The sequence below is a fragment of the Heteronotia binoei genome, chromosome 15, assembly GCF_032191835.1.
Source record: "Heteronotia binoei isolate CCM8104 ecotype False Entrance Well chromosome 15, APGP_CSIRO_Hbin_v1, whole genome shotgun sequence".
Classification (NCBI taxonomy): domain Eukaryota; kingdom Metazoa; phylum Chordata; class Lepidosauria; order Squamata; family Gekkonidae; genus Heteronotia; species Heteronotia binoei.
In genome coordinates, this window is record NC_083237.1 from 22,652,149 (window position 1) to 22,721,340 (window position 69,192).

The following is a 69,192-nucleotide window of genomic DNA, read 5'->3' on the forward strand; positions in this document are numbered from 1 at the left end:
GAGAACCCTTTTCCTATTGGACGCCCACCCTTCACTTTCCATACGTCCAACCAGCTGCCAAACACTATCCTCACGAGGATTTTCCTCCCTCCCCCCTTTACCCGCTTCCTAAGTCTTTCCTTATTGGTCCCAGATTTCGGCACTCAAGAGGCCTGACTGAAAATATCTGAATTTGATTGGTAAAGGATGATGTCAACTACGTACTCAGGCCCATCGCTATTGGCCCATCAGGTTCTGAACGCGCCCACAACAAACGTCTCCAGTCTTTCGTTGGAGCCATTCCATGCGTCGCATTGGTTCAAGAGCACGCCGCTCAGAGACGCTCATAACGTTTTAACAACTGCTTCATCTAGGTTGACGTTTACTCCCTGTTGTCCCGCCTGCATGCATCACGTGTGTTCGCGACACGGAAGGGTTAAAATTTTGACCCTCCCTAGTGATTGGAGAATTCTTGCAGGTTCTTCCTTCTATAGGCTAAGCGGCTCTGTAATCCCACCCTCTCACCCCTTCCCTCCCTCCCTCCCTCCCTCCCTTCAGTCGTGGTAGACCAGTCCATTCCGAGTGGTAAAACCATCCTTCAATTACGAAAATGGATTTCTGTGTTTGACACGCTATTTGCGATTGGCAGCCGCCCCCCGTTAGTCCCTCCTCTTTGCCGAGCACCCGCTCACCGCCCTTCCTCTTTTTCGTCGCCGTCTGTTATGCCGCGTTACCGATTGGCTGTGCCTGTGCCCTACTCTCTTCCCATTGGAGCCCTGTCGATGAGTCCCCTGCCTCATCCCCGCGGCTCTTGGCCCTCTTTCCCATTTCTCTTTGATCATTGGCCGAGCTGACTTTCTTCCTGGGTGCTCATTGGCTGAATTTGGGGCCGCAGAGCCCGGAGATGCGCGCGCAGGCTGGGGTGGTTGCCTCTCTCACGGCTGGCACTTCTATCCAGGCAAGGGGGGGAGCGCGGGGCAGCTGGCTCCCTCCCTCCCCCCCACCCCCGCTGAGGCCTTGGCTGGGCAGCTAGGCTACATTCCCCCCTCCGGGGGGGAAGGACCCCCAGGAGTCATGGAGACCGGCTCTGGGGACCCTCCAACACCCCCTCCTCGGTACAATTCTCCCCGCTCCATGCTCCATGCGCTGAAGGGGCTGGGTTCAGATCCTGCGGTATCAGTACAGCCTGTGGGCTGTCTGTCGGCTTCCTCCGGGGCAGCAGCCAACTTGGTAACAATGGAACCTGCGGAAGGAACTGTTCCGACTGTCGAAGGGATGGAAGCATCGTGCGTTGCTACAGAAACGACCACAACCGTGATGACCATAAAGATGTCGCTTGTGGCCAGGGATAATGGAGATGTGGCATCTCTTGCACAAGTGGCATCTGATGCTGGAGAGGTGGTGGTGGATGGGATTCCAGTGGGGGATGCGTCTTCTACAGCAACTGGACCTGTGGTTAACTCAGTGGCTGCTGTGTCCACTGTGGCAACAGTCAATGGAACATCGGTGACATCATCACCTCAGGACAGAATGATGTCATCACCTGTGACTGTGCCTGCAGAGACCACCATGAAGCCCCTCCCGGTTCCACCGATGTCACCAACGGTGGTCGTGGTAGCGCCTAGCCCTGGCTCGCCGCCGGAAAAGACTTCACCCACTGGCCCAGGAGGCATGGAACCTCAAGATCTACCCTCTTCGCAGCCACCCCAAGACCTGGATTCCCAGCCCAGCCTGGGCACTCCAGCACCCAAGGCTCCTCCACCTTCTGACACCATGAGCTACTTGGAGTCTGTCAGTCTTATGTCAGGCACCATGGAATCCTTGACCGGCCCTGGATTTCCTGATGATGCTAGCTCTCTGGGTTCCGATTCTGAAATCAATGGAATGGCGTACCGTAAGACAGACAAATATGGCTTCATTGGGGGCAGCCAGTACTCTGATGGGATGTAAGTATTGGCACCAAAGTGATAGCACTCTTCTTCAGGGGATGAGTGAGTCCTTTATCTGGGGGCAGATGAGCTTGGCAAGATGTTTGCTTCAGTCAAGGCCAGGGAACTGGGAATGGAATACATGACCTTTCTGCCTGGTGGGGTATTAGTTATTCTGTAGGGATGACTTGGGGGATCCATTTATCAGAGGACCAGAATGTTGGGAAATACCCTTGGTCAAACTGTTACCCTGACAAGAAAGCCATTGCCTAAGGCATCATCCACTGGTGCTTTGTACTTTCATTTTCTGAAAGGTGTCACTCAAGGTTGGGGAGTGGCATCTCTGTGATTGTTTTTTAATTGGCATTGAGGGACAGGTTATGAGATCATCCCATAGTAGGCAAAATGACTCCCCGCCCCCTTTGGAACTTATTTAAGCATTCCATACTCAGCATACAAGAAGCTTAGCAAATTATACTCAGCTTCCTTAAAGTTTCTAAGGATGGAAACTTCTTTATGGGAAGTTGTGAACCTTCCTGTGTTCTGGAAAGGATTGTACAAATTAGGCAGGAACTGACCTCCTCTCAGTTTGGGGCATCATCCCCAAATGTGTTTTCCAAACTTCAATTGTAACATTTTGGTGATTCTGCTTTGCTGTCTGACCCGTTTCTCCATCCATTCTGTTGCTGTCTGTGGTTTTTTTCTTTTTTCCATAACTCTTTTTTTCCTCTTCTGCTGGGATGCTGCCCTCATTGGCCTGAAATCAAAATCATAACTTTGGACGTATGACTTCATTGGAAGGGTGCTGGCTGTTCTTTTGTATTACTCATTGTGGCAGGGAGCTCTTGTTTTTCTCGCAAACTAATCCTTGTTCCAGACTTCTCTGAAGTTCGGGAAATAGGTGAGAGAATGGGCATTCCCTAACAGCTTTGAAGATCCAGACTATCATTTGGGTGGCTCACAGAGTAGGATGCCTCTGTGTCCGCTGGTTTACCTCCCATATAGCCCCAATGAAAGTCATGTTTGGTGGAGTGGAGAAAAGCACAATCAGGGAATTTCCTCTCTCTCAATATGGAGCCAGCCGAGGATTAAGCACACCCACACTGACTCGGTGCATCTCCAACTGTTAACATGTAATGCTCAAGTCTCGCAGTTGCTACAAGGGTCAGAGAGAATGAGTGACTGGATTACTTCCTGGTCTCCCTTGCAGATGCTCTGGCTCGGCACAAGTAGCAGCTGAGCAGAGGGAGGCCACAGTGCCCAGGCGAGTCATGTGATGGCAGGCACTGGGTTCAGCCTGGGTGGGTGCGCCCATCCCAGGCAAATTTTGGGTAAGTTGTAGTAGCTGGCAGGCAGGTTGTATGATAGGAGCCACCAGCCCATCCCAGGCAATTTGTGTGGTGGCTGCTGGCGGGCAAGCTGTGTGGTGGCAACCGCCAGGCTCAGGAGTCCTCCCTGCCTCAGGGGCCTGTCCTCTCCATCTGCCCTGCTATGGCAGAAGCATTACAGAAGGAGTTTCCCAGGGAGTAGACTCTTGACCTCAAGCAGGCATTTGGACATGGAACTCGACTTCTGTTAACTTCTAAGCAGAACCTCTCCTCTCCTTGTCCCCCAGCCCCACCACAGTCCTCAGTTGCCACCAACATGTAAAGCCCCTAGTAGCTTTAAAAGCATTGTACAACCAGCTGGGAGTGGATCGCGAGATCACATGCACCAAGATGGATATGTTCTTTGCATTGACGGTTGCGCAGTCGGGGAGGAGAGCATGTTTTTGCTAGCAAGGGTTTTTTGATCTCTGGCCTTCCCTGCCATTCTGCCAGGCTAGCCTGGTTTTCTAGGACATGGTAAGTAGATTCAGAAGCTTCCCTGCTTGCAAGTGCCTGCAGCCTTCAAGCCTGGCCTTCTGTTTTGTCCTGCTTCCCTGAATTCCTGAGTGGAACAGCTGGGCCTCACTGGCCAGTGGAAGGCTTAGCTCAGGGATGCCTTTTTAACTTGCCTGTTTACTTAAGAGTCTCGGCGTTAACGGACTGAGGGGGGACCTCTGCCTTGACCCCCTGCATTGTCAGGGCTGAGCATGCCATTGCAGCCAGCGTGGGTGTCCAGAAAGCAATGTTGCTGCACTTGTGATGTGTGGTATGGCTGCTTGTGCAGAATTTGGCAACTGTCTTTTGATTCCAAAGGCTCTTCTAGTCTCCCCCCCCCCCCAAAAAAAAAAAATTACCCACATGCTCGAGTAAATCTCCTGACTTCTGGGAATTTCTTAACCTTGTTTGATCCTGACTCTTCCTCCCCCCCCCCCCCAAAGTAAGTGATGTAATAACTGAGATTGTAAGAGCGGCTTTGCTGGCTCAGATCTGAAATCTGCGTAGGCCAGCACTCTCTCTCCCACAGCAGCCAATTGGATGCCTCAGGGAGGGCTCAGAGCCAGGCAGAGGCACAATAGCCAGCCCCTCTCATTTGTCCCTGAAGGCCGGTAATTAGAGTTATCCCTGTTCTGCAAACGGACAGGTTTTTCAGCTTTGGCTGTAGGTAGGCCTGTCCTCCCTGAATGCGTGCAACCCATTCTTCAAATCACTATCAATGTACGAAGCTCTTCTTCACACAGCTCGTAACTAATGGCTGGAGCCTGCCACCACAGGATAGACTACAGGCCATTTGTATAACAGTTTTAGAAGAAGGGCAGATACGTTCAGACTGGAAAGGTCCTTAGTAACGACGGCTCTTCTTCTGCTTGGAATAAATCATTCCCAGTTCTGCCAACACACGGCCCTTTCAAATACCACCGCATTCGTGCAGACAGCCCTAATCTGTGTCGTTTATTTCCAGAATGGAATTTGCTTTCGGTCGGCTAATCTGACAAGAACAAATTCTTGGTTTTGCACAGTCTGCTGTGTCTGTTCAGCCACAGAGTAGGGGAGGGTAATAAAGTGTGTTTGTGTTGGGGATTAGGCATTTTTCTTTCCAGCTGACAGGGCAGTGGGGCGTGGTTTTCTTTGCGGGTGGGGATGGTGGAACCAATTGTTTGAATCCCCCCCCCCCCCTGCAAGAGGATTTGCTGCCATTCTGTCTGGCCTACCTTCTGTCACCTTTTGACTGCTTATGGAGCGGGAGCCCATGAGGAAAACCAGCAACTGGGAACAGACAATGGCTAAAGAAGACCGAGAGATGGAGCTGGGTGTGCTAGGAGCCAGCAGGATTAGAACTGTAGAAAGAGAAAACCACCCAGGGAAGGTTTTAACCATACTCCAGCACTTGTTTGCTGAAGTTTGCTTGTTACATTTGTGTTGCACCTTTTGTCATTCGCAGAATCCAAAGAGAGTATACCTAGGCCTCCCATTTAGAGGCTGGGTTGAATCCTGCCTGCTTTTCTTCTCCGCCTCACCTGATTCCCCCCGCCACACACGCACACTGCCGGTCTGTTGTCATCTGTGTGGAATCTGCAGCCTGTGGTTTCACTTTCTAATGGTCAAAACTGGCCCCTCTTCATCTTTTTGCTATCAGGAAAGCTGGCAGAGCCAACAAGCTGCTAGCAGATCAGATCCCAGTCAGTTTAGCTTCAGCAAGGTTCTGCATTAGGGTCCCCTAACTTTGGAATTCTGATGCTAGGGTTCGAGGAGAGAGAAAGTAAAACTGGGAAAGAGCAGAGAGAAAGTAAAACGAACACCGTGGTGGCAGCTGCTACTTGAACAATGGCATTTTGATCTCTATACAGCCAATCAGAAGTCCTGCTGGCCCCCCATCCAGGAAAGGGGCCAGCAGGCTCTGCGGTGCCCACGGGCACCACCTTGGTCGTGCCTTCCAGCCATAGGAAGCTTCAGCAGGGACTCTCAGATAGGGATTTAGAGAAAGGATTCCTTCATTGTTTGGGGAGTGAAGTAAAGCCGGGTTTGAAGTGGTGATGGCGTTATGAGTCTTCTGCATTCCCAAATGTCGAGAAGTTCCAGGGGTCATGTGTTACCTGTGCTGGTTCCCTTTGGAGGGTAATTTTTCTAGTTATTTGTTGGAGTAGACAGGGAGGGTACAGATGGGGGCACACCTACAGGGCAGCACTTCCCCACATCAGGTCCAAAGAGAGAGAGAACCTGCACCCCAGGGTGCATCAGTGAACTCCCATGGTGCCTCTCCAGCACTCTGCTCTTTTCTTTTCTCTCAGGCACACATCTCTCTCAGCCCTGTGCACTTGACCAAACTAATGTCTTGACAAGAAAATGCCTACAGCTATTAAGAAACATTCCTGTTCTGTTTGTCACAGAAGATAGACTGATCCGCTGATCAGAGGTCAAGCCCACAACATCTTTCTCTCCCACATTACCCCAGTGCATCAGCACTGGTTAAAATGTGCCTTACCTAGTTTATCTTAGACTGGGGAGTGGCCAAACTGTGATTCGGGAGCTACATGTGGCTCTTCCACACATATTGTGTGGCTCTTAAAGTCCCCACTGCCCCACCGGCTAGCATTTATCTCTTTGAATCACTTCTCCAGGCCAGCTGGCAGCTTGGAGAATGCATTTAAAGTTGCTTCCCTGCCTCCCTTCCTTCCTTCCTTCCTTCCTTCCTTCCTTCCTTCCTTCCTTCCTTCCTTCCTTCCTTCCTTCCTTCCTTCCTTCCTTCCTTCCTTCCTTCCTTCCTTCCTTCCTTCCTTCCTTCCTTCCTTCCTCTGATGTTCGTGTCTTGTGGCTCTCAAACATCTGACATTTATTCTATGTAGCTCTTATGTTAAGCACGTTTGGCCACCCTATCTTAGATGATGAAATACCTTCCCTGTCCTAAATAGCCCAGGCTAGCCCAATCTCAACTGAACGCAGAAGTTAAGCAGGGTCAGCCTTGGTCAGTATTTGGATGGGAGATCAAAGAATACAAGGGTTGGTACGCATAGGCAGGCAATGGCAAGCCACCTCTGAACGTCTCTTTCCTTGAAAACGAGGTATTGCCATAAGCTGGCTGCCACTAGAAGGCAAAAAAAGAAAAGAAATAGTTGCTGGGGTGGGGGCAGGCGGTGTCTCTCTAGGATTGGATTTTGATATGTGGCTGGACTGATGGGTTTTGGAGAGGGAAGCTGGAGGCTTGGCTCAGGTGTTGATCACCTGCTTGATGGGGAAGTGGCTGAAGAGCCAGAAAGTTGGACTAGGATCTGGGAGACCCAGGTTTGAGTCCCTGTGGAAGCTTGTGAGGTGCCTTTGGGCCTCTCTCTCTCTCACACACACACACACACACTGTCTGCCTAACCTTCTTCATGAGAGAAGGAGGAGGAATGATGTTGTACACCTCTTTGAGTCCCCAGTGGGGAGGAAAGTGGAGAATAAAAAAATAAGTATTCTAATTCAGTTGTGTCACTGGACATGGTGGTAAAATGACCCCAATGATGCTGCTCTGAGTTTCTTAGAGGAAGAGCAGGACAGCTCAAAGTACTGGTTCTTAGTATTAAGGCCCTGAATATCTCTGGGCCAGGCCAGCTGAGGTCCTGTTCGCAAGACGTTCTCTCTCTGTCTCCCTTCCTGCATGAGTGAAGTCAGTAGCAACCAGAGACGGGGCTTTTTCATTGGTGCCATCCAATACTCCCTCCAAGCTGTGGAGTCCTGTGAGCAAAAATTCTACTTTGTGAAATACTGGCATTAAAGCTGTGAGCTGCTGCATAAATCAGTTTTCTCTGGGGCCATTTCTCTTGACCCAAGACAAAAATGTGTGGGCCAGAGGCTGAAGCACAGTGAGCCAGCTCACACCAACTCAGCTTAGAGGAACACTGGCACTTCACCTGTGGAATGACCTTCCTCTTGAGGCCTTCCTAGGGCCTGCCTTGCTGTCTTTTAGGCATGAGGTAAAACTTCTTCACCCATGCTTATAACCAGGACTTTTTTTGTAACAGGAACTCCTTTGCATATTAGGTCACACACCCCTGATACAGCAATCCTGGAGCTTACAGCAAGCCCCGTACTGAGCCCTGTAAGCTCTTGGAGGATTGGCTACATCAGGGGTGGCCGACAGTAGCTTTTAGAAATGCTTTGGGTTGAAATAGAGGGTCCAAAAGGAAATTTAACTATGGGAGTTTGTTATCGCCCACCAAATCAAAAGAGAGAGGATGATTATAATATGATGGAAGGCTTAAAGATAGCGGCTAAACGTTAAAAACTGTGTTGTAATAGGTGATTTTAACTACCCGCGGATTGATTGGGTCAATATGTGTTCTGGTAGAGAGAAAGAGATTGAGTTTCTAGATGCTCTCAATGACTGTGCTATGGAGCAGATGGTCTCAGAACCTACCAGGGGTGGGGCGATCCTGGATTTGGTCCTAAGTAATGCCCAAGACTTGGTGAGAGATGTAAAAGTGATTGCGCCTCTTGGGAGCAGTGACCATAATGTTATTGATTTCACCGTTTGTATAAATAGGGAGTTGCCCAAAAAGACCGCCACAACCACGTTTACTTTAAAAAGGGTAGATACACTGAGATGAGGAGGCATGTGAGGAGGAAACTGAAAGGAAAGGTAAATACGGTCAAAACCCTTGGGGAAGCTTGGACACTATTTAAAACTATAATCCTAGAAGCTCAGATAAAATACATACCACAAGTTAGGAAAGGCACAAACAGGCATAAGAAAAGGCCTGCGTGGTTAACAAACAAAGTAATGGAAGGTGTAAAAGGTAAAAAGGACTCCTTTAAGCGGTGGAAAACCAGTCCAAGTGAGATTAGTAAAAGGGAACACAGGCTGTGGCAAATCAAATGCAAGACTGTGATCAGGCAGGCAAAAAGGGATTATGAGGAGCATATTGCAAAAAACATAAAGACCAACAATAAAAATTTCTTCAAATATATTAGAAGTAGGAAACCAGCCAGGGAGGAAGTGGGGCCCTTGGATGACCATGGGGTTAAAGGATTACTGAAGGAGGATAGGGAAATGGCTGAGAAGCTGAATGAATTTTTTGCCTCCGTCTTCACTGTGGAAGACGAGAACTTTTTGCCCGCCCCTGAACCACTAATTTTGGAAGGGGTGTTGAAAGACCTGAGTCAGATTGAGGTGACAAAAGAGGAGGTCCTACAACTGATAGACAAATTAAAAACTAATAAGTCACCGGGTCCGGATGGCATACATCCGAGAGTTCTGAAAGAACTCAAAGATGAACTTGTGGATCTTTTGACAAAAATCTGTAATCTTTCATTGAAATCTGTCTCCGTTCCTGAGGACTGGAAGGTAGCAAATGTCACCCCCATCTTTAAAAAGGGTTCCAGAGGAGATCCGGGAAATTACAGGCCAGTCAGTCTGACTTCAATACCGGGAAAGTTGGTAGAAACCATTATCAAAGACAGAATGAGTAGGCACATTGATGAACACGGGTTATTGAGGAAGACTCAGCATGGGAAGATCTTGCCTCACTAACCTGTTATATTTCTTTGAGGGGGTGAACAAACATGTGGACAAAGGAGACCCGATAGATGTTGTATACCTTGACTTCCAAAAAGCTTTTGATAAAGTTCTTCATCAAAGGCTCCTTAGAAAGCTTGAGAGTCATGGAGTAAAAGGACAGGTCCTCTTGTGGATCAAAAACTGGCTGAGTAATAGGAAGCAGAGAGTGAGTATAAATGGGCAGTCTTCACAGTGGAGGACAGTAAGCAGTGGGGTGCCGCAGGGCTCGGTACTGGGTCCCTTGCTCTTTAACTTATTCATAAATGATTTAGAGTTGGGAGTGAGCAGTGAAGTGGCCAAGTTTGCGGATGACACTAAATTGTTCAGGGTGGTGAGAACCAGAGAGGATTGTGAGGAACTCCAAAGGGGTCTGTTGAGGCTGGGTGAATGGGCGTCAACGTGGCAGATGCGGTTCAATGTGGCCAAGTGCAAAGTAATGCACATTGGGGCCAAGAATCCCAGCTACAAATACAAGTTGATGGGGTGTGAACTGGCAGAGACTGACCAAGAGAGAGATCTTGGGGTCGTGGTAGATAACTCACTGAAAATGTCAAGACAGTGTGCGTTTGCAATAAAAAAGGCCAACGCCATGCTGGGAATTATTAGGAAGGGAATTGAAAACAAATCAGCCAGTATCATAATGCCCCTGTATAAATCGATGGTGCGGTCTCATTTGGAGTACTGTGTGCAGTTCTGGTCGCCGCACCTCAAAAAGGATATTATAGCATTGGAGAAAGTCCAGAAAAGGGCAACTAGAATGATTAAAGGGCTGGAGCACTTTCCCTATGAAGAAAGGTTGAAACGCTTGGGGCTCTTTAGCTTGGAGAAACGTCGACTGCGGGGTGACAAGATAGATGTTTACAAGATAATGCATGGGATGGAGAAAGTAGAGAAAGAAGTACTTTTCTCCCTTTCTCACAATACAAGAACTCGTGGGCAGTCGATGAAATTGCTGAGCAGAAAGGTTAAAACGGATAAAAGGAAGTACTTCTTCACCCAAAGAGTGATTAACATGTGGAATTCACTGCCACAGGAGGTGGTGGCGGCCACAAGTATAGCCACCTTCAAGAGGGGTTTAGATAAAACTATGGAGCACAGGTCCATCAGTGGCTATTAGCCACAGTGTGTGTGTATATATAATTTTTTTTTGCCACTGTGTGACACAGAGTGTTGGACTGGATGGGCCGTTGGCCTGATCCAACATGGCTTCTCTTATGTTCTTATGTAGCTCTCCAGATGTTTTTTTGCCTACAACTCCAATCAGCCCCAGCCATTGGCCATGCTGGCTGGGGCTGATGGGAGTTGTAGGCAGAAAACATCTGGAGATCTACCATTGGCCACCCCTGGACTACATCATGGCAGTGTGGCCTAATTTGCGAAGAAGTTCCTACTACAAAAAAAGCCCTGCTTTTAACTTACTAGTTGGATCTTTTTCAATTGTTTTTGCAGTCCACTGCTTTATGAGGATAATTTTAGGTTGCTAGATATGTAGTGTGCTTACCCTGGATGGCTTGGGCTAGGCCGCTCTTGTCAGATACCAGAAGCTGAGCAGGGTCAGGCCTAGTTTGTATTGGGATGGGAGACCACCAAGGAAGTCCAGGGCTGCTATGCAGGGACAGGCAATGGAAATCACCTCTTAATGCCTTGAAAACCGTGGGTCACCGTAAATCAGGTGCGACTTGAGGGCATTTCCCCCCACCCAATGTGCAGTGCTGTTTCTTGTGCTTGCTCTGGTTTTTTTAATGGCTGGGTTGTTAATAGTTCCCTAATTTTAATAACTTTTATGCTGCGTTACGGCTTTGTCATGTTTTCAGCCACCTCATCATATAACATTTTTAAAGTAAACAAATTTGGCACAGAATTTGGCACAGATGAAGGGCTCTAATTGCCTTTGCCAGGAGGCAGGGTAGAATTTTCTTGGCCAAGCTCTCTTCTTTTTGAGCAAGATGAGGCCTAGAAGGGTTGGAAGAAGAGCATAAAGCGTTCTTGGGAGTGTCAACCGCAAACTTCCTTCCTTAGGCCTAGCTGTGGGAAAGTAATACTCCCCCAGCCCACACAAGGCGGCCGCCTTCTTCCCTGACTTTTGCTTCCTTCCCTGGCTCTTCTTTTTATTTTTTTCAGTAACGCTGTCCCACAACTTCCTGTTTGGCAAGCCACACTTCCTATTTCTTGCCATGTTTCTGTTAAAAGCCCTGCCCAGCACCTTCTGTGCAATCATGTTCCTCAAAGCTTTTCGACTGAAGCTGACGTGGGGCGTGTGATGCTGTACGCCTCTCACATTTTCCCCCCTACAAGAAGGACTGGTTTGATTTCCTTCACTTTGCCTCAGACACTACGCATGACCCAGCAAATCCTGAGTCATAGGTAGCTGAGCAGCGCCACAGTTAAATTCACCTTCGTTCACTTTAGCTTGGGGTCACCTTGTTGGCACACTATGGTGTGTTTTGGAAGCTGGGTGCTTTAACGTTGTGTGTGTGTATGTACACACAGTCACAGAAGCCGGCAAGCGTCGTGGTCAGAATGAGCCATGAGAAGCCGCAAATCTTGTAACGTAAGGCCCTTGCAGGAACACTGTCTCAAGCAGACCACAGGAGACCAATGTGATATTCATTCCCCCTTGTGATGAATATTCATTCCCCGAGTCTTATCTTGGAGGGGCAGCAGTTGAATGTGTGCTGGTTCAGGGGGTGTCCTAGTTTAAAGTTCTCTTGTGGCTTTGACTGACGGGGGCAGTGGAGGTGAGGATCATGAAGACTGTGAACCTGCAAGAAAGGTAGTTTCAGAGGATACCTGTGTAGTGAGTGAGAAGAAGAGTCATGTAAGAAGCCTGCCCTATATCCCATAGCTTCTTTGCTTTGCAAGCTCACTCCACAAAGCACTGTCTGTGATGGGCTTGTATAGCCAAGTCCCCAGTGAAATCTCAGGAGTCAGAGGAAAGGCTGAGAAGGTCTTCAGGGAGGGTGCAGTTTGGTGCACTTACATGTCCTTTGCCAAATAAGCACATGCCTTCACCTGGATATGGAAGTTTACAGTATTATGTATGGGATAGAGAAGGCAGAGAAAGAAGTATTGTTCTACCTTTCTCACAAACAAGAATGAAATTGCTGAGCAATCAGGTTAGAATGGATAAAAGGAAGTACTTCACCCAAAGGGTGATTAACACACGGAATTCACTGCCACGGGAGGTAGTGGCAGCTACAAGCATAGGCAGCTTCAAGTGGGGATTGGATAAGCATATGGAGCAGAGGTCCATCAGTGGCTATTAGCCACAGCGTACTGATTAAACCCTCTGTCTGGGGCAGTGATGCTCTGTATTCTTGGTGCTTGGGGGGAAAAGAGTGGGAGGGCTTCTAGTGTCCTGGCCCCACTGGTGGACCTCCTGATGGCACCTGGGGTTTTTGGCCACTGTGTGACAGAGTGTTGGACTGGATGGGCCATTGGCCTGATCCAACACGGCTTCTCTTATATTTATTTATTTATTTATTTATTTAATTGATTGATTGATTGATTTGATTTTTAGCTCGCCTTTCCTGTAGAACAGGCTTGGGGCAGGTTATATCAGAAAAACAATCAACAGTAAAAAACCAATTTAAAATACATGTAATCTAAAATTACAGAGTAACAATAGGTACTAAGATGGCAAATTCTGCCGTATGTTCTTATGGATGTTCCACTCAGGCTAGAGCTCACGTCCTCTTTCTAGCTCAGTATGGCCTTTTTTTTTGCTCCCTTTCCTTTTGCAGTGAGAGCAACATCTCTGTGGATGTGGGCAGACAACGGGAACTGAAGTGGCTGGATATGTTTTCCCACTGGGACAAATGGCTGTCGCGCAGATTCCAGAAGGTGAGCAGAGATCTACACTGCATTCTTGAATGTTATGAGGGAAAGGTCACAAGTGGTCTTTGGGTTACTTTGCTTGCTGTATCTATTTAATCACTTCTCCACCTCTTTATAGGTGAAATTGCGTTGCCGGAAGGGGATTCCTTCTTCCCTCCGTGGCAAGGCATGGCAGCTTCTCTCAAACAGCAAGGAACTCCTGGATCAAAATCAGGGGAAATTTGAGGTATTTTGCAGTGTCTTTAAAAAACAAAACAAAAACTCATACTAGAGATGTTAAATTTCTGGAAGTTTTAAAGCCATGGAACTTTGTTGAAAGACATTTTGGGAAAGACTGACATAGATGCACTATTTAGTTACTTGTCAAGCCTAAACATACTTTACTGTTTTAAAATGCATCCATTATAATTTAACTGTCAAAGAAAATTGCATTGTTTGGCACATTTGTGAAAATTCGAAGTATGAGTGTCATAGTTTTCTGTGAACAAAATTGTGAGTGTACCCAACACTGTAGAGAGAGACCTGCAAATGGCTGCACCATTCGCTGCTTTAGCACATAAACCTCAGTTTTTGTCATCTGAGAGGCTGGGGAAATATAGGTTGAAAATGGAAACCCCAATTTTTGTAATAAGCAAAAACAAAGGTGCTCATTGGGCTGGAGTCTCCTGCAGTTTTAACAGGGCAATCAACACACTTGGATGTTGAGTTAAACCCATCCCATTATAAATGTAGAGCGCTAAACAACACCTAGCATCATTATTACATGTAGTGCTCAATAAGAACTAACCACGCCATCTTGGACTTTAGGGAAGGAAACTGAAGGATTGTTTTAAACAGTACAAAATTGTATGAAATGTTTTTAATTATCTTATTGTAATTTTATTCTAGCACTGTTGTTTTAACTGTTAGCTGCCCTGAGCCCGTCAGGGGAGGGCAGGATATAAATGTAATAAAATTAACTAATTAATTGATTAATACAGTGTTAAATAGTTCCGTGTTATATTCATCTTGCTCATCGTAGCTTACTAATTGTAGGCAAAATTGTGTGGTGGAAGTGCAGCTAAGTCACAGCTGACTTTGCTTTCAAGGCAAGAGCCTTTCAGTGGTGGGTTTGCCACTGCCTGCCTCTGCGTAACAGCCCTGGACTTCCTTGGTGACCTCCCATCCAAGTACTAATCAAGGCTTAACTCTGCTTAGCTACTGAGTTCTGAAAAGGTTTGACTGGCCTGGGCTAAGCAAGCCAGGACATGGACAAAACAACTCACATTTAAACAATATGTGCTTGGAAATATACAGTATCTGTCTGCATTCTACACAGGAGTTCTCATTATCCTATGCTGTAGGCGCAGGGTTTTTCTGTTTGTTTAAGGCTTGCTACATATTCTGAGTTAAAACTGTTTTGCTCATTCAAAAAAAAGGGGGGCAGTTATCTCAAAATAATGGGGGGGCGGAATCCTCAGAGGGGGAGAAATGTGGTTTTCTACAAAATCTTCTGAGTCTTCACATCTCCCTGTTGCACTAAGGAGATGATACTCACAGTGCTATCCTAAGCACAGTTACACCTTTCTAAGTCAGCTAAGATCAGTGGTCCTGGAAGGGTATAACTCTGCTTAGGACAGCACTGTAAAAATCTGGGCTCAGAAACGCTCTCAGCCTCACATTATCTGCCTTATTTTTATTAGGAACTGGAGCGCCAAGCTGGAGATCCCAAGTGGCTTGATGTGATTGAGAAAGACCTGCACAGGCAGTTCCCCCTGCATGAGTTGTTTGTTGACCGGGGAGGCCATGGGTGAGTGAATGGAAGAGGGGGAGAGGACTGCTACCCTAGGTCAGGGAGGCATCATCCAGAGTTGGGAGGTCCCTGTGCTTTTCTCAAAACCTTCTGAAATTCTGCACCTCCCGCATCCTAGATTACTCCCACCTGGTGAGCTAGAAGGGACACTGGGTTTGCCTGCTTGGCTCTTTGAAGTGTTGCTTCATGCCGAGCAGCCTAACTCCTACACGCACATGGACACTCTTTGGCTGTTCCAGCTTCCCACCCTGCCTCTTGCACCTCTTGTTTTCCCCCGTACCTGAGGAAACTGGACTGCTGACAGCCCCCCACCTCAATCTCTCTTTCAGCAATCCCAGTGATGTTGTGGCTCATGATCTGGGAAATGCATTGGCTTAATTGTATCATAGGCCTGGGGCTTTTTTGTAGAAAATGCCCACCAGGAACTCATTTTCATATTAGGCCACACCCCCTGGCATCACCATTGTTTCACACAGGGCTTTTTTTGTAGGAAAAGCCCAGCAGGAACTCATTTGCATATTAGGCCACACCTCATGATGCCGAGCCAGTGGGAACTGTATTCCCATGCATTCCTGCTCAAAAAAAACCCTGATAGGCCCAGTTACTAAGAACAACAACAACACATTGAATCAAAACCAACTCATGGCATCCCCATCCATGCAGTTTCCCCATCCAGAAACAAGCAGAGGTCCTTTGCCTTCCTTTGGGAAGTAACCCTGGATTTTTTTGGAAGTCTCCCATCTGAAGTACTGTCCGTGACCAATCCTACTTAGCTTCCAGGTTCTGTTAAGCTTGTGCTAAGCTTGGCTATTTGGGCTGCTCAGAAGAAATGCCAGGGATCAAAGCTGGGACCTTGAGTGCTCCATCACTGAGCCACAGCTCCTCCCCTAAAGAAGCAGAGGCCAGGCTCAGATTTACAGCCCCGTGCCCAAGACTGTCATGCAGCTCTGTCACTGGGTGGATCCTGGGCTGGGAATGGTGCCTCCAAGAGACCAGAGCACTACGTAACATCTTCAAATGCTTCTCTGAGCCTCTTGGTTTACACCTGGATTAGACACCATCTCGAGCCTGGAGACAGGCTCTAGGTTCCTGGCTCTCATCCTCCGTTCTGTCTCTCGCACGCAGGCAGCAGGACCTCTACCGCATCCTGAAAGCCTACACTATCTACCGGCCAGAGGAAGGGTATTGCCAAGCCCAGGCCCCCGTTGCTGCAGTTTTGCTGATGAATATGCCCGCAGAGGTAAGGAACTGTTCCACTGCATTGTCTTGTTTAGGTGTTCTCCAAAAGGCACAGAGCATAATGGAGCATAAAGGCATGGAGAATTCTCGGCCGGCCAGTGTAGCTATTGCATGGCATCAGTCTGAATATTAACAATCCAGCGTCAGATCCAGAGATTTTGGGCTCCTCAGGCCATGGTACGAGGCCTCCCCAGTGGCAGCTCCTCTTCAGGACCATTGCCTCTTGAAGCTCACCCACGTGTGGTTGGGATCTCGTTCCCTCCTAGCTGAATCAGAACATTTGCAGCTGGCAGTTGAATGGCAAAACATGGCCATTCTAGTTAAACGAGGCTCACATCTTGTTTTTATTTCCTTGGGGGGGTGATTCAGCACACATCTGCCCACAGCTGAGGAAGAAACATTAATTTGTACAAAACAACAACAGTATAGTTCATGGTATTCAAGGTCAAAAGTTCATTGGAAACAGAACCAACATTGAAGACTTTGAACAGTGGTTCCACTTGCTTCACAGGAACTTTCTGAGAAATGGTTTATAAATATCAAAGTCAAGCGATTCCCCAACAAATTGATTCTAAACAATATTGCATCTCCTGCATTAAGTTCTCTGTGGAGTTTGATATTATGTAATGATGGAGCCCAAAAGCCTCTAAAGTATTTCATAGCATGATGGTAAATAGTACAGCAGAGCCTCAGCCTGCTGTACTATTTACCATTCTGTTATGAAATATTTTAGAAGGAGAAGATATTAGATTTATATCCCACCCTCCACTCCGAATGTCAGAGTCTCAGAGCGGCTCACAATCTCCTCTATCTTCCTCCCCCACAACAGACACCCTGTGAGGTGGATGGGACTGAGATAGCTCTTACAGTCCTTTCAAGGATAACTCCTGCAAGAACTGTGGCTGACCTAGGGCCATTCCAGCAGGTGCAAGTGGAGGAATGGGGAATCAAACCTGATTCTCCCAGATAAGAGTCCACACACTTAACCACTACACCGAACTGGCTCTCAAGAGGCATTTGCGCTCCATCATTACATAATTTGTACCTTGTGGTCATTGCCCCACATCTGTGATTCCTCTCTTGGACGTAGCTATAATCTTGACAAAGGAAGGATCCGAAACGGTGCATATCAAATTCCATATTTATAGACAATTTCTTGAAAGGTTCCTGTGAAGCAAGTAGAATCCCTTGTTCACTGTTTGAAGTCTTCAATGTTGGTTCTGTTTCCAGTGGACTTCTGACTTTGAATGCCATGGATGACATTGAGAGAGAAATGTTGCAGTCAAGACAGGAGGAAGGATGGCCCCAGGCTAGAAGGCTCACCGGCTGAACTTCATAGCACTTGGTTGCCTTCAGTGGGAGAGCAAGCTAGGATTCTTGGATGGAGACTATAGGTTGTGAGGATGTGGCTGCCCAGGGGGCTCCTGCTAAGGAACTGTCTGTCTTGCTCTCTCTGCAGCATGCTTTCTGGTGCCTGGTGCAAATCTGCGACAAATATCTCCCTGGGTACTACAGTGCAGGACTGGTGAGTGTGACCGCATTCTTGGAAGGAAAAGGAATGAGTGACTTTTAGTACTTCATAAGGGAAATGCCCTCTGTGCTGTTCTGAAATCCTTCTTGGACAGGAGTTTCCAGGGCTTTTTTTTCCAGCAAGAATGTACAGGAACACAGTTCCGGCTGGCTTGTCATCAGGAGGTGTGGCCTAATATGCAAATCAGTTCCTGCTGGGCTTTTTCTCCCCAAAAAGCCCCGGGAGTTTCCCTTCTTCCTCCTGATGACTGTGCCTAGAGATCGGTATCCTAGGATTCTCTTGCTCTCTGCTTTCCAGAGAAAGGAGAGCCTTTCCAGAGACCCCTGGAGAAGGGCTCTGGAAGCGTCTAGATTAGAAATATTCACAGTGCAAATGTGTTTTTAAAAAGAACACACATGCCTGTGTTTTTACATTTGTTTCTCTGTCAAGACCAATTCCCATGGCTGAGTTAAAAAAAAATATTAGTCTGTTTGCAGCCAAATTTTCTTTCTCTCACACACACATATATACACCCACCGGTCAACTTGAAATCTCTTGGTAGAGAGCAGGCTCACTGTGCGCTCAGATGCCTGGTGCTGGTTTTGTAACACCTTGCATGCAGCAGCTGGCAGGCAAAGCTGACTTCCATCTCCAAAAGATTAACCTAGTTTGAAAAAAGGAGCTGCAACATTTACTGAGCAGTCAGGTTGCTTAATTGACTAAAAAGGTAACCTGGTTTAGGTTCCGCCCCCCCCCCAGACCTTGTTTGACATACAACTCCCTAGGGAAAACGGGAGCAGCAGCAGATGCTGTCTCCCTCTCTTCCATTTTCTCCACACGGCCTCTGTGCCTAAGCATCCTCTAAAAACAAAGGATGCTTTCATCAGTAGAACACTTCCTGCGCAAACACATGCATAGATTTCATTGGTTTCTTGAATGGTGACAGCTCTGTTTGAGAACTGGGAAGTGGAACCGCTGGTCAGGAATGAAGGTATATTGTTAATTAAACGAAAAACTTTTTCATATAAGCTGGGGGGGGGAGGGGAAGGTTGGTTGGCTGGCTGTTTGATTCTAGCCCTCTAGGGCTCTATAACAGAAGACTCTGTGCCTCTAACAGCTTGCAGAGCAGGTAGGGATCAGGTGACACTTTCCCTCAGCATCAATGTATGTCCACTCTAGGAAAAGGTTCATCTCTGTGTTCCCCTTGCCTTTTTACAGGCTCCCTTGAACAGCTGCATAGAAGACACTGCCCTCCTGCCTCTCTGGGGCTCCTGCAGGGCTGTAGAGTTTTTGCCTCCTTCCCCATCTCATAACAGTTAGATCACCCTGCCTCCTGCAGAAGCTGTAGATGCTTACTGTGTGCGTGGATGTGTACAGCGCATGCATGTTCTTTTGAACCTCTGGCTCCTCTTTTTCTCAGTCAAGGGCAGTGATAAGATAGAAAATGGAAGCAGGCGGGGGAACAGAAAGAGGGTGCCGTTTTCAGGGTCTCCAACTACTTCTTCACCCTAAAACATATCTTGTGCAGGAGGCAATCCAGCTGGACGGGGAGATCTTCTTTGCTCTTTTACGGCGAGTGTCCCCCATTGCCTACCGCCACCTGAAGAGGTACAAGATCGACCCCATCTTGTATATGACCGAGTGGTTTATGTGCGTCTTCTCCCGGACCTTGCCCTGGTGCTCCGTATTGCGCGTTTGGGACATGTTCTTCTGCGAAGGTGAGACTCGGCCTTCTGGCCCCATAAAGCCTTGCACGTTTGGTCACTTGGGGTCCTTTCTTTCCCAGTTGACAGGGAAAGCGACCTCCCCAGAGACAAAACTATTCTCTTTTCTAGAAACGCACTTTGTCTTTTTCCCTACCTGGACTTCCGTTATTAAACAGCAGGAAGCAGGGACTTTTTTGTAGCAGGAACTCCTTTGCATATTACGCCACAATCCCTGATGTTGCCAATCCTTCAAGAGCTTACAGGGCTCTTAGTACAGGGCTTACTGTAAGCTCCAGGAGGACTGGCTACATCAGGGGTGTGTGGCCTAATATGCAAAGGAGTTCCTGCTACAGAAGAAGCCCTGGAAGGAAGATTCCCAAGCCACTGCTGACCTGGTTATAGCCTGAGGCTTAGGAATTTGTTTAACAAGAAAGATAAGAGCTCCTAAATTTCTAGGCTACCCTCCACCCAGTCCCATACTTAACATGCTTATCCCCAGATCTGCTTTGTCCATTCATCGAATGAAGTCCCCAGGTCCCTCCTGCACTTTCCCCGCATCTCACATAGAGGAAGGCTCCTCCACCCCCCACCCGTATATACAGCCTGTGCCACTCTTCCCTCTCTCGACTTGTGATTCACACAGGGGTGAAGATAATTTTCCGAGTGGGCCTGGTGCTGCTGCGGAACACCCTGGGCTCAGTTGACAAGCTGCGCTCGTGCCAGGGCATGTATGAGACGATGGAGAAGCTTCGAAACCTGCCGGCCCAGGCTATGCAAGAGGACTACCTGGTCCGCGAGGTGAGAGCTCTGGCACGGGGATGTTGCGCCAAATAGAGAAGCCAGTGAGGTGAAGCTGGAGGGGAGAAAGTTGGATCCTGGGCGGAAAACATGATGTCAGTTGCAGACGGTCAGACAGGACATGGCTGAGGGTTTACAGATGAGGTAGACATTCCTAAGAAACGCCACGTTTAAACAAAGATGCCTGGTACTGTCTGACACCAGCACTGGCCATTTCAGACTTGGCCACATCCCCTTGTGGTAGGTGATCACTGTAGCTTCTGGGTCATCATCAGTTTGAATCTCTAGATTTTTGTTGGCAGCCATGAGGACTAGAAACCTGTTTTTGGAAAGACATAGAACAAAACTTGAGTCCAGTGGCGCCCTGGAGACCAAACAAAGTTTTATTCTGGGTATAAACTTTTGTGTGCATCCTTTCCATATGTTAGCTTCATAGATTCTGCGCTTGCCCAATAAGCAGTCAGGTATGTGGCCCCTTGTAAAAGTTTACTAGATTTGGACTTTGTTTGTTCAAAACAGAACTTTAGCATCTTCAGACATCTGATACAACATTTCCCTAGTCAGACATGAAGACTCTGCATTCCGTCATTGCTTTTTAGAGGGACTTTGAATCACATGCCCATAAAAGAGGGCTATAATCTGGATGTCAATAAAAACGTTTTGTGTTGTTTCCCATAAGTCTCTGTGATTCGGGAAGGGGGGAAGGTGGTAGTTTAAGGAAAGCTGATGATCTGAGGTTCCAGCTAGATAATAAGGAGAAGGCTGCATTGTTCTTTCTCTGCATTGTTAAAAGCCCAGAGTCAGTCTGAGTGGGGGCATAAGCTGAAGTGAACGAAAGGTGGGTGCAGGAAGATTGTTTAAGACTGGCTTCAAAAAGAGAGTGGACGCATTCATGGAGGATGGGGCTGTCGATGGCTGCTAGTCATGACTCATATCTCCTCCCTCCAGCACGAGAGGCAGCCGCTGGGGAGCATGGGTAGGAGGAGGATGCTGGTGGGCTTCCAGCTGGTCAGGCAGTGTGTGAACGGGATGCTGGACCTGATGGGCCTCTGATCTGATCCAGCAGGGCTTTCTTGGGTCCTTATTTTCTTCATCTTCTGTACTGTTGTCCTCTTTTTCCCCAAGCCCCCCAGTTTTTTAGCAGGGAGACATATGGGGTGCCCTGGGAAGGATGAGTTTGAGCTGAAGCACAGCCAGGAGGAATAGATTAAGCAGGTTTCTCTCTTCCAACTTGCATCTTGCCAAGAGGTTGGTTTTTGTTTCCGAAAAGGCAAAAAGTTCTGTTTAATGGATAGACTGAACAAATTCAAAATAAGACGAAGGTTTTTTTAAAGTAAAACAAGATAAAAGGAAAAATGCAGCTTGAATGTCAGCACCAGGTGGGCTTCTGGGGAGGGGAGGTCCTGCCATAGTCTCCAACACAGCTTTTTTTGTAGCAGGAACTCCTTGGCATATTAGGCCACACATCCTCTGATGTAGCCAGTCCTCCTGGAGCTTACAGTAGACCCTGTACTAAGAGCCCTGTAAGCTCGTGGAGGGTTGGCTACATCAGGGGGTGTGGCCTTATATGTGAAAGAGTTCCTGCTGCAAAAAAAGCCCTGGTCTTGAATAAGCAAGCTTCTCGCTGTCTGTGTGGGGTGGTGCCAGGTAAAGGTACACTTGATAGGCAGAAGGGCTGTAGTGGGAAAGGATGCCACCGGGACCATTCTTCTCACCTCTGTTTCTGTCTCTCTCCTTGTTCAGGTGGTGAATCTCCCAGTGACCGAAGCCATCATAGAACGAGAGAACGCCACCCAGCTGAAGAAGTGGCGGGAGACGCGGGGTGAGCTCCAGTACAAGCCCTCCCGGCGGCTCCACAGCTCGCAAGCCATCCACGAGGAGCGCCACCGCATGAACCCGCCCCTCACAGCCAGCGCCAGCCTCTTGAGCCTCACGGGCCTGAAGCAAAGGGTTACTTATGGCAGCATCAGCGGCCCATCCTTCTCCCCAGCACACTCCGTGGGCACCTTGGCTGCCTCGGTGGCTCCCCCTCCAGCCCCTCCCGTGACCCCGAGCCAGGTGGTGGTATCCGAAGGGCTCCATCCAGCCTTGCCCTCCCCCACAGGAAACAACATGCCCCTCGGCAGCCCCAAGACAATTGCGGGCAGCAGCAAAGAGGAGAAGCGGAAAGAGAAGGAGCGGGAAAAGCAAGAGAGACTGGAGAAGGAGAAGCAGAAGCAGGAGAGGGAGCACGAGCGGAAGCTGCAGAAGGAGCGGGAGAAGAAGGAGAAAGAGCGGGAGAGGCAGGAAAAAGAACGGGAGAAGAAGCTGCAGAAGGAACGAGCCAAAGAGGAAGCCCGGCTGAAGAAGGACCGGAAGCTGTCGCTGAGGAAAAAGGAATCCAAATCGGCTCAGCCACCGCCCAGCGAGGAAGGAAGAGATGGGGATGCTCCGACGGCGTCTGTGCTGCAAGACACATACTTTTGAGGAGGGCTGGGGGGGCAGCAGGTGCCCCAGTGACTCCCTCCCTTCAGCCAAGGACCAAGATGGTGGCCAACACCAGGGACACTTTTATTGTGGTAGGGGGACCCAGAGGAGAGGAGGAGTGCCGAGGGGAACCGCCCAGTGTGGGGCCACAGTGGGTAGAGCAGTGTTTTATTGAGTGTCCGTGTGCTCGCCTCTCTCTTTGCGTGCCTGATTTGAGGTGGACTGACCCCTCCCCCCCTCCTCCGACCCTTCATCTTTGTTACTGAATAGGGCCAAAACAAGATGGCTGCTGTTCTCCCAGCGGGCGCTCCACTGCAGATTTTTCACCATGGGCTACCAGTGCAGCGGTACCTTCCCTGCTCCCAGCTTGGAGACATAACCACAGCAGTACCGGTATTAATAACTCCAGCATCCTCCCTCTCAAGTACTGTATATAGAATCTTCCCTGTTTACAGCTCTTTTACTACTGCAGGCCGCGTGGGCCACCTCCCTCCAGAGAGGCTAGTTTTAAAAGCGGTCCTCCCAGCACTACCCTTCGATCTTCTAACTCTTCTTCCATTCCTTACATTCTTGCTGGATGTTTCGCTGCTCCAGCCTAGACCTGATGAGCTCCCGAAAGGCTAGCAAGAGACATCCCCTTTAAGCCCTCTTCCGTCTCTTGCCCCTGGCCCCTTGCATGGTTACTTAGCAGCCTAGGATTGCTGCCATTTGCTTGTTCCTTTAAGAGCCACTTGGCAGGCAGAAATTTGTAAGGTGGGCTGAAGGGGGTTTTTTGCCTGCCATGTCCACCATTCAAGGTAAGGGATCTCTGTCAGGAGAGGTGTGGCAGCTCAGCCATTCACCTGCCATTAGAATTGCATTTGTGCAGGAGGGCCGGGGGAGCAGCAGTCGGGTGCATAGCTATGGCTGTCCCGATTCCTGGGGGAAGCGCAATCCATCATCAAGGAAGGAGAAGTTGATGCATTCCCTGTGCAGGAGTTCTGCCTTCCAGCTCATGCATTCCTGAAGTATAAGCGAGGCGGGGAAACAGGCTTTGTTGGCAATGTTTCTCTGGCTCGTATTCAACCAAAACTTCATAGGAACTTCTGCCAACCCAGGAAGGTGCTTGTTCGGTTTTTTGCAAATTTCTATCTGCCTCCCACCTCCTTCCTTTTCCAGTTAGAAATATTGTCCTTTACTGTTAGGATGAATCCAGCCCCCTGCTTCGGCTGCTGGAGACCTAGAATGCATTTCCATTATCAGTTTAAACCAAGTCAACGAGGAGCTCACCCAAAGAATTAAAAGTTTTGAGAAATGCCGCAAAGGAAAATGAAGAGTACCCTATAAAACAAGGGGAATGTATCATCTTTGTGGTCTGCTGGGCGGCCTCAAAAGAGCATCGCGTGTCATTCCCCGTCCCAGTCCTCCTCCTCGTTACCACAGGGTGCTTGCTAACCCCTTGGTGGTCTTGAGACATTTCTGGTGCCCTGCAGTCTGGAGAGGCCTGCCACCCCTGCAGTAGCCACAGACGAGCAGGAGTCGAGAGCTGGCACTGTGCTCAGTCTGTTGGAAAAGGGGATTTAGGGAAGGAGGCTGGGCTCTTCGCTTTCGGCCTGCCAAGCTGCACCACAACTTTGACTTGGGATTTGGGTACCTTTCATAACTCATCTTTTGGCCCCCTGCTCCTCCTTCCAGCTTCTGCAGAAGCATTCTCACCTCCCCTTTAGGCCGCAGCCTCTGCAGTCCTGAGCAGCTGGAGCCAGGGAACCTCTTTTAAATTCTTGCTTCCCAGAACTTACTTGCTGTCAAATGACAGCTTTTCCCAAAGTCCGCTGTCTCCCCCCACTCCAGTGACTCCAGGGGAGGGGGGGAAAGCCCCTATTAGCGCATCCCCATCTCTGTACATAACTTCTTCCTATAACACATATATTATATATATGTTTCAGTATTGTAATTATGTATACAGGTACTTGAGATTTTTGAATTTTTTTTTTGACCTTGTGTTCTTATTTAACGGGACAGACACTGGAAATTAGGGATTCATCCAAATCTACTCCCTCGCCTTTTATATTATTTTTTTTAGCTTTCCACCAGCCTAATCAGGAAGAGCAGAAAAACTGGAAGTTTACAGCTGACATCTCCTTGCTGTGCTCCTTGTTAATAACTTTTTTTTTGTCATTTGTGCCTCGTTTTCATTGAATTCCCCCCCCCATTGCTTTGTTTAAAAATGTTAACAAAAGAAACAACATTCAAGCTCTCGGAGTGTCTCCGCTGATTGAGGGTGCGGTGGGATGCCTTGTATAGGAATGCCATATTCATGGCTGGGGAGAGGGGGAAGCTTTTGTCTGTGGAAAGATATACAGCAGGGCCTATAGTTCAAGTTCTGCACCGCAGGTTGCTGGTTGCCTCCCTAAGACCTCAGAGAACTGCTTGGCAGTCTGAGTGGGAAAAACCAGTGGTTGGGCTTCATTCCAAGAATGATGATGGCCAGTGTTCTCTCTAAGCTGAGTTAGCGTGAGCTAGCTCACAGATTTTTAGCCTCCAGCTCACACATTTTTGTCTTAGCTCAGTAAAAATGGCCCTAGAGAACAATTATGCAGTAACTCACAACTTTAATGCCAGTAGCTCACAAAGTAGAGTTTTTGCTCGCAAGACTCTTCAGCTTAGAGGGAACATTGGTGATGGCTGGTGGGATGGCCTCTTTCCAGCATGGTGTAGCAGGTTATGGGTTAGACTAGAGTCTGGGAGACCCAGGTTTGAATCCCTGCTCTTCTAGGGGGACCTGGAGTCAGTCATACTCTCTTAGCCTCACCTACCTCGCAGGTCTGTTGTGAGGATGAAACGGATGAGCAGATAATGATATAAGCTGCTTTGGATCCACATCAAGGGGAAAAGTAGGTATCAGTGAAGTACATGATTTGGCCCCCGTTTTTCTTTATGGCTCAGCTATTTGGATTAAAACTAAATCTGATAATATCAACCAACCCTTAGCACAATTTGTTAAGAAAATACTGAATATCCCCTGTTGTGTGTCTAAAGTTGCATTGCGAGCAGAATTTGGACAGCTGTCCTTAGAAGTAAGAAACTGGCTATATGCCTTTAAACAGATTAAAATCGCTGTATGCTGAAGATGGTTTGTTAGATGGTCTAAATCAGGATACCCACACATTGCCTTGGATAAAAGCTCTGGATGAGAAACTGATGGTAGTTGGAATGTCAATTGATATTTTTGAGATTGGCAAATCCAAAGCATTTTCTCTGATCAAAAAATGTGTCCTTAGAAATCAACCGTAGCAGCTTGATCCTGAGGGGCTGTAGACTTTGCTCACTTTGGTCATTTGGTCTTTCTTTCCCAGACTCGATCTGCAATATCATGAGGTAGTAAGTAGCACAGGCAGACCCCCTATGTGTACTGTCTTATGATATTGCACAACGTTCTTGTTTGCAAGGTTGAATATTAGCCCCACAATGGTTTTACAGTGGAGTTTTTTTAATAGGTCCTATTCTGACAGAATTTACCCTTAATAGGATTGATGCATCCTTAAATGTCCTGCTCGAATGTAGGTTCTTTGAAAATATATGGGATCATTATATGAAGCTTTTAATTAATCAACCATCCCCTTATACTCCAGAAACTCTGGCTCTTTTGTTTAGCAATAAAGAATCTAACTGTACCTTAGCAATTGCAAAATATGTCCTTTTAGCCCTTGCATCCAAAAAATAAGGAATAAGTACTTTCCACTGCTCAAGATTTATGAATCAATGAGCTTCTAAGGAAGTGAAAAGAAAGGAAGTAGATAATAGATCAAGTTACATCACTGCAACACATTTGTTTGTGGTTATGAACTGGGTTGGGTCATCCATCCCAAGGGCCATTGGCTAGCTTTACCCATTGGGGCTGGATCAGATTTGTCATTGTTATACACACCCTTCCCCTTCTGACAGCTTGTGGCATGAAGGAGGCTTATTCAGTTTTATCACAACAACCCTGCCAAGTAGGTAAAGCTTGAGAGACTGGCCCCAGGCTTCATGCTTGAATTCCGTCTCCCTAGTCCAAGCCCAACACTCTATCCATGACAGCACTGTGGTTCTCAAACTCACTTGTTTTATTTGGTGCATTTTATCCTGCTTTCAAGGAGTTCAAAATGGTGTGCACAATCCTCCCTTCCTCCGTTTTATCCTCGCACCAACCCTGAGAGGTGGGGAAGTTGAGAGAAGGTGACTGGCCCAAGGTTACTCAATAAGCTTCATGGCAAGTGGGTATTTGAACCCAAATCTCAGCTTGACCTACACCACCATCAATCTGGTTCTATAAGCTAACAGGCCAGTGATACGCAAGACTATCAATAAATTTATCTGTTGGGTCTGTCAAGAACTTGAGTGACAGGGAGGCTACTGTGTGGAGGAATGTGGACTCAAAGGAACCAGGCATAACATTTAGACTGGTGATGAGAATTTGACTTCAAATCATTGGAAGAATCAAGGTCTGAGGTGTTCTTTCCAGTTGCTGGAAACAGTCTCCTTAGCTTTAAACCTGAGCTGGATGACTATGTAACAAGAGAACTACATAGTGGAATTAAGATGGGCAAATTATTTATGATATAGTGGACATGATACCGCAATAGCAGAGTACTGCTTTGGAAGCAGAAGGCCCTGGATTCAATCCCTGTTAAAGGATTGCAAAGAGGACTGAGGAAGACTGCTAAGGCAGGGGTCCCCAACATAGTGCCCCCTCCACAGCTGTCCTGGTGCCCGCCAAGTGCTTTTAGAAAGTGGGTGGGGCTTTTTTGCCCAGCAGGGCTTCTGACTGGCTGTGCTGGTTAAAAGGCATCCTGTTAAACAGCTGGCCTGCTGATACTGGGTTAGAATTCTGTGATCACGACTGATGGACTGTTAGGATCAAATTATAAAAAGGAGAGAAGAGACTGCCCTTCACTACCCAAAGGAGCCTCAGAGTGGCTTACAATCTCCTTTCCCTTCCCTCCCCCTAAGACACCCTGTGAGGTAGGTGGGGCTGAGAGAGCTCTGACAGAAACAGCTCTTGAAAGAACAGCTCTGACAGAGTTATGACTGACCCAAGGTCACTTGAGGAGTGGGGAATCAAAGTCAGTTCTCCCAAATAAGAGTCCACACATTTAACCAGTACACCAAACTGGCTCTCAAAAGAACCTTAAAGTTGTCTTTTGGTAGAGGTCGTATAGCAGATATTTTCTCATGAAGGATTTGCATTGCCAAAAGCTTCCCCTCCTTCTGCAAGCACTCCCTGAGGTATCACTTTGTTAGGCCCAGAGATCTCCATAACTAGCATTCCTTCCTCATGCCTGGCAATTTTTTCCCCTGAGGATAAAGTTGCAGTGAATAATCCATCGCTTACTGTTTTTAATTTATTAAAATATTCTCTTTAAAAAAAAGTACCTAAGGTTTCTGTTTTACAGGTGCGGATCAAACAGGTGATTCAGGCAGTTATACGTAGCAGTATCATTCCCTTCCTCTGACTTCATATAGATTCCAATTCTCTAGACTTGCTTATTGTGGTCAAGCATTTGGTATTGCTGTTTTTCCCCCCTACCCCAAGTCTATCAAATTGTTTTCTGTAGGTTGCTTCTTGGCAGCTTTCTTCTCCTTCCACATACACCTTAAGCTCACAATGTCCTCACCAAATTCCTGGTGGAGCCGTGAGAAATTTGTCTGTTTGGATCCCATTTCAGCCACCAGTTTTGGAAAGGGGAGCTTACAGTTTTTTGAGGCTCCTGGGGCTCCATCTGATTTGAGAGGCTGCTGGTTCTTCAGCATTTGAAACTGCCCTTCCAGCTCAGCAGCCAAGGCCCTGAGGTATTCGAACCTGGCGGTACTGAGTGCTCGCACCCAGCCCTCCAGTGTTTCTTGATTCTCAGCTGCCATCTGGTATGCCCGGCTACCAGGTAACCCACGGGGGTAAGAAATTTCAAAAGCATATGGTTCAGATGTGGATTCTCGTAGTTCCACGGTGCAGCCTTCCAAGATGATGAGTTTAGGAGGATCCCGGTCTCCAGCTCGCTCCCGATAGAAGAGAAGATTACCCCAGAGCATGCACCAACACGGGTGGTAGGAGGAACTGCGACTGCTCTTTTTATACAGCAACCCCTGCCGGTCTGGGGTGCGTTCCAGGCGGGAAGAGATCAAAGCACTGGAGATGTGGAGTTTCATGGTGGTCAGACCCTGGAAGTGTAGAGATGAGGATGAGTGAAAAAAAGCATCTGAATGTAAGGAAACAATAGCAAGTTGGAAAGGTCATGAATAGGTGCATGAGACTGGTGAAAAAGTAAAAAGGTAAAGGTAGTCCCTGTGTAAGCATCGAGTCATTACCGAACCATGGGGTGATGTCACATCACAATGTTTTCTTGGCAGACTTTTTGTTATGGGGTGGTTTGACATTGCCTTCCCCAGTCACCTTACACTTTACCCCCAGCAAACTGGGTAGTCATTTTATCACCCTGGGAAGGACAGAGAAAGGGATAAAAGAATGAAGGGATAGTAAGAGGGAAAGTGAAAACACAGAATAAGGAATAAAACCAATGCAGGAATTAAGGGAAGGAGATTCTGAAGGGGATTTAAAAAACCAAGGGAGCCACATTCTAAACAGGAGAAATAAAAATTCATTTAAAGCACTTATTAGCTGCCTTTCTCCTTTGTGGATCTCAGGATGGCTTACAATATAAACAAAACATAAAAACACAACAAAACCAACGAGTCGCCGTTTTAAAACTCCAGTCAGGACTGCCTGTTTTGCTGTCAAGTCAGAGAGGGAAATGAAATACCAACTGAGGGAACAGCATCAAGTAAAGGAGGAGTAAAGTGCGAAATAGCCTCAAAAAGGGAGTGGACATACCAGGGCATGCAGGAATTCAGGCGAGGAGAGGATGGGTGACTAAACAAAAGGCATGCTGAGGGAAGGCTGGAACAAAGGAAAGACGATTATACCCCCAGGGTTAAATTTTAAGAAGTGGGCGGCGGGAAATGAAAAGCCTAAGAAAAGGGAAATGCCAACCGAAGGAGCAATGACTAATGGAAAACAGAAAAGCCAAGCTCTCTGCCCGGTTGGCAGGCCCTGGAGCTTCCTGGAGGGCGCAGCCACAGAGCAGGAGCCGGCCTTTCCACCCCACCTGGAGCTCCTCACCTTGGCGCCAAATCATCCAGTCGCCCCTTTGAGACTAGAGTTTCTTGGGCCGGGCCGCTCAAGTTTCTCCTCCCTCGCCCCGCCAAGGGCAGTCGCGGTTTCCTAGGTGAGGTGAGGGGCGGGGCTTGCGCTCACCTGGCTGGCTCCATCCAAGTCACTCGAGCCCACCTTCCAGCAGGAAGAGTTTCGGTGGGAGAAGAGACCCGCAGCCACTCCAACGGGCAGGTCTTGGCTTCCTGCACCTCTCCAAGAGCAAAGAGGCCAGCCAGCTGCAAAGAGGAACTAAGGAAGCCGCAGTGTGCTGAGGATGCTAACCACAAGCTTAAAAAGTTATTTCTGGTTCAGTGGTCCGAAAAGGGATTCGTTTTAAGGGAGAGTGTGGCTGTGATCACACACTCTAACTAAATAATGGCCTTTCAGTGCCCTTTTCAACTGGATTTTACTGTGTGAACTGGCAAAATGCAATTGGAAAGTGGGTTGAAAGTGCATTATTTAGTGTGTGTGGCTGCAGCCTAAATTGATCAAAGGGAACTACTGAGAAAATGTAGGGGTGGGGTTTCCCCTGGGGTGATGGTGGTGGTTTTGGATTAAGTTCATTTAAAATATTTCTAAGTTACTGTGATTCCTTATAAAGTGTCTGTTTTTTCCTGAGCTTGCTTCCCCTCCGTACTGATAGGTCATATATTGATATTTGAATGGATATTCTCTGACATAATACAGGCCTTTCCATAGCACATCCAGAATCAGAGCTCCTGGAGGACCTGGTAGTTTCCTGACAGACAGATCATGCATCACTACCTGTTGAATTTTAAACTGCCACTACAGCGCTACGTTTATGAGCCAAGTAAAAGATGGGAGATTTCTAGGCTGGGCCAGCAGTTCATAAACTGCCCAGCACCTGAAGAGGGAATACAAAGTCCCAAGAAGAGGAGAATGGATCTGGACTGGCAGGCATAGTATTCACCTGCCTCCTGGCAAAACACTCAAGTTGATCCTCCGTGAACATGTTGTAGCGACTGCATTTCTATTGCTGGCCCATGCTAGCCTGATTTTCAAAAGAGGGAGAGGCTGTTGTGTTCTGGTGATAGTTCCCCATGCTGGTTTTAAATGGTGATCAAAGAAGTCCCTTTTTAAAAAATAACAGTTTATTAGTTTTAAATAATGAAACAGTACAATTATAAATAATACAATTATAAATAAAACATGAATAGGCTGATATTGTCTAAATGTCTGCCTATACACACCCACACCCACACATTTATATATATATATATACACACACACACACACACACATATAAACATATAACATGTCCTTCGAAGGAAGGTATTATAATAAATAAACAGTGCTGACATTCTACCATAGGTGTAAATCATTAACAATTTTAGGGATTTCTTGTTGAGCAGTTAGATATTCCAGTACAGGAAACCATATAGTATTAACAATGGAATGTTTCACAGCCATCAAGTGAATTAAGATTGTCAGTCAATTTTGCCATCATATAAAACTCCCAAATTTTGTTATGCCACTGAGTAGGGGAAGGGGGTGATGTGCTTTTCCAATTCCTAGCAATGCACGTTTTTGCTGCAGACAATAATAATATGACTCTGTCAATAGTTGTAGAAGTATATTTATGAGAGACCCAACCTTGTAAGAAAAGATATTCTGGGATTGCCAAAATATCAACTCTTGAAATTGAATTAATGTGAGTAATAACTGAGGACCAGAATTGTTTAACACTAGGACACTCTAGCCAACAATGTAAATAATCTTCAACCTGTCCACACTTTTTCCAGCACATAGGTGAGGAAGAACATTTCCACTCCACTTAAAGAAGTCCTTTTTAATGCCAGCGTTGGCTTAGGAACAAAAAACCCCTTGATTTTGACTCCCTTTAAAGGCTAGCGGATTTAACATACAATCTCAAAGACACTTTCCTGGGAGTAAATCAGGGATTTAACATGGGATGTACTTCTTAGTAGAAAGCCTTAGATCGCTATTTTATTGTGACAGGCTGTCATGGGATCCAGTCCACGAAAACGTCTGCCACGATCAATGCGAGAGTCTTGGCAGCTTTTACTGCAACCGAGTAACGGGGAGACCCTTCTGCGTGTTCCTCATCTACAACAGCAGCAGGCGGGAGACCACACCAGTGAGATCAAGTTTGTTTGTTTTTTTAAGGATAGGACATTAGTATATATATTTTAAAAACCCATGGAACTCCTACACAATTGTATGAGCCAATTAATTTTTAAATATTTTAATTTTTTAGCGGTGAAGGTTCAATCCCTGGACAGAGGAAAAAGCGGAAGGCGCGCTGTGCCTTTAAAATTTGCCCGTACTTCCTTCTGAATAAAGCCATCGGGTGCCCGAAGTAACGTCATTTCCTCTACGGAGAAATGCCCCTGCTCGCTTTCCGTCGTATCCGGTTTTGAATGCTGTAGACCCCGGATGTTGATGCCTTCGCGGTGGCGCTTCAGGGGCTGGGGTAGCTGCAGGAGTCTCAGCGTGACGATTTAGGTAGGGGTGGGCTTCTTTTCTACCGCCCGGGGGTGTGTATGTGCGAAGGTATTTGCAAAATACAACTGCTTCTTGTGCATGGCTTCTTAGGCGTGATGGAGAGGCCATTTGGAGGGGAGAAAATGGGGACTCTCCGACTGCCTTGAAGCCGCTGAGCTGTGCCCTCAGACTAGTTCCCGCCTTGGACTCACCTATGAGAGAGGCTGCAGCCTTGGGGTGCTTTCTAGGAGGAGGAAAGGGTTTGATAGCGATTGGTGGGTGTGCGTAGAATTGATTTGCATATGCAAATAAGACGGCTTGATGTACAAGAGTTTTGCGGGTGAAGGAAAGCTGGGGAATTTGCCTGGATTTTGATAAGGAGGAAGTGATAACAGTGGGCTGCTATTCTCTCCCGAAGTTGATTTATGTTAGGGGAGGAGATGTGGCTCAGTGAAAGAGCCTCTGCTTTGCGTGCAAAAGGTCCCAGGTTCTATCCCTGGCATCTCCCAAGTTAAAAAGTTATATAATAATAGGTCCAGGTGGTAGGTGATATGAAAGACTTCTGTCTGAGATCCTGGAGAACTGCTGCCAGTCTGAGTAGACAATCCTGATCTCTGTCCCTGGGAAGAAACTGGAGCAGATTTTAAAGGGATCAGTCTGCAAACATCTAAAGGACAACTTGGTGATCCGGAGAAGTCAGCATGGATTTGTCCCATACAGCTCCTGCCAGACCAACCTCATTTTCTTCTTTGATCAAGTGACAAGCTTACTGGATTGGGGGAATGCTGTTGATGTTGTTTACCTGAATTTCAGTAACAGGGTTCCCCATGATGTTCTGATGGGTAAACTAGAGGACTGTGGACTGGACTCTGGGATAGGTGAATAGGGAACTGGTTGGAGAACAACACATAAAGAGTAGTTGTCAATGGCACTTCATCTGAATGGAGGGAGGAGACCAGTGTGGTGTGCCTCAGAGCTTGGTTCTGGGCCCAGTACTATTCAATATTTTTATTAATGATCTGGATGACAGTGTGGAGGAGCTACTCATTAAATTTGCAGATTAAACCAAATTGGGAGGAACAGCGAACACACCAGAAGATAGAGATAGCGAGATTTGAGCACACTGGAAAAGTGGGCAGATGTGAAGAAGATGCAATTTAACAAGGATAAGTGCTGAGTTCTAGATCTGGGTAACAAAATGAGCAACACACATAACTGGATGGGAGATACACTTCTGGGTAGCAGCGTGTGTGAACAAAATATTGGGGTATGGGTGAGCGATAAGTTAAATATGAGCAGCCGGTGTGATGCAGCAACAAAAAAGGCTAATGCAGTCATGGGATGTATCAATAGAGGCATAACATTCAAATGTCATAGTTCTGCTGTACACTGCATTGGTCAGGCCACACCTGAAGTATTGTGTGTAGTTCTGGAGGCCTCAGTTCAAAAGGACAGAATGGAGCAGGTGCAGAGGAAAGCAACAAGGATTATCAGGGGCCTGGAGACCAAGCCCTAGGAGGAAAAGCTATGGGGAATGTTCATTCTGGAGAAGAGGAGGTTGAGGGGGGCTATGATTGTTCTCTTGAAGTATTTGAAGGGCTGTCACTTAGAGGAGAGCATGGAGCTGTTCCTGTTGGAAATAGAGGAGAGGACTCACAGTAATGAGTTTAAAGTAAGGGTAGGAAGGTACTGTCTAAATATTAGAAAAAAAACTTTACAGTAAGAGCAGTTTAGCATTGGAACAGGCTGCCTAGGGAGGTGGGTAGCCTTTTTAAAAAAAAGTGGCTGGGCAAACACTTGTCAGGGATGCTCTAGGCTGATCCTGTATTGAGCAGGGGGTTGGACTAGATGGCCTGTATGGCCCCTTCCAACTTTGTGATTCTATTATTCTAAGGGTCTGACTCAGTATAAGGCAGCTTCATGTGTGTTGTCTTAGCAGTCCAATCCTTTACTTTCAATTCTTCCTGGATTTTGCCACACAAAATAAAACCCCAAATAATGTGAAAATCCTTCAAGGAGAGCAGAATTGCACACACAAAGGGGGTGAGGTGAACTTGCATAATTTTCAGCAAGACGTTTGGAGGATGTTCGTTCAAAAAATTTAGAACAAAACATCAAGAAAAGGCAATACGTGTGTCTTTTGACTGGCTATTATCTTGGTGTGGCTGTTTTATTTTAGATTATTGTGAAGAGTGCAAGTCTGGGGAGAAGGTGGGAGAAGAAGAGGTGTATCTGTGCTAGAGTGGGAGCAGTGCTTAGTCTCCATAGTAACTGATGGGTTTTCTTGCTAGCAACTCGTTACCCCTTCTCAGATCTGTCCTAAGTTTTAAAAGGGGACTCCATGCCCTAATGTCAGAGGAGAGGCTCATTAACCCCTACTAGCCCTATTCAGTTGTTGGGGTAGTGGTGGAGGGAATTGGTGGGGATGCCTATGGCCCTCATATGCTGCTTGTATGCTTCTTAGAAATATCCAGTTAGCTACTGTGGAAAACAGGATGCTGGACTAGGTGGACATTTGGTCTGATCCAGCAGTGATCTTATCATCTTATGCCCTTTTCTACATTCAGGGGTTTCAGTTCCTTATTGGATGTGTGACAGGCAGAAGTTCAGCAAGAGATAACTAACACTGATGGGGTTTATGTAACTGATTAATTTCTACCTGCGAAGCAGCTGTCAAAAAGTGCAACAGCCTGATCATTCTTACATTTTGTCATTTCTGTTGGGTAGTGGTTCAATTATTTGTTGGTTTGGTAAAATAATCTTTAAAGATAATTTGCAATGCCAAAGATTGAAACATACAAAATACAGTAAAGCCCCATCTGCTACCCTCCCAAATGCCTGCAACTTCAACCCCACTAATGGCCGTCGCAAGTAAGATGGCCTTGAAGCACCTCCCTCCTAATTCACCTCCTCAGGGGTCCCCTTCCACAAGGTGAGACCCACTGTAGAGAAGGAACCGGCCTCAGTAGCCACTGAGTGGGCCAACTTCAATGCAGGATCAACTAGAACATGGCAACTATTTGCCATAGGTGGTGCGCAGTCATTAAGCTGATTTAGACTTGTTTGGTTCCATCTTGGGTAGAACAGAATTTTTTTTTAAGTAATCGGTAATCAGTGGAGTTGTGTTGGACTTCTGGTATACAAGAGGGTTAAGTGATGTTCATTCAGCTGTCCTGTTTATCACTGTGGGCTGTAAAGATGGAGTCAGCAACTGTGTGTTTACAAACTTTCCCTGGACATGTGCAGAGTGGAGATAAGGGCATTATCAGTTGCAGAACCAGCCTTCTGCCGAAGCTCGCAGACAGTCAAAAGTTGACTCGATAGCCGGCTTTGGAGTGTTGTGCATTGTGGGGATGACTCTGTAGGTTGTCTTTCCATCCACCTGTTAATCTGCATTGCTTCTCTCAGGACCAGAATGTCCAAACGGAAGGTGACCTTTGAGGATCAAGGCAATGAAGATGAAGAGGAAATGAGTTTGTCAAAGAAGAAGGTGAGAGATGAGTGTCAGAAGCTCTGTGTGTGTGTGTGTGTGTGTGTGTGTGTGAGAAAGAGGGAATCACCTCTTTCGTTCCTTCCTGCCCTGAACTTGGTCTGCAGAAGACAAATTGGCAGGGAACAAGTAATACCATTTTTGTTACACAAAAAACTGGAAGATTGTTTGAGTACATCATTGAAGGAATTAATTCTTCTGTATGTTCTAGCCTTCTACTTAAGATGATTCTTACAAGAGGGGAGGTTGGTGGTGACTACAGACAGGGCTTTTTTCGTGGTGGCACCTTGCCTGTGAAATGCATTTTTTTTTTTAGGCTTGCCCGCCACCTACCCTGCTCTCTTGTAGAGGCCAGGGCAAAATTTTTCACCCAGGTTTTTATTTAAGAGGGTTGAGGTTTTTAAAGTGGTTGTACAGTTTTTTTTTCTGAGGACCGTTTTATGAGAATTGTTCTGAACTGTTGCGTGTTTTATGTTGTCTGTATACTCTGGCTGGGTTTTAATGGCTTATTTTTTAAAACAATTTTTATGCTGTTTTATTGTGTGTTACTTTGTAAGCCACCTCAAGCAGGTTTTCTGGAGAGGCAGCATATATCTTTTTAACTAAAAAAAAAAAAGACTCAGGGCAGTTTACAATCAGAGTAACTGCTAGTTTAAAGAAGCCAGAAACTACTGATGTTGACAGAAAGGGAGAGAGATTTCAGTCCCGGAATAAAGAGTTTCTTCACCTTTGTCTCCCATATTAGCTGGTGGAACCTGCAGTTGGAGGGCCAGGCAGCCGCTTTAAGGGCAAGCATTCATTGGACAGTGATGAGGAGGATGATGATGATGAGGGTGACGATGAAGGGCGAGGCAGTAAATATGATATTCTTGCATCAGACGATGTGGAGGGTAAGTGTGGTCTTGGAACTGAGGGCTAGAATTGCAAGTTTTTGGTGTCAGAATTCAGCATTCTGATATCCTTATCTTTTTTTTTTAATTCTCATTTAAACCATCAAATTTCTGACCCTCATGGCTGTAAAAACAAGAGTGGGGGTTGTGTTGGGGATGCCAGGGGTGTAGATATGGTTGTTCGAGGGGTGAATGGGCAATTTAAGAGCTGTTATAATACTTAGAAAACAACTGTGGGCAAAGCTTTTCCCCAAATACTTGCAAAGATGTTCACTGTATTTTTTTAATGTAAGGAGATGCCTGGGTGTGATATTTGCGGTGTTAAAGGATTCATTGCCATGCATTCCTCCTGGTTCAGTGATAAAAATGCTAAACTTGCGGAAGTGTCGAGTTACAGGAGAGTGGTAAAAACTTTTCATCCCACTTGCCCTTGCAGGACAGGAGTCTGCCACCATTGACTATGAAGACGGCGTCCGGATCACCCCATTCAACTTGCAGGAGGAGATGGAAGAAGGCCATTTTGACTCGGAGGGGAACTACTTCTTGAAGAAGGAGGCCATGATTCGGGACAACTGGTTGGACAACATAGACTGGGTAAGACCTCCCTTCTAGCCTGTGTGGAAAACTGTTGGAACGAACGATCTCTGCTACCCCACGGCCCTTGAGATTCCCCAGGTACATCACATAGAGATGATGGTATAAATTAGGCTATGTGGATTCCCGGATTGTACCATGTAAGTGCAGGAACTTGTATTTGATACAGGATGACAGCATCTGGGCATGGAACGGGGGTCACTGGGGGTGTGTGAGAGAAGGTATTTGTGAATTTTCTGTGTTGTGCAGGGATTGGACTAGATGACCCTGGAGGTTCCTTCCAACTCTATGATTCTCTTACTCAAACTCAAAAAAGCCTTTATTAGCATATATCAGATTATAAACAAGCAAATAAACTGCTACAAAAATAACAAAAACAGTCATATGCAGCTATACGTTGGACTATCAATCCTTGATTACCAGACTTAAGAATAAAGCAACCTTTTCAGTTATTTCAGATGACAAATCATTCAGAAGATGGCAAACCTTTACAGCACCTGAGCAGCCTGTCATATTGAACAGAACTGGATCTAGAAACCTCATATAGTATCATATAGGGGTCAATAAAGAAGAATATGGGACGAGTCAACTTGTTTTAAATTACATATACATAGTCTTAATGAAAGTGGGATTTTTTTATATCTACCATTGGTAACTGCTGATGGGATTGTATTGCATCTGGCAAGGGTAAATGCTGTATGCAATTTTGGAACATGGAGAGTTGATAAATAAGAAGACAAATGACCAATAGTTGGGAGCAAGATTTATTCGCAACACTCATTTGTTTTTCTAATTCAATATCTAAAATTCTGTGTTTAATTACATAATACGTGTTTGTGAGAGGAAACATATAAAAAGAATCCATAGACAAACCTAAGGTGATTATTTTACTCTCTATGCAGGAAATCCATTTGGACAATAATTCAGACAGCATTTTATATAAATAACTCCCACGGTTAGCAGAATAGTGCACATGTAGCCAATATTTGATTTATATAAGCCATGCTCTAGTTTCTAACATATTGAGGCCTGTTTCTAGACAAAGAGTGGCATGGTTCTCTGTCCAGTGTTTGCATGGTATCATTGCGTGCATGCACCCCACAGATTGTGGGAAGAGTGTCTGAGGGAACCACTACAAAGGAGTGTAGCTGCATCATTAGGTCCAGATCTACATTCTGTGAGTTTTTAAAAACATCCTGTCCCCCCCCCCCTACTTATAATTCATCGCTCTCTTTTCCCCACCAGGTCAAGATAAAGGAACAGCCTCCCGGTCGGAAGAAGGCACCCCTGGATTCCGCAGAGGATGACAAGGAAGAGGACGACGACAGCCTCGAGGTTGGCCAGACGCCTTTGGACAAGAGGGAGCTGCTCGAAGGGATGGTGGATTTAGTGCAGCCCGGCGAGACGGTGGCCAGAGCTATCCAAAGGCTTGGAGACAAGGGTGGGACCAAGAGCACTGGGCGCCAGCGGAGGCCCTGGAGCCGCCTGAAGGCAGAGGAGGCGGAGCCAGTGGAGGAGGGTGATCCCCAGAAGCTGGAGTCCCCTGAGCGGAAAGAGCAGCTGGAGCGCTTGTCGGGGCTGGCAGACCAGATGGTGGCGCGAGGGGTCTACGAGATCTACCAGGAGACTCGGGAGAAGCTGGCTTTAAGGCTCCGGGCGTTGGATCATCCTCCTGCAGCGCCTTCCGAACCCGAATTAGACATGTTTGCTGAGGATATCGATGAAGCAAAGCTGGGGGAGAAGACACCAGTGGGTGAGAGGACGGAGCGGGAAGGCTGATGGCTTGCCTGGTTAGGGGGAGGGGGAGGAACGGGGCAGCCTTAGAGCTGAAACACATGATCGGGAGAACCGCACAGACAAACGCCTTGCTGAGCCTGTACCACTTCAGACTACTGGTGGGGGAGTCAAGTTGGAATGCTTGTTGCAGCATCAAGAAGAGAAGAATGTTGGGGAGAAGGGTTCCGGTGTGGCGTTCTCCCCAACATGCTGTGTCTCTCTGTGCAAAGAGTCTTCAGGAAGACACTCAGACCTCTGGCTACACCACCAACCCCCCCCCCCCGCCACGTTGTTTGAAGTAGTTCAGCCCGGCAATTGTGATTCTCCCGATGGAATGTTCCAGCTCTTTGTCGTTGGGTTTTCAGTGCAGTCGGCAACCTGACATGATAATGTTCTTCAGCAGCGGGAGGTCAGGAGCAACAGCCAGGCAGTGACAACATTCTCTCTGAGGTGATGTGGGAATATAAATGGGAGAACACGAACACATCTGAACTCTATGGCCCCTTTAGCAGTTCCCAGATGCAGGTAAGAGCTGAAGGGGGCAGATGAACTGCCATGAATTCTTTTGCTCTTTGTCTCTTCCTCGCTCTCATTTTATATTTATGGTTCGAGTTGCTTCCACGATCTTCTTGTGTATCCTTATGCTCTCCCCACCTCCCATGCCAGTCGTCTTCCCTTTTTGCTCCTCCATCCATTGGCTGGCTGTTTATTCTGCTCTTGCTTGTTCTGTCTAATGCGCCACCTTTATGCGCATTCATGCCTCTCATCCTCTGTGATCCCTTTCATCCATTCATTGTTTTTGTTGGTTTGATGTTGTCATTGCACAGCTTCTGGGGTGGTGCATGCCTTTGTGGCCAGACAGAGCTGTGAAAGGCAAAAGGAGCTTGCCCTCCTTGCAGTGGCCACTTGCCAGTCCGCACCAAAGATCCCTTTTGTGTGTGTATTTTTGTACTGCATGTGTGTGTTTGAGCACCTGGAAGCCATGACAGCTTCTGGTGACTGACCCCTACTGGGGACCTGAGGATATTCAGGGAGGTGACTGAATAAAACCTGCCTCTGTGCTCCCGACTGCTGGTATTCCATGGAGGTCTCCCATCCAAGTGCTAATCAAAGGCAACCCTGCTTAGCTTCCCAGATCTGACAAGATAAGGCTTGCCTAGGCTATCCAGGTCAGGGCTGCACCAGAGATTCTCGAACAGTAATATGATCTGTTGCTCCAGGAGTAACTGGGGTTTTGGCACTGAAGGATTTTGATGAGTATTACAAGTGCCTTCACTGGCTTCCCTAGATGACTTGGATCTTGTGTATCTTAGATGTTTTTCACATGGAGACAGGCTTGTGTAGTTTCCCTGTTGCAGCTGGTAATACAGCACAGTGGCAACAGGGCTTCAACACAGCAGGTTTCTCCCATTTTTTAAAAAATGTGGAGAGCAGAGAGTGTTGTCGATAAACCAGTACATCAGTACACATATCAGGTTTTCCGAATGACCAACTTCCATTAAAAAGTCTTTCACATCGTTCCTTGTGGAGATATGCCTTTTTCCTTATAGCGCCTCAACAAAAGAGGAAGGAGACTGACTTTTTAAAATGAAAGCTGAGAATTCAGGGGACCTGATATGCACATTGCTACTGTGGTATATCAGTGAAATTCTATTCAGTTGTGAAAGGCAAATGCCTCGGTGACTGGGTGGGGAAAACAGCTGCTGTATGGGCAAAAATGGTAAAATTAAAACTTTTGGATTTTGCCACCTGTCTAGGTTTTTCTGTGATCTTTCCCAAAATTTTGGAACTAAGCAGGCTTGGGAAAGATCAGAGCAAAGATGGAGAAACTCCAGCAGGTATACAAACACACTGCAATGCTGTGAGAAATCGGGGGGGGGGGCACTTTCCAACAACATCAGACTTGGGGCAGATAATCCATGTGGAACACCCCCTGTACAGCTAGTCTCTTACTCTGTTTCCACAGCAGTCCCAAAGGTGGACAGTGGGGCAGCATTTAACAAGACAAATTGTATTTCAAGTTTGAACCACAGAGAGAGGAAAAGACTAGAGTGTCACACAGAAATGAAGTCCTTGTTGGTCTAAGATTGAACTGGTTTTCCACTCTGACTTTCATCACAGGGATGATGGGGTAATAATAATAATAATACTTTTTATTTATATCCCGCCCTCCCCGCCAGGGCAGGCTCAGGGCGGCTCACAACATACGAGTATAAAATTCAATAAAACCATACATAGTAAATCACAATTTCAATAATAAAATCATCATTAAACCATTAACAACAATATTAAAATTAACATTGTGGTGCTATAACTTAGGTCTTAATAAAATTCAGTGGCTAAAACATGTCCAGCGAAACTTTCTTGGCTCGGTATTAGGTGAAGGCTAGTTTGAAGAGGTAGGTCTTACAGGCCCTGCGGAACTGATCTAAACATCGCAGGGCCCGTACTGTTCTGTGTCATAGAGAATCATGGCCAATAGTGACTTTTGATTTTATTGCAAGTTCAGTCTGTGTCTCTTTCCAGACTGACTCCCCCCCCACCCCCACCCCTATGGTTGGAACATCTAGGCTGCAGATGAAGTAGTGTGGGTAATTCCATCATATTTTTATGGAACCGCCTTCCCTCGAAGATTTGTAAGAATGTGTTTTAGGTGTAGTACAATGCTGGCCTGCATGTATTTTTGACAATGTGAACACAGAGTTCATTAGTAGGAGCAGAATTCAGCTTCCTGGGAAAATCCATTTTAAAGAAAAGCAAGAGGAGAAAAAGCCAAGTTTCTTGCCCATGAAAAACTGTTGATTTTGAATTATTGCTTGGGTTTAGTGTTCATTGTTTGGTTAGCCTCTTATGTACATTAATACCTTTTACTGACTTTAGCTGTTCACTTGTGTGTGTATGTGTATTTTTGGTTATCATTCTTGATTTACAAGCCAGGGATACGAGTCCTAGAATGGTTGTGTTAATCCTGGGTTTAGACACTTTTTTATTGTTCCCCCTGCCCCCAAATTCTCTCATAATTTCTCCCCACCACCAGTTCCATTCAACATTCTTCTCTTGCATGTCCCTCCAGGACTGGGTGTCCCAGGGCTATTTCCCTGATGGCGTTTACTGCCGGAAGGCGGATAATTCTGACGGTCAGTTCTACAATTCCAAACGCATTGATTTTGACCTCTACACGTGATTGGAATCCAGATCCCGCCCCAAGGAGCATGGGGGTGTAACTCAGCACAGCAGCAGCCAAGAAGAACTTGCTGAACTTTTGGGGGTGGGGAAAGGGGTGTGTGCGTGTGTGTGATGGTATGTTTCTGGGAGGAGGAAAGAGGTTTGACTTCTCATCTATCTCCTGTTTTGTGAGAAATAAAAAAACCCCAACATTATCTTGTGCTCGAGTGGTCATTTGCCTCTGCCATTTCCTTGCCTGTGAGCACTGAGTTTGGGTGGCTGCTTCTTGTTCCCAGGCTACAGCGATGTCTGCTGTTCAGTTGCCACTTCTCTTCTTCTCCTTCCTTCTTCCAGCATAATCTTCTTTGGCACGAGGAGGAGAGAATGAGAGAGGAGCGTGCACATGAGCAAATGGAGGGCGATTGCTTGCTTGATGCTGGGGATGGGAGGGAGAGTACAGGTTTGCCCTTCCAACAGACCCAGTAGCCTAGTGGGAGAACTAGTTGTGGAATGGCAGCACAAGCAAGCGACTGATTATTTGACCATCTTCTGCAGAGCGGGGTGGAGGAATTCTGACTCCAGATTTTGGGTGTTTCAGATTTGTAGACGTGCTTTTGCTTGCAGGCGTGGCACGGAGTGGTAAGCTGCAGTACTGCAGTCCAAGCTCTGCTCACAACCTGAGTTCAATCCTGGTGGAAGCTGGGTTCAGGTAGCTGGCCCAAGGTTGACTCAGCCTTCCATCCTTCCGAGGTTGGTAAAATGAGTCCCCAGCTTGCTGGGGGGAAGGTGTAAATGACTGGGGAAGGCAATGGCAAACCACCCCATAAAAAGTCTGCTGTGAAAACGTGATGCGACGTCACCCCAGAGTCACAAAAGAGCTTATGGCAAGGGGGTGGGGAGGGGGGAGTCTCTAACTCCCATGACACAGACAGTTATTTCTGTAGGCTGTGCTTCCAAAGAGTCCTATTCCTCTCCTTTTAACTATAAAATGTTGCTTCCAGGTGCAGGAAGCACCTATGGATTGAGGTCGTGAGGCAAGTCAATCCTTGGTCAGAAGCCCACCCCCCCCCCCCCTGCCCAGTCGCTCTCACTATAATGATCTGTTTGCCACCTCTCTGAAGTTTGTAGCATTCGAGATCCTACTTTAGGTACATTCAGTAGTGGTTTTAAGCTTGTAATATGTGCTGTCCATGGCTTGTGAGACAAGAAAGATGTTATCAGTATACACACAAGAGTTTGAAAAATATCCAAGGACAATACTTGTAGGAAAGAAATTGAAATATAAAATGCAGGGTTTTTTTTTTTTTTAGCAGGAATGCAGTTCTGGCTGGCTTGGCATCAGGGGGTGTGGCCTAATATGTAAATGAGTTCCTGTTGGACTTTTTCTACAATGAAAGCCGTGATAAAATGGACACATGAAGCTGCCTTATCAGACCATTGGTCCATCTATGGTTCATACTGCCTACTCAGACAGGCAACAGCTCTCCAGGGTCTCAAGTTACAGGTCTTTGGCGTCACCTCCCACCTGGTCTTTTTAGCTGCGGAATGAAACTGGGACCTTCTGCATACCAAGCAGATGCTGTCACCAAGCCCTGGTCCCCCTCCAAGGTTAAGTGAACTTATCACACAGCATTGTCTCTTTCAGGAGGGATTGTAACAACTCAGGTGTGGGAAACAGGAAGAGAGCCAAAGAAAACTCAGAAGGTAGATGACCGCAAAGCAATGTGCAGAAGCCCCTTTTAAAACCACTGCAGTGTGGAGAGGAACGAGGAACAACAGCTCTACGTGGAGGCAACTGTAGTCCCACGCTGGACTGAGGAACAGAATCTCCTTGTCCTGCTGCTAAAGTTTTGTACTTCCTCTAGAAGTGGAAGTTGAGGCTTAGGAAACAGCAAAGGAAGGACTTTGTCTCTCAAACACTTATAGCCCTAAAATTTTGTTGGTGTCTAAGGTGGTACTGGACTCAAATCTAGCAACGAAGGAGGAGCTGAAGCAAGTTATGATTTCAGGGTTGGATCCAGCACTAGATTAATACTAATTAAAGTGGGAGGGATTTTTGTCTTCTACTGGAGGCCTTCAGTAAGTTCATCATGCTGTTCCTCGGGAGTTTCCTGTCTCCCAGAAGCAGTATTTCAGGCTGCACTAGGTTAGGGGAGGGGAAAAAGTCCTGTTCCACTTAAAAGAATCACTGTTTGATCCGGTCCCCTAACGGCAGATTGTGGTTCCTCCATATACAATGTAGTGAAGTCTACACAGACCAGGGGGTCCCTAAACTTTTTGATCAACTTTTGTGGGCACTTTTGGAATCTTGAGAGGGAGTGGTGAGTGCCACTCCAAAATGGCTGCCACAGGAGGTGGAGCCAAACAATACTTCCCTACCACACACCACCTGGGAAGATTTCAGGAAATCCTGAAATGGAGAGTGGAACCACACACTGGCTAAGGGAAGCCCAGGTGCTTACTTAGCCTCCTGATCTTCCAGCGGCTGCCTATTATTGCAGTCTTTGAAAACCCTTTCATTGGAATGAGAGCAGCCAATAAGAAGCTCTGCCTTACAGTGACTCTGCTCACTTTCTGATTACCTTAGTGGGCGCTGCAAAGAAATATATTTTCACTTTGAATTTTCAAAAGTTTCACTCTCTTGGCAGAGAACATGCAGGATGGGGAAAGTCAACTCATTTGCTTTCCAGTCTCACTTCAGCCACCCTTTCAGAAACACTAGCAGGTCTAGAAAGAGAAACTGGGATGGTCAAGCACCGCCCCCCCCCCCCGAGGTTTGGGGAAATTAAATAATGTCTCTGAACATGCAGGTTCTATTTAGCTTTTGTGGCCAATTGCCAGTGATAGGCCTTTCTGCAATTTGTCTAGTGCATAACAAGGGAAGCATTTTCAGCATAAACTTAAATACACTTGATGGACAGACTTCTGCTTTTTGCCTGTTGGGATAGGAGGGCGGGTAACAATCCTTTGCTGCTAGCAAAAGTACCAATACCTTTTGTTAAAGATAGTTTTTGCAGTCTGCCTTGTATCAGCACCTTTGACTGTCCTGCTAGCGTAACATCCTCGAGCGCTGCATGTTGGGTGTGTTTCGTCTGAGGATGCAAATGACCAAATAAAGCAGAACCATGGAAGGGGAGAAAGAATATCGAAGGAGGACAACGTGAGTGTGGCAATCATAGGAAATGACTTGTAGAGGCGCCAAGTCCTGCAACCGACAGCAGACATCCCTAGACAGCTGAAGCAACCAGATGGAGCCCCCCATGAACATGAAGCTAATTCTCAAAGCTGCACTGCTGCTCTACGGTGCCTGGGGTAGGCAAAATTCTACTTGGGCTTGGGAGGGGGAGGGGAAGACAGTGAAAGTGTTGCCAACAGCTTGGGGGTGGGAATTACTCCGCTCCTCTGTTTAATACCGTAGCTGAGTCTTCAGAAATCTTGTAACAGCTTAGAGAGAAGGAAACCAAATGTGTGTGAGCAGGGATGGGCTCCAAAAATGTATGGCCTGTAATCAAGGGGAAGATGACTCAGCAGTGGTTAACATGGATTTAGACCAGCAGCAGCTGGGTGGGTGGCAAGATTTCGGAGCATCAAAAAAAGATGGTGGGAGGCAATGTTCCCTCTAAGCTGTGGAGTCTGGGGCCCCCTGGGTCTGCTCTTCACTGCCATTGCCAACTGGGTTGGAAATGGGTAAATATATGGAGCAGAGGTTCATCAGTGGCTATTAGCCACAGCATATTGATGGAACTCTCCGTCTGGGGCAGTGATGCTCTGTATTCTTGGTGCTTGAGGGGGACAGTGGGAAGACTTCTTGTGCCCTGGCCCCTCCTGATGGCGCCTGGGTTTTTTTGCCACTGTGTGACACAGAGTGTTGGAATGGATGGGCCATTGGCCTGATCCATCATGGCTTCTCTTTTGTTCTTATGAAATCCTGGAGATTTGGGGACAGAACCTGGGGAAGGACCTCAGTGGTGTATAGTACCATAGAATCCACCTTGTAAAGCAGCCATTTTCTCCAGTGCAACTGATCTCTGTCATCTGGAGATCAGTTGTAATCCTAGGAGATCTTGGGAGCCCACCAACCCCCAAACATATGCCAAGGGCTCTCCAAACCTAGGATTATAGCAGTGGCACAGTTTGATACTCTCAGGTTCCTGGAGAAAATGAGCCCAGTATCTAGTATAAAGAATGTAGAACCAGAAGGAGTGTACAATTTTCTAAGTCTTTAAACTAGGGCTGCCAATCCCCAGTTGGAGGCAGGGGATCCCCTGGTTTGGAGGCCCTCCCCCAACTTCAGAAAGCAGAGGAGGGGAGGAAATGTCTGACGGGCACTCCATTATACACTATGGAGACCCCCAACTTTCAAAAATATTGGACCAGGGAGTCCAATTCTATGAGCCTCAAAAGAAAATCCCCTGTCCATTATTCCAAATGGAGGGAAGACATGTAAAAGGTGTGTGGTCCCTTTAAATGTGATTGCCAGAACTCCCTTTGGAGTTCAATCGTGCTTGTCACACCCTTGCTCCTAACTCAACCCCTAAAGTCTCCTGGCTCCAGCCCCAAAGTCCCCAGATATTTGTTGAGTTGAGTTAGACCCGGCAACCCTGCGGTGGTACTTCAGGGGGAAATGAGTCTATTTCCTAAACTGATGTGAGGTGAATCATGAAGAGAGACAGATTCATCATGTGACACATTTTAGGAAGTGAAAGTTCATGTCAGAGGATTAAACTCTTTGCTCTCTTTGTTGGCTTGTATCCTGGTGCATTTTTAAAAAGAAATATGTACAAGCACACAACAGGACGATAACCCTGAAAAACGTCTTAGACTTAAAATCATCCTCTGCTGGGGGATGGAGAAGGAGCTGGCTGTGTAGAGGAAAGATGCCATGAAGTAACTTACTGCTTGTGGGGAAAGGTAAAGGGGTGTGGCTGACTTCCTCTCAGCCAGAAATGTGGGTCAAAAACAAATCCACATTCTAAGAAAAATGTAATGGAAACCTAAACAACAAACATCAGCTCCCTCTGATTCTGCATCCCTGATCCGCTAAAGGTAGCCACAGTTTGGTCCAATACAACACTTCACACTTGCATGTTCTTTTGGAGAGTCCTTGGCACTTCTTATAGGGTTGCCAGCTCTGGGTAGGGAGATCTGGAGGGCTTGGGGAAGGGACAGACTTCAATGGGGTGTAATGCCATAACAGTCCACCTTTGAAAGCATCCATTTTCTCCAGGTGAACTGATCTCTATTGCTGATCTCTGCCAGCTGGAGATCTCCTCGTCCCACCTGGAGACTGGCAACTTTAACTGTGGGCCTGTTTGATCAGTTTACTGGTTCTTTAACTGATATCTTCTGTTGCTTTTTGTCTCTGTTTTCAGAATGTGTTCCTCTTAATCCCATTTTCTAAAACACACCACCCCGCCCATTGAACTTGCAAACCCTTTAATAATGTACTTCATGGAGCCACAGTGCTCCACACGTCACAGTATTATTCTATTATTTGTGCCTCTCCCTTCATCTTTCCCCCTTTCCAGGTTTCCCACTTTCTTCAGCCTTCAGCATTGATACAGAAACACCGGTGATTTTTGGCGGTGATGCAGCTGCCCAGTTTGGTTATCGTGTAGTCCAAATAAGATCAAACAGTGTGCCTTGGTGAGAACCAAATGGCTATGGTAGTACTCCATTTTCTCTTTATTTTTTGTGCTTACAGATATTAGTTTAAACAAACATTCCCGTCATTTTTTTTCTCACACAGGTTAATCGTGAGTGCCCCCCTGATGCGCAACAATACAGAGGCACTTTTCCGCTGCTCCTATGATACGGAGCAATGCCAGCCATTGCAAGTACCTCTGTTGCAAGGCGAAAACAGTATGTTTGTTCATTTTACCTCAGAACTCCTGTGGCAGTGGGGATGTTTTTTCTACAACATCTTGTTATTCTGCCAGTTCAGACATGGTTCTCCTAAAGAATCTTGGGAATTGTAATTCTGTAACAGTGCTAAGAATTTTGTGTTGGAATTTCAGTCCAGTCTTTCTCATAGAAGTTCCCAGTGTTATTGAGGGGGGGGGGGCACATTGAGGTATATATTGGGTTTTGGAGGGGGACTGCTGCCTCTAATGGTCCTAGCAGTCACTCATTGGCCATTTTGTATTTTGTAATTTTTATATATGTGTGTGTGTGTGCACACATACCTGAAAGTCATGATTACCTCTGGTGACTTATGCCTACTTGGGGCTGGAGAATATTTAGGGAGGTGGTTAAATAAAGCCTGCCTCTGCCCTTCCAGCTGCTGGTATTCCAAAGAGGTCTCCCATCCAAGTGCTTGCCAGAGTTGACCCTGCTTAGCTTCTGAGCTATGACAAGATTGGGCTTGCCTGGGCTATCCAGGCCAAGGTACTCATTGGCCGTTTTGATGATGCCACAACTTTTGTTAGATGTTTCAATAGCCAGACTTCCTGTATCTTATGAGGCTATCAACATGGGATTGGGTCTTGAGCTAAAAAGCAGGAAACAAGGAGAAGATGGAGGACGAACGGCTAGAAATAATCAATTCTCGGTAATTTGGCAGAAGTGCTTGTGCATGTCTTTGGCTCACGTGAGGGTGGTAAGGCAAGAAAATTCACCTGTGATACTGCACTCACAGAGCTTCTTGTTTAAACTGAGGGGCTATTGGTATAAATAAGCTATGCACATCATCCCAGTTTAAATAGGTTGCAAGTGCACAGCCCTATGAGGTAATTCTGCTTCAGTCAGCATAGTTTTAAAGCAGGCCAGAAAAACACAGAGCTTGTAAAGAGGAGATGAGAAGCTCCTGAGTTATTTGTGAGCAACTACATATATCCACAGAAAGTGTTACAGTGTACATGGCTATGCATACCGCTTGTACACCTATGAGATAAGTTTGTGATGTGGGAATAAGTTCTCAATTGAATCCTGTCTCTCTTTTATGTACCACCCAACCTTTTCTGCAAAAGTCACCTCTGAAATATCCTTGGGTCTCTCGCTGTCTGTTGATGAGGCATCCGATTCTAAACTAATAGTAAGTCAAGAATGCCATTGCCTGTAAAACTGATAGCCCAGCTTCATTGGGCACAGGCTGTGGCTGAATTTGCAGTGACCCCTGAGCCTGTAAGGTCAGAAAGGAGGAGGAGTTTCTCAAAGTGGGAGGAAGACAAGGTGAGCGCAAGTGCAGGACTGTTGATTGTTCTTTTCCTCATAGGCCTGCGGTCCAACTTGGAAGCGCCGGTGTGGGAATAATGATTACCTGAATGGTGTCTGCTATATCCTGAACAACTTTGACCAGAACTTGAAAGAGATTCGTCCAGCTTTCCAAGGTTAGGTTTGGAGAGTACCTTTGTATACTTCCTCTTAGCACTAATAATAATCTACATTGGGGTCCCCAGCCTGGTACTTCGGAGGGTGATAGTGCCACTTAAGCTAGGCTTCCGAACCCTCCCGCCCTGGCGGGGGACCCCAGAATTTCCACCCTCTTCCCCCGCTCCCCAAAAAAACGGAAGCGGGGGGAGGGGGGGAAACGGCGCCGGGGAGCATGGCGAGCCGCCCGATCCTGGAGCGGGCGAGGCTGCCATGCCGCTGCCGCCCCCTCCCCGCCCACTGCAGCTGCTCCTCCGAGATGGGCCCACGCTGAGCCCATCTCGGAGGAGCAGCCAAGAGCAGCTCAGCCAAAACCAGAGAAGGGGAGGGCGAAGCAGGCCAGGAGCATGGCGAGCCGCGAATCCGGGCCCTTCTAGAACCCGGACTTGCGGCTCGCCACGCTCCTGGCCCGCCTCCACCCCCCCTCCACTTCCACCCCAGAGGCGGAACAGGCGAGGCCGCCGCACCGCTGCCACCTCTTCTCCGCTCGCCGTGGCTGCTCCTCCGAGATGGGCTCAGGCTGAGCCCATCTCGGAGGAGCAGCCACGGCGAGCGGAGAAGAGGCGGCAGCTGCGGGGTGGCTCGCCACGCTCCCCGGCGCCGTTTCCCCCCTCCCCTAGCTCCACCCCTAAAGTCTCCTGGCTCCACCCCCAAAGTCCCCAGATATTTCTGGGGTTGGACTTGGCAACCCTAACTTAAGCCCCTTCCTGTTTCCCTTCAAGTGTTTCTAGAAAGTGGGCGGATCCCACCAGCAAGGCTTCTGATTGGTCATCAGAGATTTGATTAGTGGTGCAGATTTTTAAAAGCATTACTTTGGTAGCAGCTGCTACCGCAGCACAAGCATCTTTACTGTGTGGCTGAAGGGTAAGCTGTGTCAGCCATTTTATGGCTGGCTTTGCCTCCTGCAGCAACCATTTTTGGCAGCCATTTTGTGAATGCCATCCCCCCGTTCTGTGTCAGAATTCCAGAAGTGTCCACAGGCTCAAAAAGATTGGGGACCCCTAGACTTCCTGTTTGGCTGGAAGACAGAGCTGCTGCCCTCTAGTAAGGGGGATTTTTTCCCCTCTGTTCAGGGTATGAAAGACCCTTCTGGGGGGGGGTCTATGCCTATTAATCTTAGTAAAAGATTAATCCAAGATGACGTCAAGCACCTTTAGTCGTTGATTTCGGTTTTAGAAAGGTGGGTAGCTGCCTTTTTCAAACCTTGAGATCCGGCGATGGTCGAGAGGGAACGTCTAGATAACATCTGCAGAGGATTAAAAAGTCATTAATTTGACTTAAGGCTGTCGGAAACCAGACACTTAAGGACCGATTTATAATTGCAAGATAACAGAAAGCTGAAGTGCAAAAGAATATCTGTTTAAGGTACTTTGATTTATATTTCTACTCCGAGACTCTTTTAAGCTTATCTAAACGTTGCTGGGATTTATAAACAGACTGAACTGAAGCGTAATTGAATGAAGATGACTGCCTGCCAGGTTTGAACTTTGTAAATTTTAAGGCTTTAGCAGAATTTGGAAAAAGAGAGAGATGTTTTGACTGTTTGCGGTTTGTGACGCAGGTTTCTCTCTGTTGACGTTCTACACTCCTACAAGTTTTAAACGTTGCTGGAATTTATAAATAGACTGAACTGAAGCATAATTGAATGAAGATAACAGCCTGCCAAAACTGAACTTTGCTAATTTAATAGCTTCAAAAGAACTCAGAGAAAAGAGAAAGATGTTTTGAATGTTTGTGGCTTGTGGCTGGTGACGCAGGCTATTTCTGTTGATGTTCTACATTCCCACAAGTTTCAAAGGCTGTGATACTAGAAACGAGAATGGAGCAACTTGAACCAGGAAGTAAAAGTTACTGACCAATCAAATAAAGTCTATAAGGATTACAAAAGCTGTGACATTTGAACCAGGAAGGAATTAAGACCAAGATCAAGAAGGACCTCTCTAGGAACTGTGTTTAACCATAGAGAAAGAACGATTGCCATTTTAAAAGGAAGAAAAACTGTCAAATTTGTTAAAAATCAATATCTCAGCCTAGCAAGCTAGGAGAAAAACGAAATTAGTCTTATTTGAAACAGCATGTTCTAAGCTATTGGACTTGGTGTTGAATTTTGATTGGAAAACCTTTTAAGTTTTAGTGACTTTTTTACGTCAGAAGGGAGGGTAACCCGTGCAAGGGCCCACTCATTTGACAAAATGCAATCCCAATTTGATGCCCTAGAATCTAAAATGTTAAAAGCAATGGACAAAATGCAATTGGCAATGAAAAAGGAATTTAAAAAGGAAGTTGGAGATCTTAGGAAAGATATTGAGGGCTTTAAAGATGAGGTCAAAAATAAAGAGGTAGAGGAAAAAGTGGATACACATGCTTCTATTTTGTTAAAACTCCAAGAGAAGGTTATAATACATGACTGCAAGTTGATGGAAACACAAGTTCGTTTGAGAGGAATACCTGAAGGGGAGGAGGCGGATTTAATGGACTACATGGTGAATATTATCACTGAATACTTAGAAGAAGATCCTGAAAAATTTAGAAGTATGCTGGATGGTGCTTACAGAGTCAATTCAGCATATGCAAAGGACAAAGGCCTACCAAGAGACATTGTCATAAGACTAAGATCTAAAGATCTGGCAGGAAAAATCTTAAACAAAGGTTTTCAAAAAGCTTGGAGCAAAGTCAAAATAAAGTCAAAATAATGAAAGAGTTACCAAGACAAGTGATCAATGACAGGAAGAAATACAAGAAGTTAACAGACAAGCTGCGTGCAGAGGGCACAAGATATAGATGGATACTACCTGAAGGTCTTGGCTTTGAACAACTTGGAAAAAGGATTACAATAAAGAGTGAACAAGAGATGCATAGCTTTTTTGAAGAGAATAAAGAGTCTGCATCATAATGGAGTACAAGTTACTATCTTGGAATATAAAAAGATTGGGGACCCCAATCTTAGGTTGTCAGCTTTGTGTTGGGAAATGCCTGGAGACTTTGGGGGAGAAGCCTGAGGAGGGTGGGGTTTGGGGAGGGAAGGGAAGGGACTTCAATTGGGTGCAATGCCACAGAGTCCACCTTCCAAAGCAGCCATTTGCTCTGTCTGGGCGAACTGATTTCTTTTGCCTGGAGATCAGTGGTAATACCAGGAGATTTCCAGTTGTAATACCTGAACTACATGAAGGACGAGAGGTTGGCAACCCTATCCAGAGGATTTATAATCTGAGAGTCCATCCCCCTCCAGGGCTGCTATGGTCTTTTTTTCAAATTATATCTAGCTATCAATCAAAAGATGCAGGCACTTGATCTCAGGTTTAGAAATTGAAAAGATAAACTGCACAAGGGTTGGGAAGAAGTGGGGAAAGGCAGAGATGCCTCTGGTAATGTCAGGATTTATATCCAATTGGAGACAAGGAGAAAGTTTCTTGCTGATATTTGATCCTGGAACAGAGTGGTTGCAACCTACCAAAGGCCTTTTAACTTCTGGCTAATGACAGTATCCTCTCTTTTCCTTTTCCACCCTCTGAGCATAGTTGAATCAAATGATTGTTATTTTATAAGAATCTAATGCAAGGATTGGTAAGAATAATTGACTGGTTTGCTGCTTCCCCCCACCCCCGAGTGAAAATTCTCAAAATTTAATTAAGCTGTCATCAGAAGCTTGTTTTGTAAAAAAGGGGTCCAGTGACCAGCGACTCATGAGCAAACCTTGAGAAATGCACTCTTGACAATCGATGAAGAGAATGACAATTGATTCCCCGATATAAACATGCTCAGTGGAAGAACACCCGCTTGGTTCCATGTTCATCCTCAGTTAAAAGAATCAGTAGTAGGTCATGTGAAAGATTCTGGGGAGCTGGTGCAAGTCTGAGTAGACAATACAGAGTTTAATGGAGGAAGGGTCTGCTTCAGTATAAGACAACTTTGTGTGTATCCATATGTAACTTACACAACTACTGCTTGTGCACTAAAATATAATGCAGGGGATGAAGAACAATCTTATTATGCTGTTGGGTTGTTAGATTTTGGAGAGTGGGGCTGGGGAATATTTTTTATGTGTCTGCTTACAACTCATGCCTCTTGTTTACCCAGAATGTATCTCTGGAGTGGATGCTGTGATCTTATTTGATGACTCTGGGAGCATTGCTACCATTGATTTTGCCACCATGCTGGATTTTATCCTGAAACTTGCAGCTTCTGTGGCTGAGCCAGATGTTCAGGTGAGAGCAGTTGAAAAGGGACTGTGAATTGCAGGGAGCTGGTGGGAGTAACTGGCTGGAAAGCAGCAAGTGAGTTGGAGAGTGGGGGGGCGGCAGTATGTATGAATTTCCTTTCTGGAATAGAGCAGATTATTGGATTAGTGTTCAAATCTGTGCATTTTACCAAAGCAGGATGCTACCAAGACTTCCTGCTGAACTCCTACTGGCAAATGAAGAGGCTGTTACCAAGAGATCAATCGTTATCCCTTGTTTGGTAACCTCTTGCCTTGAGGATTGCAACACTCTGCTCAAAAGACTGCTTTGAAGCTGCAGTTGGCTCAAAGAATGCAACGGGGGAGGAAAAAAACTCTTTGGTTGCCAGTTTGTGCAAGTTCAAATTGCTAAAGTAGTGGCCATACCCTGGGCTGGGCTGTCCCCTAGGTTCACACAGGCAATTGTTTAGGGCACCAGAGGTGTGTGAGCCAATTGTAGGGCTGCCAGCTCGGGGTTAGGAATAGGGTTGCCAAGTTTGTGTTGGAAAATACCTGGAGACTTTGGGGGTGGATCTGGGAGGGGAGGTTTGGGGAGGGGAGGAACCTCAGCAGGGTACAACGTCGTAGAGCGGGGGTGGCCAACAGTAGCTCTCCAGATTTTTTTTTGCCTACAACTCCCATCAGCCCCAGCCATTAGCCATGCTGGCTGGGGCTGATGGGAGTTGTAGGCAAAAAAAAATCTGGAAAGCTACTGTTGGCCACCCCTGCACAGTTCACCCTCCTAAGCAGCAATTTTTTTCCAGGGGAGCTGATCTCTGCCAGCTGGAGATCAGTTTTAAAAAAGCAGGGAATCACCAGGCCCCACCTGGAGGCTGGCATCCCTAGTTAGGAAATTCCAGGGATTTGGGGGCAGAGCATGGGGAGCAGAGGAAGCTCAGCAACGATGTGCTGCCATCATTGCCATTTTCTCCAGGGGAATGGATCTCTGTAATCTGGAGATCAGTTGTCATTTTGGGAGAACTACGAGCCTGGCCTGGAGGTTGACAACCCCAATTACTGCCCTTCCAGCCTCCTTCCTGCAGCACAAGGGAAGGGGAAGGAGGGCGGGGAGAGGTTTCCATGCCTTTGCCCAGGGTGCACAAAATCCTTGGGCTGGCCCTGACCACACCTGTTGGTGGACCCCCAGGTGAGATTGTTTCCCAAAAGCATATTTTCCTGCTCCTCAAAGAACATATTCAAGTTGCAAGGGATGAGGATTCTGATCCTGAATGTTACATCTCTACTTGCATTTTTTTCCCATAGTATGTTAAATGTACTTCAGGGTTCACTTGCTGTTTTTGTGAAACCTGGACTGCTAGATGGCAATGTTCCCTCTAAGCTGTGGAGTCTTGTGAGCAAAAATTCTACTTTGTGAGCTTAGGGCATGAAAGTTGTGAGCTCTACTGCATAAACTAGTTTGCTCTGGGGCCATCCTTCCTGAGCTAAGACAAAAATGTGTGAGCTGGAGGCTAAAAAAACTGTGAGCTAGCTCATGCTAACTCAACTTAGAGGGAACACTACTAGATGGTATTTAGCCTCTCCTTACCGCCCAGTCTGAAAAATGTCATGGCCCCAGAAATTGGTTATCCATCCCTGTATTAAAACTCTGAAAAGCCTGGACCCTGTGTGTCTTAGAGAAACCTGATTCTGCAGTGACCTTCCCTGTTCTTTGAAAATAATCTGGAGAAGCCTTACTGTTCATCCCTGATCTATCAAAAGCCGGGCTGCCAAGGGATGCTCAGCAGTGCCTGTTCTGTGGTGGTGCTATTCTTGTGGTCAACCCACCTTCAAATTGAGTCCTTATGGTCTTCTGGGGAAATGGCAAAGGCTTCTTTTGGTCCCATGCAGTGTCTGGCGCCATGCTGCTGATGGCAACTTAGATTTTAATATTTTCTGCTGATTAGCTAATGTGAATTGATACAAAAGACTAGATGAAGCCAGCTTTGAATTCTTTCTGGAAGAAAGCCAAGACATAGGGTTACCAGCTCCAGGTTGGGAAATACCTGGAGATTTTGGGGTGGAGCCGGGGAGGGGAGGGGCTTCAATGTGGTATAATATCAGGGCTTTTTTTGGTAGAAAAAGCCCAGCAGGAACTCATTTACAAATTAGGCCATATCCCCTGACGCCAAGCCGGCTGGAGCTGCATTCCTGTACGTTTCTGCTCAAAAAAAGCCCTGCATAATACTATAGAGTCCACCTTCCAAAGCAGCTGTTTTCTCCAGAAGAACTGATCTCTGTCACCTGGAGATCACTTGCAGTCCCAGGAGATCACTAGCTACCACTTGGAGGTTTGGCAACACAAGTGAGAATCACAGAAGGAGGTAGAAAGATCAGGGCTAAATCTCCATGTGAAAAATACAAAGTATGCAGCGCTTATCAACACTTACAATATTTATGCAGTCAAAAGCCTTGCCAAGCCACGAATACAAAGCTTCATGTACACAGAACACAACAAATAAAGGACAGGAATATCTCAAAATCTTCCTTTAGTGCAATTCAGAAAATTATATCATGGTCACTACAAAAGTGCAACTCCCAAAACCTACCCTCTACAAATTTTTTAGCCCTGATCTTTCTACCACCTGGAGGTTGGCAACCTTCCCACTCCCCAAATCAGTAGGGTTCCAATATTCTCTGTTCCAAAGGATATTGACTTTATAAAAGTGAATATTGTTTTCATACAGCATGGAAGCTGTATAATTTCTGGTTGGCTTCTCTCCCCCCATCCTTCTCTCCCCCCTAGTTTGCTTTTGTCCAGTTCTCTACTGAGGTTAGCATTGTGGTGAATTTTGCTGAATATGCCCATCTTGGAGGCCAGGTGGAGGCCAAGATCCGCAGTGTCCTGCACAGGCGAGGAAATACCTACACCCCCACTGCCATTCGCTTTGTGGCGTGAGTATCAGAGAGTCAAGTGTGCCACTGTTCCCCCTCACCCACCACCCCTCCTTCAGACCCAATCTCATGGCTGCCCATCTCTACAGGGATCAGGTCTTCACACTTGAAGGTGGCATGCGACAGCACTCCAAGAAACTGCTCATCGTCCTTACAGATGGGGAATCCAATGATGAAATAGTCACATTTGATGAAGCCAAAGAAGCCACGGATAAAAAAGGAATCATCCGCTATGCCATTGGGGTATGGTGAAAAGGGGCAAGGGGGCAGAGGCAGAGATGGTGGCTTGGCTCCTAAGTCATGGAGGGTTGCCAGGTCCCCCCTGGCCACCAGCCTGCTCCAGGTTGGGGAACTCCAGGAGATTTGGGGGTGGAGCCTGGGAAGGAAAGGGACCTCAGTGGGGCACAGTGCTCTAGTGTCCATCACAAATATCCATTTTCTTCAGAGGAACTGATCTCTGCGTCTTAGGGTTGCCAAGTCCAATTCAAGAAATATCTGGGGACTATGGGGGTGGAGCCAGGAGACATTAGGGGATGGAGCCAAGATCAAGGCTGTGACAAGCATAATTGAACTCCAAAGGGAGTTCTGGCCATCCCATTTAAAGGGATGGCACATCTTTTCAATTCCTTCCTTCCATAGGAGATCATGAAAGATTGGGGCACCTTCTTTTGGGGCTCATAGAATTGGACCCCCTGGTCCAATCTTTTTGAAACTTGGGGGGTATTTTGGGGAGAGGCACTAGATGCTATACTGAAAATTTGGTGTCTCTACTCCAAAAAACAGCCCCCCCAGAGCCCCAGATACCCGTGGATCAATTCTCCATGATTTTCTATGGGAATAAATCTCCATAGGGAATAACAGAGTTCCCAGCAGACATTTCCCTCCCCTCCCCCCGCTTTCTGATGACCCTGAAGCGGGGGGAGGGCCTCCAAACCGGGGGATCCCCTGCCCCTACCTGGGGATTGGCAACCCTACTGCGTCTGGAGATGAGCTGTAATTCTGGTGAATCCCCAGGTCCCACCAGGAGGCTGGCATCCCTAAAAGAACTTGAAAATAGCTGTGTTCACAGAAGGAAATTCCCAACCTCTTCCTCTCTGATGCAGCCTGCCATGGCCCACCATTTCCTCTTCCTGGTGGCCAGTGGGCCCCAAGAACAGCCTCAGGGGTAAAAGTGGGAGTCTGTTACAGGAGGAGAAACTGGCCCAAAACTGGCCCATACCCTGGCAAAGTACTGGCAAGCAAAGTACTGGTGGGAATCTGATGAAAATGTGGAATTCACTGTCAGGGGATATAATGATGGCCTCAGGAATAAACAGCTTTAAAAGAGTGGATTGGATAGGAGGATAAGCCTATCAATGGCTACTAACCGTGGTGACTGAGGGGGGAACCTTTACATCCAGAGGCACTAAAACCTCTGAATCTCAGAGCCAGCAGGCAACTTCAGGGGAAAGCCGCAACCTCTATGCCCTGTTGTTGGCTGTCCAGAGGAATTGATTGACCACTGTGTGAGACAGGAAACTGGACTGGATGGACTATTGGTCTATTTCTTATTCACCTGGTGCTGGCAAGCTGGGTCTCCTCAGCTTCCTCCTCCTGCCACCTCTTTCTGCAAATCAAATATAAACAGCCAGCATGAAGCAGCCCAGGTATGAGTCCTAAATCAACCATTAAGCCCACTCTATGACCTTGGCCCAGTTACCTTATCTTAGCCTAATCTACCTCACAGGATTCTTGTGAAAATAAAACAAGAGGCAGCGAGAATCATATATGCCACTCTGAGCTGCTTGGAGAAAAGGTGGGATAAAGGTGTGACATACAGATTTTGCCTATAGTAGAATCTCCACCACAGGAAAACTCTGTTGCAGTGCAAGAGTCTTGTGTGAAAGTAGCTAGTTTTGGCTTGCTTTCTGAAGTACTCTTTTACACCAGCCACAGAATTCCTTGATGCTGAAGATGATTCTGGGATGTGTTCTAAGAATATTCTCTATTGTGTGCAGGACGCCATTCAGGCCTGTGAGGCACAGCTTTTGCTCCATGTCATGAGCTGTAAGTGCTGCATGCAATCATCCCCTCAGGCTGTGAAAATATTAATGACAACACACAGAGCTGACTCCCAGGCAGCTTGTTTGTCATCACTCTTTTCACATGAAGGACCTCTTGATGAAGGTTCTAAGGAAAAACTCTAGCCCCAAATCTGCTGCCTGAGGGCAATCAACACTGTTAGGAAGTAGGGAAATGGAAAATTCTAGAAGGGCATGGGTGGTTCCAAAAGAGGCAGTAGGGTTCCCCCCCCCCCCTCCTCTGGGGGAAAAACAAATCCCTCTTCTGTGCGTTCCAGGTTGGTAAAGAATTTCTGAACTCAAAGCAAGCTCGAGATGAGCTGCGCAACATCGCCTCATCACCTGAGAATGTCTTCTCTGTGAGAAACTTTGAGGCACTTCACACACTTCAGAACCAGCTGAAGGAGAAGATCTTTGCCATTGAAGGTCTGGAATGGTTATGAAATATTTTCCTAGTGACTCTGCCCTTGGTGTCTTTTTTTAACATTTTTAAAAAATCAAGATGCATCCTTTAAACAGTATATTTGTGTTAACTCTAATCCACTGCAGGCTGTGTGAGCCTCACACAAAGAACAGTAGAAGTGGCATTGGTGTAAAGAGTATAGCTGAACATACACTTGCTCTTTTGTTATTTTTTAAACACAATTTGAGGAAATAAATGCCTCAGTACTAGAGAGCAGGAACGTAACAACAGGGGAAGAAAATGCAGCTTAGTAGTGAGGAGACAGAATAATTTTCCTTGTTTTCCTTTTTTTTTAAAGATCCCTGTGAGCATTCATGCACTTATACAATAGAGCAGGAGGTTAGCTTAACCTTTTAAAAATAGAAAATAATAGTTAATTAAAAACTAGCAGATAATGTCATGTACTCCTAACTGGTAATATCTACACTATCAGGGCTTTTTTGTAGAAAAAGCCCAGCAGGAACTGAACTGCATATTATGCTTCACCCCCTGACATCACCATTGTTTCACACAGGGCTTTAGGAACTCATTTATATATTAGGCCATGCCCCTGACACCGAGCTGGGACTGCGTTCCTGTGCATTCCTGCTCAAGCCCAGACGCTATGCTGCTAATTCTTAGGACATTTGTCCACCCACATGTCTTTGCATGTTGTGCCGTCAAGTAGCCTCTGTCTTTTGGCAACCCTATGAATTAATGATCTCCATAATGTCCTATTGCTAACAGCCTTGCTCAGGTCTTGCAAACGGAGGGTCTTGTATAAAGTCCCATCTCATGTTGGCTCTTATTCTTTTCCTGCCCCCTTCAACTTTTCCTAGCATTGCTGTCTTTCCTAAAGACTCTTTTATCTTCTCATAATGTGACCCAAGTACGATAGCCTCAGTTTAGTGCTTTTAACTTCCAGGGAGAATTCAGGCTTGACTTGATTTAGAACCCACTTATTTGTCTTTTTGACAGTCCACAGGACCCATGAAAGTCTTGTCCAACACTACATTTTAGGTTAATCAACATTCTTTTTGTCAGCTGTCTTAATAGTCTAGCTTCCATGTCCATACACAGTAAGGGAATAGTACAGTATGGATTATTACATTAAGGATCTTCTCTGGGTCCTTCATGGTTTCCCTTCCCAATCTCAGTCTCAACCCACATTCTGCTCAGCAGTAAAAATGGCAGCGAGAGAACTCGTTCAGGGGAAGGAGGAGGGAACTCTGTACTCCTCCTGGTATGAATGAGGGCTGTGATAACTTCATGACAGAAATGCTGCTGGGAGAAAGAAGTCAAGCAGACTTTCTCTCCCAGATTGTATATTTGAAAAAGCTTATTTGAGGTTCCTCACATTCTTTTTGTTTGTAAAAACAATTTTTATTATTCTACAACATACTATATCACTATTTCATTTACTTCTCTCAAATAAAAGTCAATATGTTGCATCACATTTTCCACCTCCCCTCCTCCCTTTCAAGACTTCCCCAGTGTTACTCACAATATAAAAGCAAGAAAGGTAATTTAACATTTTAAAAAAACTGTTTAAAAAGAAAAAAGGAACTTATATTTCTTTATGGTTATTACCTCATTCGATTAATGATCCAATATATTACTAAATTAAGTCATATTATCTATCTTACTATAATCCTTTAAGAAAGAACAAAATATTTTCCCATACTCTCATTTTAACTATCATTCTTGTCTCACTAAATAAAAAATAGCTAATAAACAAGTTATCCATTATCAAATATCACCAAGTGTCCTTTCACTCTCCAATGTTCTTCCACATAGTTCTGAAACTTTTGCCATTCATTATTAAATTTTTCCATATCAAGTTCCTTTAGTGTTCTTGTTAATTTGTCCATTTCACTCCAGTGCATAGTTTTCATAACCCAATCGCATTTTTCTGGAATTTTATTTTGCTTCCACAACTGTGCATACAATGTCCGTGCAGCTGAAAGCATGTACCAAAGTAATGTTCTGTCTTGCTTTGGAAAATTTTCTATTTGTAATCCCAACAAAAAGATTTCTGGTGCCTTCTTCACTTTGTATCCCAAAATCTTTGACATTTCTTGCTGGATCATTTGCCATTATTGTACAGCCCTTTCACAAGTCCACCACGTATGGTAGAAGGACCCTTCATGTTTTTTTTACATTTCCAACATCGATCAGACATTTGATTATTTGTTTTCGACAGTTTTTTTGGTGTCATACACCATCTATACAACATTTTGTAACAATTTTCTTTTATGTTATTACATGTCGATATTTTCATAGAGTTCTTCCACAAATATTCCCATTGTTCCATCTGAATTTCCTTGTTTATATTAATTGCCCACTTTATCATTTGAGATTTTACCACTTCTTCCTCTGTAGACCATTTCAGTAACAGTTTATATACTCTTGAGATCAATTTTACGTTCTCACCAAACAGCATTTTCCCCATTTCTGTTCGTTCTTGTCTTATTCCTTCATTCCTAATATCCTGCTTCAGCAGTCTTTTAATTTGTAACCATTGAAACCAATTAAATTTATAATCCAATTCTTCCTCACATTCTTTATCCTTTATGTTCATACTTTCTTCTGAAAAGGGACCTCTGGAGTTTCTCCTGGCAGTTCATTTCAGCAAGAATTCTCACAAGGTGGATTCAGCACACTCCTCACGCCTGTGAGTATGCCTACTTTAAACACCTTTGCCTGTTTCTCTTCTGTTCCAGGACGAGAAGGTGTTTAGGCTGTCCTGGGGAAGAGGAGAATGAAGCAAAGTTCCTGTGTTTGCACACTTTTGTCTCTAACGTTTATGTGCTCTTCTCCTGTATAGGAGCATGTAGTGTCAGGAGCTGTTGGTGCCTACAGCTGGGCAGGGGGTCTGGAAAAAGAGACTTTGGGAGACCATCCCCAAGTTAGTTTCATGAACATGTCTTCGCCCGGGATGGATTTCAGTGACTCATATCTGGGTGGGTGAGGCAGGCACACCTTTCTCTCTGCCCCTCCCCATGCCTATCTATTCCTCTGGTTAAGGTGTTCCATACTCAATGGTCATAGACTCTCTTCTTTATGCAACCAACAGGCTATGCTGTGGCACTGGCTCACATTGGCCAGCGGAAGTTCTACGTGGCCGGGGCTCCACGGTACCGACATGTTGGGAGGGTCACTGTCTTTGAAAGCCTGAGCAAGCGGTCAATGGCTTTCATTGGGAGCAAGCAGGTAAGAGGAAGGGACTGTGATGTGGATCAATCCATTGTTCTTTTCGTGTTGACCAAGCAAGTTGTCTGGGAGTGAGGGCAGACCTACAAAGCTGACACAGTGAATCTATTTTTGGCCTATACTCTCCCCCCCCCCCTTTGGGATAGGGTTGCCATGTCTGACTCTAGAAATATCTAGGGACTTTAGGGGTGGAGCCAGGAGACTTTGGGGGTGGAGCCAGGAGCAAGGTTGTGACAAGCATGGTTGAACTCCAAAAGGAGTTCTAGCAATCACATTTAAAGGAACCATGCTCCTTTTAAATGCCTTCCCCCCATTTGGAAATAAGGAAGGACAAGGGCACCTTCTTTGTGGGCTCATAGAACTGGACCCCCTGGTCCAATCTTTTTGAAACTTGGGGCTGTTTTGAGAAGAGGCACCGAATGCTATGCTGAAATTTTGGTGCCTCTACCTCAAAATACAGCCCTCTGGTATCCACAGATCCATTCTTCGTTATACCCTATGGGAATCAATCTCCATAGGGAATAATGGAGTGCCCAGCAGCAATTTCCCTCCCCTCCCCTGCTTTCTGATGACCCTGAAGTGTGGGGAGGACCTCCAAACCGGGGGATCCTCTGCCTTCATCTCAGGATTGGCAACCCTTCTTTGGGGGTGGACAGAAGCCCAACCTGAGCCAAGGCCAAGAGCAATAGGTTCTTCCTGTTTCCACGCCAAGTGCTTGAAGCTCTGCTTGGCTGTCCCATCTGGAAAACACGAGAATGCTTCCCCATGCCCTTGCCAGTAGAATAAAGGTTGTGGCAGAGCTGTCCCTTGAGTGTAGTGAATTGGGGTGACTGACTGGGGGCCTGAACTTTGGTGGGGGGCGTAATTCCCTGAGCAAACTGCCAGTCACTTGGGTAGTGAGGTCTCTGTGGGACTGGCTGTCAGAGGATCAGCAGAGGTTTAGGAAAAGAATTTTTGTGAGGCTGGTGGGTGGCAGAATAATCTAATCTAGGAGTCCAGGAGCACCAGGGTGCCTGCTGACATCTCTCCTGGCACCCACCAGATGTTTTTAGAAAGTCAGTTGCGACTTTTTTCCAGGAGGGCTTCTGATTGGCCACTTAAGAGGGGGGGTTGTACTTTTATATGTGTGTGTATCTGCACCTGGATGTCATGGCAACTTCTGGTGACTAACCCCTACTGAGGGGCCTGGAGGATATTCAGGGAGGTGGCTGAATAAAACTTGCCCTTGTCCTCCCAGCCAATGTTCCCTCTAAGATGCAGAGTCTTGTGAGCAAAAATTCTACTTTGTGAGCTCCTGGCATTAAAGTTGTGAGCTGCTGCATCAATTAGTGTGGTCTAAGGTCATCCTTCCTGAGCTAAGACAAAAATGAGTGAGCTGGAGGCTAAAAATCTGTGAGCTAGCTCATGCTGACTGAGCTTAGAGGGAACACTGCTCCCAACTGCTGGTATTCCAAGGAGGTCTCCCATCCAAGTACTTGCCAGGGTCAGCTCTGCTTAGCTTCCCAGATCAGATAAGACTGGGCTTGCCTGGGCTATCCAGGTGGGTGGTCACTGAAGATTAGATTGGCTGAGCATGTCACTTTAGTAGTGGCTGCACCATTACAGCACAAGGATCGTGTGGCAGCCATTTTGTGGCTGGCTCTGCCTCCTCTAACAGCCATTTTGTGACAGCTATTCTGTGGCTGTGCCTACCACCCTGTCTTAGAATTCCAAAGATTTCCACAAGCTCAAAAAGGGTGAGGATACCAATCAGATTCAGTTTCTCCTCATTTCTCTTACACATAAGCTCACACAGTCATGTTTTTCTCTTTCATTTCAGGTGGGTTCCTACTTTGGTGCAGAACTTTGCTCTGTGGATCTAGATGTGGACGGGAACACGGACCTCATCCTGATCGGCGCTCCCCTTTACTATGACGGGATACAAGAAGGGCTTGTTGAGGTCTACTCCATTAATCTCAGGGTAAGCCCAACCAATTAGGATGTAGGGATGCCATGGGGAGGTGGTGCCTATGTTACTTTCCTTTAGGCTTCAGGCAAAAATATTTCTCTTTACCCAGGCTTTTAACAAAGGGGTTTCTTTTTTCAGTTCTTACGGTCTGTGCCTATGTGGGAAAGTGGAGATGCTTTGTGTTTAATACAAAGACCAACCATTTCAAACTGTCCCAAATCTAACTTCTGCTTCACACTATAGGTTCTCTCTACATTCAGTCTGAGCAAGAAGTAAGACATCTGTCCACAATGCACTGTGTATGCTTCTGCATTACCACTGGAACTTGTGTACATTCCCTACACACAACTGCCACTTTTGTACACCCGTCATCATCTTCCAGAAGCATCAGAATGCTGGACTCTTCATTCAGGCCTTTCCCACTTCATCTTCCGTTTCCCTTGCCATTTCCTCTTTTTTGATTGGGCACTGGGTCTGTTCTTGTGACCAAACCAAAAATTATTGATTTGGCTCTTCCACATGCACATGGAGCATCAGAATCAGGGAAATAACTCACCCATCATGGGTTTCGCATGGTGGTGGGACAGGAGCCCTTTCCCCCCATTCAGCAGCGTTTTAAGTTGCTTTGGGCTCTCCTTTTTCTTTTTAGAAGCTGTTCCCTGCAGCTGCTCCATGGCTGCGGGGAACATAAGTTGGGTCTGGGGAACCCAGCCCTACTTCCCAGACCACATTTAGTTCAGGGATCCCTAATGTTGTGTCTGTGGTTGCCATGGGGACTGCTGACATCTTTCCTGGTGGGCGAGGCTTGGCAAGGTTTTTTGCTCACCAGAGCTTCAGCTCGGCCATGGGAAAGCTGTTGAAGAGTTACTATTAGAGTTATGCGTAACCAAACTCCCTGGTATTGTGTGGTTGGATCTGTCTCCTGCGGCAGCCATTTTGGAGTTGGCTTAGGGTTGCCAACTCCAGCTTGGGAAATACCTGGAGATTTTGAGGGGCGAAGCCTGAGGAGGGTGCGGTTGGGGGAGTGGAAGGACTTCAGTGGGGCAGAATGCCACAGAGTCCCCAGTTTATTTTCTCCAGGTGAAGTTGTCTCAGGAGAAAATGGAGATCTGTTGTAAAAGTGGGAGATCTCCAGCTACCACCTGGAGACTGGCAAACCTAAGTAGGCTACATCTCCTGCAGTAGTTGGCTGTGCCCCCTCTGGCAGCCATTTTGTGGTTGCGCTCACCACGCTGTCAGAATTCCAAATGTGCCCACAGTCTGTAAAAGGCCTGGTTTAATTTGACCCTCAGCCTGCAGGCAAGGAACATCTTCATGAGTATGGAGCTGCTCTGAGATTACACCAAAGGACTCTCAGGAGGATGCTGTGCCAGCTCCCAAGACTGACTTTCTCTGTTCCTCGTTTCCAGGGTCGCCTCAGTCTCCTTCAGACGCTTCAGGGGATTTCTGAAAAGAGGCTGAGCCGTTTTGGGTCTGCTATCTCCTCCCTGGGGGACGTCAGTGGGGATGGCCTCGCAGATGTGGCTGTTGGAGCCCCCATGGAAGACGAAGGCCATGGAGCTGTTTACATCTTCCTCGGAGAAGGAGACAGACTGAAGGAACAGTACAGCCAGGTGGCTTTGAAGGCCAAATGAGTTTAAGTTCAAATAGCAAAGTGATTCCCTTGTTTAATTCACGAGGGACTTCGCTTTTTGTATAAGGTTAAGAGGCAGTTTGGTCGAGTGTGTTGAGCTGGCTTTGGACAGTGTCACTGAACTGGGAATAACATAGCGAGTAATTTTGCCCACGAATAGTTATTTGGAAGGGAAATGCAATCCAGTCTGAATGGGAAGCTGGAAGCTAAAAGTTTTCCTCTCTGTTTGTGGCTTCATCCCTGGTTTATTGGGTTCTCCACAACCTGTAGCGCTAAATACCATCAAAAATACAACAGCCAAAAAGCTTTCTCTCTCTCCCTCAGACTTGATGGGGCGGAGCCAACACGCCTCCCCAGCCTATGTCCCTGATAGAAACCAAATATCATGAACCCGATGCAAACCAAATAGCAGCCCTGGATTGGGATGTGGGTTCTTCTAATACAAATAGCACTATTCAGGGCTTTTGTTTTTTTGAGCAGGAACGCAGTTCCAGCTGGCTTGGCGGCAGGGTGTGTGGCCTAATATGCAAATGAGTTCCTGCTGGGCTTTTTCTACAAAAAAAAGCCCTGGGAGAGGGGCTATGGCTCAGTGGTAGAACTCAAGCTTTGCAGGTGGAAGGTCCCAGGTCAATGCTGTGCTAGATGGGCCAGGGGTATATAAGGTAGTTTTGTGTGTTCACTTGTCATTTGTAAAGTCATTTTTAGTATGATTTGTTGGGGGCTATGGAAAACCAGGGGGTGAATGTTTGTGAAGATTCTAGAGTTTATGGGACAGATACATCTATGTGGATGGAATAAGGATAGTTAATATCAGTGAAGGGGCAATTCTGGGGGTGGGGAGGAATTTTGTTTTCAGGTCACTTGGTGGAGAGGGAAATTGCACTCTTGTTTGGAGTGGACCTCTTGCATCCAAGGAATGCCTTTCCTTCCTTGTGGCATCTGTGGACAGGGCTCTTTCCTTCTAGCCTTCAGGAGAGCTGAAGGCAGAGGCAGATGGGCTAAGCAAAAGGCATTTTGGAGCCGTAGAAGAGTTGAGAATGCTTCTGCACTGCCTTCTGAGGAGCTCTGAGCCTCCTGGTCTCTCTCTCCCCCCCTTCTTTTCAACCTGTGCAGCGGATCCCTGCCACAGCTCTTTCCTCTGGGCTGGATTTTTTTGGCCAGTCCATTCAGGGAAGATTGGACCTGAGTGGAGATGGATTGACTGACTTGGCTGTTGGGGCACTAGGAAATGCAGTGCTTCTCCGGTAAGAATTTTAATTGTTCTATTTCCCCTTTGTTATGTCTTTTTGGAGGGAAAGGATCAGTTCTGAAGATGAGGGGTAGAAATTCTCTAAATAAATAAAAATGAGCTAGGAGGCATATAATGGTTGTGGAATGAGGGCAAGAAAGTATATTAATAAATATGTGTGTGTGGGGGGGGCTGTCTCTGCATCTCCCTCCCCAAAAGCTTAATTATGTACCAAGAAGATAACTCGTCATCTACAGACTACGTTAGAATAAGTAAATACACATAAACTTATTATTGCAGCCAAGAAAGCACCAAGGTCCCAGGGTAGGGTTGGACTGCATATGACCCCAGCAACCTTCTCGCAGCTAAGCAAGGTTGGGTTTGGTCAGTGTTTGGGAGTGGAGACTCCCCTCATAGAATTGCCAAGACTGATGATTGCACCACGATGTCCTGACATCAGGTCGAAGCAGGGGTGGAATTCTAGCAGGAGTTCCTTTTGCATATTAGGCCACGCATCCCTGTTGTAGCCAATCCTCCAAGAGCTTGCAAGGCTCTTTTTTGTAAGCTCTTGGAGGATTGGCTACATCAGGGGTGTGTGGCCTAATATGCAAAGGAGCTCCTGCTAGAATTCCACCTCTGGGTGGAAGTGACATCATCACATCACTGACACTGCTTTCTGGGGAAAGCTCTATCGCCCTCAAATCATAAAGTTTTGTCTTAAAAAACAGAGTCTCTCTGATATGCTGATGTCACTTTGGTGTGATGTCAGCATGTTGAGTATGGGGGCAGGATTTCCCCCATCTGGGCAGCGGTGAGCAGGAGCCCAAAAAAACAGGTGATCCCCTGCCCCCAACTAGGGAATACTGAACACAAAAAACATAACTGTGATATGTGGGCTACTATACTTTTTAAAATAAAGCTACTTATAAATTCCACAAATATCATTCACACAACCAGAGAATGGCATCATTATCCCCTCAAGAGCCAGAAGAGCATAATGCTGGATTGTGGGCCCATGACCTGGGAGACCCAGCTTTGAACCCCACATTGCCATGTTCGACCTTGGCCAGTCACACACTCTCAGCCCAACAGGGTTGTTGTGAGGTTAGAAGGGAGGAGAGGAGAATATAAGCTGCTTTTGGGGGTCCCCAGTGGGAAAAAGGTAGGGTATAAAATGAAATAAATGAAGACATAATGGCTTGGTATTGGTCCCCACCTTACTATGTTAACATGGCTGCTGTTTCAGCATGGCTTGGCTAGCAAGGGGGCTGTGGTGGGGCCTGTTTAGAGCAACCAGCATTTAGGGAGCTGCTAGTAGGAGGATGGGGGAAGACAGGAGGGCCTGGCGTGACTAGGTCCATGGCGTTGTCAGGAGTCGGACTCGACTGTGCGGCTGAAGAACAACAAAAGTTGGGACTGACTGCATCTTCTGTCCCTCTCAGGTCCCGGCCTGTTTTCACTGTCATCTCTTTGCTGAATTTCTCACCTCGCTCGATCCCCCCGGATGATCCTAACTGTGCAAGTGGGAAAGTTTCCGGAGTTGGCCCACGGGGGAGCCTCAGTCTTTGCTTCGCCCTAAAACTCATCAGCACCAAGTGGAGTTCTGGTAAAAGCCCATACTCATCCCACAAAAGTTAAGGCCGACACACACGATGCATATCTTTGTTGTCCATCTCGGGTTGCCAACCACCTGGTGGATCCTGGACAACTCCCAGAATTACAAATGATCTCCAGATAACAGAGATCAGTTCCTCTGGGAAAAAAGAACCCTTGTCAGGCTCTAGCCTTAACTCTCCAGGAATTCCCAAACTGGAGTTGGCAACTCTATGACTCCATCACATCCAGTTTAGCCCTTAATCATTACATGCTGTCCTGGGTTTCTCCCTAGTTATTTTATTGGTAGTTTCACCTAATTTATTTTCTAGGTGTGCCTTTCACTTAGAGTTGTCTGGCCCCTCCCCCAGTGGAGGCAGGGGATTCCCCCACCCCA

The 69,192-nt window shown here is 46.5% G+C and overlaps 4 protein-coding genes across 8 annotated transcripts in view; 3 read left to right on the plus strand and 1 right to left on the minus strand.

The window, feature by feature from the left end:
- The first annotated feature begins 781 nt into the window (after positions 1-781).
- Positions 782-24,889, plus strand: TBC1D10B (TBC1 domain family member 10B). Its single transcript, XM_060256753.1, has 9 exons — positions 782-1,925; positions 13,049-13,148; positions 13,261-13,368; positions 14,825-14,931; positions 16,060-16,174; positions 17,633-17,698; positions 19,212-19,401; positions 20,033-20,187; positions 21,931-24,889. The coding sequence occupies exons 1-9, from the start codon at positions 1,054-1,056 to the stop codon at positions 22,651-22,653; spliced, it is 2,436 nt and encodes an 811-aa protein (XP_060112736.1). The 5' UTR covers positions 782-1,053; the 3' UTR covers positions 22,654-24,889.
- A 3,109-nt stretch (positions 24,890-27,998) lies between these two features.
- Positions 27,999-30,041, minus strand: LOC132584874 (sesquipedalian-1-like). Of its 2 annotated transcripts, none has more exons than XM_060256830.1 (2): positions 29,924-30,041; positions 27,999-28,830 (listed from the first exon to the last, which is right to left on the minus strand). In XM_060256830.1, the coding sequence occupies exon 2, from the start codon at positions 28,816-28,818 to the stop codon at positions 28,198-28,200; it is 621 nt and encodes a 206-aa protein (XP_060112813.1). In that variant the 5' UTR covers positions 28,819-28,830; positions 29,924-30,041; the 3' UTR covers positions 27,999-28,197. The 2 variants fall into 2 exon arrangements, with proteins under 2 accessions (XP_060112813.1, XP_060112812.1); XM_060256829.1 differs by lacking the exon at positions 29,924-30,041 and adding an exon at positions 29,789-29,862.
- A 2,126-nt stretch (positions 30,042-32,167) lies between these two features.
- On the plus strand, positions 32,168-42,417 carry CD2BP2 (CD2 cytoplasmic tail binding protein 2). 4 transcript variants are annotated; one of them, XM_060256831.1, is made up of 7 exons: positions 32,168-32,296; positions 35,696-35,777; positions 36,523-36,667; positions 37,104-37,261; positions 38,507-39,014; positions 39,438-39,562; positions 42,111-42,417. In XM_060256831.1, the coding sequence occupies exons 2-7, from the start codon at positions 35,703-35,705 to the stop codon at positions 42,219-42,221; spliced, it is 1,122 nt and encodes a 373-aa protein (XP_060112814.1). In that variant the 5' UTR covers positions 32,168-32,296; positions 35,696-35,702; the 3' UTR covers positions 42,222-42,417. The 4 variants fall into 4 exon arrangements, with proteins under 4 accessions (XP_060112814.1, XP_060112818.1, XP_060112817.1 ...); XM_060256835.1 differs by lacking the exon at positions 32,168-32,296 and adding an exon at positions 32,419-32,562 and having other exon boundaries at positions 39,441-39,562; XM_060256834.1 differs by lacking the exon at positions 32,168-32,296 and adding an exon at positions 32,420-32,562.
- Positions 42,418-45,232: 2,815 nt separating this feature from the next.
- Positions 45,233-69,192, plus strand: part of LOC132584867 (integrin alpha-X-like) — a 36,469-nt gene continuing 12,509 nt past the window's right edge. Inside the window, exons 1-16 of the mRNA XM_060256822.1 lie at positions 45,233-45,514; positions 47,731-47,848; positions 47,952-48,064; positions 49,171-49,235; positions 49,416-49,530; positions 53,648-53,775; positions 56,530-56,678; positions 56,768-56,921; positions 59,017-59,164; positions 61,778-61,854; positions 62,008-62,143; positions 62,257-62,393; positions 64,213-64,353; positions 65,751-65,954; positions 67,088-67,218; positions 68,645-68,808. Of these exons, the coding sequence (XP_060112805.1) occupies positions 45,451-45,514; positions 47,731-47,848; positions 47,952-48,064; positions 49,171-49,235; positions 49,416-49,530; positions 53,648-53,775; positions 56,530-56,678; positions 56,768-56,921; positions 59,017-59,164; positions 61,778-61,854; positions 62,008-62,143; positions 62,257-62,393; positions 64,213-64,353; positions 65,751-65,954; positions 67,088-67,218; positions 68,645-68,808 (2,044 nt within the window). The 5' untranslated portion in view covers positions 45,233-45,450. The remainder of the gene's footprint in view (positions 45,515-47,730; positions 47,849-47,951; positions 48,065-49,170; positions 49,236-49,415; positions 49,531-53,647; positions 53,776-56,529; positions 56,679-56,767; positions 56,922-59,016; positions 59,165-61,777; positions 61,855-62,007; positions 62,144-62,256; positions 62,394-64,212; positions 64,354-65,750; positions 65,955-67,087; positions 67,219-68,644; positions 68,809-69,192) is intronic.

Bases quoted from the DNA above. Each gene is read 5' to 3' on its own strand.
- LOC132584874 (XM_060256830.1), bottom strand. From the start codon at position 28,818: ATGAAACTCCACATCTCCAGTGCTTTGATCTCTTCCCGCCTGGAACGC.
- CD2BP2 (XM_060256831.1), top strand. From the start codon at position 35,703: ATGTCCAAACGGAAGGTGACCTTTGAGGATCAAGGCAATGAAGATGAA. The intron at 35,778-36,522 runs GTGAGAGATGAG...CTCCCATATTAG, and splicing joins TGAGTTTGTCAAAGAAGAAG to CTGGTGGAACCTGCAGTTGG. The intron at 37,262-38,506 runs GTAAGACCTCCC...TTTCCCCACCAG, and splicing joins GGTTGGACAACATAGACTGG to GTCAAGATAAAGGAACAGCC.
- TBC1D10B (XM_060256753.1), top strand. From the start codon at position 1,054: ATGGAGACCGGCTCTGGGGACCCTCCAACACCCCCTCCTCGGTACAAT. The intron at 13,369-14,824 runs GTATTTTGCAGT...TATTTTTATTAG, and splicing joins AAAATCAGGGGAAATTTGAG to GAACTGGAGCGCCAAGCTGG. The intron at 14,932-16,059 runs GTGAGTGAATGG...TCTCGCACGCAG, and splicing joins GTTGACCGGGGAGGCCATGG to GCAGCAGGACCTCTACCGCA.